General features: G+C 44.5%; 2 protein-coding genes across 7 annotated transcripts; both read left to right on the top strand.

Moving 5' to 3' along the window:
• The first annotated feature begins 29710 nt into the window (after positions 1-29710).
• On the top strand, positions 29711-35561 carry LOC109763634 (uncharacterized). Of its 6 annotated transcripts, none has more exons than XM_073501087.1 (10): positions 29711-30141; positions 30294-30408; positions 31040-31103; positions 31224-31575; positions 32211-32328; positions 32699-32834; positions 33565-33647; positions 33806-33885; positions 34281-34355; positions 35148-35375. In XM_073501087.1, exons 1-5 carry the CDS (start codon positions 30030-30032, stop codon positions 32309-32311), a joined length of 744 nt encoding a protein of 247 aa, XP_073357188.1. In that variant the 5' UTR covers positions 29711-30029; the 3' UTR covers positions 32312-32328; positions 32699-32834; positions 33565-33647; positions 33806-33885; positions 34281-34355; positions 35148-35375. The 6 variants fall into 6 exon arrangements, with proteins under 6 accessions (XP_073357188.1, XP_073357187.1, XP_020178069.1 ...); XM_073501086.1 differs by having other exon boundaries at positions 33493-33647; XM_020322480.4 differs by lacking the exon at positions 34281-34355 and having other exon boundaries at positions 35148-35561.
• Positions 35562-37343: 1782 nt separating this feature from the next.
• On the top strand, positions 37344-39533 carry LOC109763637 (uncharacterized). The gene has a single exon (XM_020322487.4). The coding sequence runs from the start codon at positions 37443-37445 to the stop codon at positions 38748-38750; it is 1308 nt and encodes a 435-aa protein (XP_020178076.3). The 5' UTR covers positions 37344-37442; the 3' UTR covers positions 38751-39533.
• The last annotated feature ends 32556 nt before the right edge of the window (positions 39534-72089 follow it).

Here is a 72089-nt window from a genome sequence, read left to right as displayed (position 1 = left end):
GGTTGTGCATGATGAGAGCATTTTTGTGTGACGAAAATGAAGCATATCCAACTATATGATTTTGTAGGGATAAGCTTTCTTTGGCCATGTTATTTTGAGAAGACATATATAATTTCTTAGTTAGTATACTTGAAGTATTATTGTTTTTATGTTGATATTAAACTTTTGTCTTGAATCTTTCAGATCTGAATATTCATGCCACAATAAAGGAAATTATATTGAGAATTATGTTAGGCAGCATTCCACATCAAAATTCTGTTTTTATCATTTACCTACTCGAGGACGAGAAGGAATTAAGCTTGGGGATGCTTGATACGTCTCCAAAGTATCTATAATTTTTGATTGTTCCATGCTATTATATTATTTGTTTTGGATGTTTATTGGGCTTTATTATACACTTTTATATTATTTTTGGGACTAACCTACTAACCAAAGGCCGAGTGCAAATTGTTGTTTTTTTGCCTATTTTAGTGTTTCGCAGAAAAGGAATATCAAACGGAATCCAAACGGAATGAAACCTTCGGGAGAGTTATTTATGGAACAAACGCAATCCACGGGACTTGGAGTGGACGTCAAGCAAGCAACGAGGCGGCCACAAGGCAGGGAGGCGCGCCCCCCACCCTCGTGGCTCAACCGACCTACTTCTTTCGCCTATATATACTCATGTACCCTGAAAACATCCGAGAGCACCACGAAACCCTATTTCCACCGCCGCAACCTTCTGTACCCGTGAGATCCCATCTTGGGGCCTTTTCCGGCGCTCCGCCGGAGGGGGAATCGATCACGGAGGGCTTCTACATCAACACCATAGCCTCTCCGATGATGTGTGAGTAGTTTACCACAGACCCTCGGGTCCATTGTTATTAGCTAGATGGCTTCTTCTCTATCTCTGGATCTCAATACAAAGTTCTCCTCGATTCTCTTGGAGATCTATTCGATGTAATTCTTTTTGCGGTGTGTTTGTTGAGATCCGATGAATTGTGGGTTTATGATCAAGATTATCTATGAACAATATTTGGTTCTTCTCTGAATTCTTATATGTATGATTTGTTATCTTTGCAAGTCTCTTCGAATTATCAGTTTGGTTTGGCCTACTAGATTGATCTTTCTTGCCATGGGAGAAGTGCTTAGCTTTGGGTTCAACCTTGCGGTGTCCTTTCCTAGTGACAGCACGGGCAGCAAGGCACGCATTGTATTGTTGCCATCGAAGATAAAAAGATGGGGTTTATATCATATTGCTTGAGTTTATCCCTCTACATCATGTCATCTTGCCTAATGCGTTACTCTGTTCTTACGAACTTAATACTCTAGATGCATGCTGGATAGCGGTCGATGTGTGGAGTAATAGTAGTAGATGCAGAATCGTTTCGGTCTACTTGTCACGGACGTGATGCCTATATACATGGTCATGCCTAAATATTCTCATAACTATGTGCTTTTCTATCAATTGCTCGACAGTAATTTTTTCACCCCGTAAATTATGCTATCTTGAGAGAAGCCACTAGTGAAACCTATGGCCCCCGGGTCTATCTTCCATCATATTATTTTCCTATCAATTTACTATTTCTTCTGTTATTTATTTTGCAATCTTTACTTTCCAATCTATATCATAAAAATACCAAAAATATTCATCTTATTATCTCTATCAGATCTCACTTTTGCAAGTGGCCGTGAAGGGATTGACAACCCCTTTATCGCGTTGGTTGCAAGGTTCTTATTTTTTTGTGTAGGTACGAGGCGACTTGTGTGTAACCTCCTACTGGATTGATACCTTGGTTCTCAAAAACTGAGGGAAATAATTACGCTACTTTGCTGCATCACCCTTTCCTCTTCAAGGGAAAACCAACGCATGCATAAAGGATCTGAACATATGATCCCCCACCAAATAAACCAACTAGCATTAACTACAAGGAGTAATCAACACTACTAGCAACCCACGGGTACCAATCTGAGGTTTTGAGACAAAGATTGGATACAAGAGATGAACTAGGGTTTGAGAGGAGATGGTGCTGGTGAAGATGTTGATGGAGATTGACCCCCTCCCGATGAGAGGATCGATGGTGATGACGATGGTGATGATTTCCCCCTCCCGGAGGGATGTTTCCCCGGCAGAACAGCTCCGCCGGAGCCCTAGATTGGTTCTGCCCAGGTTCCGCCTCGAGACGGCGGAGCTTCATCCCGAAAGCTTCCTCCTGATTTTTTCTAGGGCGAAAGACTTCATATAGAAGAAGATGGGCACAGGAGGCCTGCCAGGGGGCCCACGAGATAGGGGGCGCGCCCGGGGGGGTAGGGTGCGGCCCCCACCCTCATGGCCAGGGTGTGGGCCCCCTCTGGTTGATTCTTTATCCAGTATTTTTTATATATTCCAAAACGTTCCTCCATGAAGCTTCAGGACTTTTGGAGTTGTGTAGAATAGATCCCTAATATTTGCTCCTTTTCCAGCCTAGAATTCCAGCTGCCGGCACTCTCCCTCTTCATGTAAACCTTGTAAAATAAGAGAGAATAGGCATAAGTATTGTGACATAATGTGTAATAAAAGCCCATAATGCAATAAATATCGATATAAAAGCATGATGCAAAATGGACGTATCAGTCGGTGTAGCCGCGAAAAGAACCACGTTGCAACGGCAGGGACTGCGTGCCACGCTCGCTACAGCCCGATGAGGCGACGCAGCGGCGGCTCAAAGGTCGGTGCCACGAAGACGGCCTAGAGCGGACGGCGTAGGGGTGCAATGGACCACGGGCCGCAGCACTACGGCCCAAAGGGTGACGCAGTGGTAGCGCGCGGGTTGATGTAGCCGCAGGAAGAACCATGGGGCGGCGACGCTGCGGCCCAAAAGGACGACGCAGCTGTAGCCCGTTGCTCGATCGGTGTTGATGCATGAGTAACTGATGACGAACTTCACATAATCCGGCGGTTGATCAAACCAAACAATGTGCGCTAGACACAGGAGCAAGGAGGCTGATCTGGAAGCATACACGCGTGAGCAACCTTCAATCACACGGGACACAACATGCATGAAATCAACTAGCAGGAAGATGCATGTAACGAGGCTACGTTCTGAATAGAAGGAGCAACTCGGGCGCGTGAGTAGCCGGCCACACTTCACGTCCCGCGCGAGAGATCGCAGGCCATGGCGAAGATGGCAGGCCAGCGAGCGACCACTGAACCAGCGGCCTAACGCGTGCGGGAGCCGGGCGTCGATCTAGATCCCGTCGGGGTTGATGAAGATGCTAAAGTAGACATATATTGTAGATGACAAACAGCAACGGCGACGCAAGATGATCTATAAATCGGAGAACCAAAAAAGATGCACTGATCAAGACGAATGGCGTGAGAGAAAAATCCCGGACAAGGATCGGGAAAAAGACTCTCTAGGGCAACCGATCAACACGATCGGCGGACGAACCCTAGGTACGGGCGGCGCGGTCCCCGGCGGCGGTCATGGAGGGCGACCGCCCCGGAGGCGGCGCAGAGCGGAAGCGACGGGCGACGGCTAGAGTTGGATCGGTTAGACTTATACCATCTTAGAAGGGAGAGAGAGTGATTTGGTGGAATAGTTTGATGTATTACTTGAGCATCGTGTGCATATATATAGAAGTACATGATCATCTTGGAGTACAAGGTAAGATAGAATAATATCCTACGCTATTCTAGCTTTCTTAATAATCACGATACAACAATATTAACAATGTCCATGTACTGACACTGAAATTTATCATCACACAGGAGGTATTCTATCACCTTTGCACCTGATCGGTCAATAGGTAGCGCCTCATCTATAACATTCTGCAAGCCCAACTCAGACCACACACATGCAAAGGAGATGGCAGCGTAGCAAGGTCAAAAAATGAGTGGATCGTCATCTATAGAGATAAATGTGAAGGGGAGGGTGATGGGCGGGCCCCACTTGAGATGCGTGTGCGTGACGCCCATGCGCGGCCATTGCAATTTTCAGCCAGCCAGCCGGTTTCTAATGTTTATCTTTTTCTTTTTTTATACACCTTTAACTTTTTAAATGCTTGATTAAAAAACTAAATATTTGTTTGATTTAAAAAAGCATGATCCAGGTGTTTTCATACACATTATGTATTTTTTGTATATCTTCCCCTGATAATAAAGCACGGATTAAGTCTGTCGGGTTCACCGTTGCGTCCTTTTTACACAAAGGTGTTTTCATACACATTATGTTTTCTGATAATTCAACCCACAATCCCTTTTTTAAAGTGGATCTGGAAAAACGTTTCATTCTTACAAAAAGGACGCTGCATTTTTTAGTATTCAACCTGCAATCCTTGGCAACACCTCGGGTGGGGAAGGCGAGCAGCGGCACTGCCGGCAACGCTGCGCGCGACAAGAAAAGGTGGTTCTCGAGGCAAGCAAGGCGCTTGACCGGTAGAGGTCGACCATGGTGGTCGCATGACGCATCAGGAGGGGGCTGGCGAGGTGCAGGCGAGTTGGAGTCTCACGGAAGGAGACGGACGGGGCCCCGGTGTGGTGCCTGACGGGGCCGAGCCGTGCAGTGGCGCCACAGGCAGAGGTAGCAGGAGTTGCGAGGTCGGGCAAAGAACGAGAGGGGGAGCATGGAAGAAAGGAGGCGGCTCACGGATGAGAGTGCAGGACGGAGGGGCGGCAGCCTGGCGAGCGCGTGAGGCTGGCGGCAAGCTGGATCGAGGCGCGCTGAGCGCTGCCCCTCTGTTCATGTGGTGCGTGTGACGGCGCTGGGAGGAGATGGGGATCGGGAGGCTGGGGTGACAGGGCTAGGGTTAGAGTAGTGCAGACCTGGCCAAATGGGCCGGCCCTGTAAGTGCATCTAGTGCCCCTTAGTGATTTTGGTGTATTGAAGACTTATAGGTTAAGGGACTAATGTGTTTATGAGTGTACACAGGTCTATAAGTCTATGAGGAGTTTGATATTTACAGAGAAAAGTCGACCCCTAAAAATGAAGTTCTTCGACTGAAGACTTTGGATTTCTGAAGACTTTCTGAAGACTTTCTGAAGACTTTGAAAGTGAAGAAATTGGTGTGACCTTGAAGACTTGGTATTCATTTGAGGAACATGAAGCGTGAAGATTTTTGTTTTCGTAGTTTCATTTTCTCTTTCTTGAGTCATAGGAAACACCGTACTGTTAAAGGGGGTCGAGAAAATACTAAGGAAAAATTTCCATGTGATGCTCAACTCAAAATCCTACACCTACCAATCCCTTCGAGTGAAGCCATTGGAAATCTCATACAGTTCAGTCATATTCTTCAGTGACAGAGACGAAGTTCTTCTGGTCTCTTAGGAATTTGTTCTGACTGAGGAGTTAGGAATTCGCCAGTGCGGATTGCCTACACAGTGAGGAACATGATAGCCCTGAGGAATTTGATACTCAAATTTCCGACCGTTGCTGTGCTATGTGCCAGCTATCCCAAAATATCTACCCACCTAACGGTCATATCATTGAAGGGCATTTATGTCTTATCATGTCGGGCTGCTCCCTAGGCTATAAATAGCTGCCCCCTACAACCACTAGCCGGTTGGCTGCTCCGAGAGAAACTGACATTTGTCATTTGAGAGCATCCCATCCTCCGAGGACTTTGAGCGAAAATCATCAAGTGAGGAAAACCCAAAGTGATTGAGCATCACTGAAGAGATTGATCCTGCGTGGATCCGACGCTTGTTACCTTTGAAGACTGTGCTTCTTCCAGACGGTTAGGCGCCATGGTCTAGAGCATCCAAGAGGAATTGTGGATCGCCGAGTGACCGAGTTTGTGAAGGTTCGAAAGTCACCTGAAGACTTACCACGAGTGATTGGACGAGGTCTGTGTGACCTTAGTTCAAGGAGAATACGGTGAGGACTGTGTGTCCTCAGGTTTAAATACCTAGCCGCTCCAACCAGATGTACAACTGAGACAGCAGTTGGAACTGGTCTACCAAATCATTGTCTTCACCAAGCCAACTGGTTCTATTTCCTCAACTCTTTCATTTCCTCATTACTGTGTTGTGTGCTTGTCATATCTGTGTTTGAAGACTTTGAGTGAAGACTTTCTCAATTTCCTAAGTTCAATTTCTTCAGTCTGTTTGTCTTCATCCTGTGTTATCCTGTGTTTACGCTTTCTGTACTCTGTGCCTGTCTTCATTTCATCATGATGACCATGCTTGTATCTTGTTATGTTTACTTCTGAGTACTTATTCCGCTGCAAGTAGTTCTTCGCTAAGGAATTTCCTCACCCGCAAATTCCTCAGTGAAGAATTCATAAAAATCGCCTATTCGCCCCCCTCTAGTCGATATAACGCACTTTAAATTGGTATCAGAGCAAGGTACTCCCTTGTTATGTGTGATTTTGGTTTAACCGCCTGGAGTTTTAGTTATGTCGACCGCAGGTATGATCAAGGTCTCTGTTGGGTGTCCTACCTTCGATGGGACGGACTACCCCTACTGGAAGAATAAGATGCGAATGCATCTTGAGGCAATTGATAACGATCTCTGGTATGTTGTGGAAAATGGTGTTCCCTCTGTCTCACCCTCACTGAACGCTACCGATGTGAAGAGATTCAAGCAACTCGATTCTCAAGTGAAAATATCATATGTGGCCATCTGAGCAAAGGACAGTATGGAAGAGTGAGTGCTTTGGAAACTACTAAGCTTATCTGGGATAGGCTGTCCAAAGTGAATGAAGGAGTCTCAACTCAGCGTGACTCTCGAGTTGATGTTCTTCGCAATCTCTTCAACCGCTTCAAAAGACTCGACAATGAAAATGTTCAACAAACCTTCGATCGCCTCACTGACATCTCAAATGAGCTTCAAGCGCTTGGTGCCACTGACATCACCGACCATGAGGTGGTGAAGAAATTGTTGAGATCGCTTATTCCTCATTTGATACTCTGGCATTGATGATACAAGAACGTGCTGATTACAAGTCACTTGATCCCGCTGATATCCTCGAAAGGCTAAATACTCATGAGTTCCAGCTTGCTGAAAAGAGAGACCTCTATGGTTCGAGCTATGGCAGATCACGTGCACTGAAGGCCAAGGCAATTTCTGAGTCTGAAGATGAAGACTCTGGCAGCAGCCTTGGTGATCCTGAAGAACTGAGCCAGGAACTAGCACTGCTCGTGAAGAAATTTCAAAAGTTCTCAAGATGTGGTCGCTTTGGAAGATCCTCAAGGAGCAATGATTCCTCATCCAGTGACTACAAGAAGAGGCTTTGTCACAAATGCAAGAAACCTGGACAGTACATTCAAGATTGTTCTCAGTGGGAAAAGGAATCAAAGAAGAAGAAATACAAGGATTACAGTTCTGATGATGCGAAGAAAAAGAAGAAATCCTCAAAATCTTCATCATCAAAATCCTCAAAGTCTTCATCTCACAAGAAGAGCAGCTCCAAGAAGGCTCGGGCATTCATTGGCAAGGAAATGGACTCTGAAACTGAATCTGAGGAATGTGAGGAAGAGGAGGCATCTGAGGAGTTTGAGTCTGGAGTAGCGAGTCTAGCTCTCGCTACTGCATTCGTTAGCAAGTCTATCTTCAACTCTGAAGAAAATGGCTTCACCAACAAGGCTGATGAAGGCAATGATGACTACGCTCCCACCTATTGCTTCATGGCGAAGGGTGCCAAGGTACTCAAATATACCTCCTCTGAATCTAGTGAGAATGAATCTGATGAAAACCTCAAGCCCAGCTACTCTAAACTTGCTAAGATTGCTGTGAAACAACAAAGGGCTTTTGAAAAGGTTCAAAACATGCTAGACAAAAGTGATGATATGTTGGGTGAAGAAATGGATCGCACTAAAACCTTGACTGAAAATCTTCAGAGACTTCAGTCTAGATTTGACAACCTTCAAGGTCATCATAACATTCTCTTATCTGATCATGATTAGCTTTCTTATGAATTTCTTCAAAGAAAGCAAGATCTTGAGAAGCTAAGAGTGAGTTATGAAGATCTTCAGAAGGAGCGCGATTCATTACTTGCTCAACAAATCAGCGCTGCTCAGGAAGTATTCATTCCTCCATGCTTAAAGTGCATTGAACGTGAATCTGCTAATTCTTCACCTGAATGTTCAAATGCTTCTAATGCTATAAATTCTTCAACTGTCTCTGCTATCACTAATTCCTCATCTGAGGACATTGCTAGTATCACTGACGATGCAGGGTTGAAGGAATAGTACATGACAGGCATGTACAAAAGCCTCAAAGGGCATCAGACTCTTTGTGATGTGCTTAAAAAGCAGATCCTCAACAGAAACCCTAGGAAAGAGGGTATTGCCTTTGAGAGGAAACTCAATGCTGATGGAACATATTGGAAGCCTGAGCAGTACCCCAAAACCTCATGGGTTGCTGCAAAGGGACCTCCAGTTGATCCATCTAATTTATCTGGCTTTACATGTGAATCTTCTCATTCTTCTGATGAGTCATTTGACTCCAACTATAAACTGTTTAAAAATCAGAATGGTGAAGTATTTGCTAGATATGTTGGCGCTAACTGCAGGAATGGTTCTCCAATGAAGAAAATCTGGGTTCCCAAAAGGTGCCTTGAAAGTCTTCAGGTGAATGTCCTCATGACACCACCTGTGAAGAATAGGAACCCCAGATCAAATTCATCATATGGACCAAATTCTTCATATGGATCCAAGTCCTCATACGGATCGAATTCCTCACGTGGATCATATTCCTCAAAAGGATCAAAGTCCTCGTATGAATATCATCGTGCTAACAACTCTGTTTCGCAGGGAAGAGCTAAGGGCTATGAATATGAGCATTATTCTTCTAATCATTATGTTCATAAGTCCTCGAAGAATTTCTCTGCTTATTCATATGCTTACCCTAACTCCTCTTATGTGAAACGAAATGGATTGGCTTCTATGCCACCTTTCTCGTATGGAGCTCGCAGAGTGATGAACTCTTTGCCACCCCTTCAGATGTGGGTGGTGAAGAAAAAGAACTAATCTCTTATGCAGGGTCAAGTCTCCAGACGTGCTCAAACGTCTGAAGAATTTGCTGGAGACCTGAAAAGTGCCTGAAAGGACGCAGGCTAATCATGAAGAAATGAACTTTCATTTCTCACGTCCTCATACTGTTTTAACTGTTGCATTGCTTGATGAAATTGGTCTGATGAATTGTGATGTCATATTCTTCACTGATGAAGTATATGAAGTTCGTAAGCTGCACTAATTTTTTTCTGCAGGATGATCAACCCAAAGCCACTGAGTGGGTCCTCGATAGTGGATGTACAAATCACATGACTGGTGACAAGAATCTAGTGATGGATGCTCCCTTATCACCATCGCATCTGAAGCATATCATCTTCGCTGACAAAGGCAAAAGTCAGGTATTGGGTCTAGGTAAGGTTGCGATCACAAAGGATCGACACATGGACAAAGTCATGCTTGTCGAGTCCTTAGGATACAACCTCATGTCTGTCCCAATGCTTTGTGACCTTGATATGGTTGTTGTCTTTGGCAAGTATCGTTGTGTTGTGGTTATGGAAGCTGACAATTCCAAAGTCTTCGAAGGCTTTAGGAGAGGAGACTTGTATATTGTTGATTTCTCTACAGGACCGCAACCAGCCGTGTGCCTACTTGCAAAAGCTTCAGAAGGCTGGCTATGGCATCGATGACTTGGTCATGCAGGCATGAGGAATTTGCACACGCTTGCGAAGAAGAAGCACGTCATTGGCATTGAGAATGTCAAATTCCTCAAGGATCACTTATGCGGAGCCTGTGAAGCTGGAAAGATGACCAAGGCTAAGCATCCAGCAAAGACTATCATGACCACTACTCGACCATTCGAATTGCTTCATATGGATCTCTTCGATCCTAACCATTACTCAGCAGTCACAAATGATGCATTTCTCTATGGCTTTGTTATTGTCGATGATTACTCTCGTTACACTTGGGTTCATATTGTCACTTACAAACATGAAGTGCAGGAAGTCTTCAAACGATTTTCCTCGAGGGCTTCAACCAACTTCGGTGTGAAAATCAAGCACATCAGAAGTGACAATGGAACTGAGTTCAAGAATTCTGGTCTTGATGACTATCTTGATGAACTTGGTATTACTCATGAGTTATCTGCTCCTTACACTCCTCAGCAGAATGGCGTCGTGGAGCGCAAGAACAGAACTCTTGTTGAGATGGCTCGCACTATGCTTGATGAGTACAAGACGCCTTGTCACTTCTGGATTGAGGCAATTTATACTGCGTGCCACATCATCAACAGGGTATATCTTCACAAATTCTTCAAGAAGACTGCCTATGAACTCCTCACTGACAAGAAACCCAATGTGAGTTATTTCAAAGTCTTCGGTGCTAAATGTTGGATTAGAGATCCTCATCACAATGCTAAATTTGCACAAAAGCACATGAAGGTTTTATGCTTGGTTACAGAAAGGACTCGCACACCTACAGAGTCTTCAACAACGTTCCTCACAAGGTTGTTGAAACTGTAGATGTGCGGTTTGATGAAACTAATGGCTCGCAAAGAGAGCACCTACCCTCTGTGATAGATGAACCAACACCTGAGGAAACTATCAAGTTCAAGGCTACTGAGGAGAACGTGAAGAACGTCGAGCTAATGCACCTGAAGAAAATGCTGAAGAAAATGGTGCTGAAGAAAATGCTGATCAAATTCCTCGACGACAACCAGCTCATCCTCGCGTTGCAAAAGATGTGCAAGTTGAAAAGATCATTGATGACATTGAAGCACCAGGTCCTCTGACACGCTCAAAAGCTTCACATTTATCTAACTTTTGTGGGCACTATGCTTTTGTCTCTATTACAGAGCCCACTAAGGTAGATGAAGCATTTCTAGAGCCTGAGTGGATTCAGGCCATGCAAGAAGAATTACATCAATTCGAGCTCAACAACGTCTGGGAACTCGTTAAATGTCCAGATCCTCGCAAGCACAATATCATTGGCACATAGTGGATCTACCACAACAAGCAAGATGAAAATGGCCTTGTGGTGAGGAATAAGGCACGGCTTGTAGCTCAAGGCTATACACAAGTTGAAGGAATTGATTTCGATGAAACTTTTGCACCTGTTGCTAGACTTGAAGCTATTCGCATATTACTTGCTTATGCTAACCATCATGATATCACTTTATATCAAATGGATGTGAAACGTGCATTCCTCAATGGTAAGCTTGAGGAAGAAGTATATGTTGCTCAACCCCCAGGTTTTGAAGATCCAAAGCATCCTGACAAAGTCTTCAGACTCAATAAGGCCCTCTATGGCCTCAAGCAGGCCCCTCGGGCATGGTATGATACTTTGAAGGAATTCCTCATGAAGAAAGGCTTCAAACCCGGTTCACTCGACCCTACTCTTTTCACTAAATCTTATGATGGTGAATTCTTTGTGTGCCAAATATATGTTGATGATATTATCTTTGGCTGTACTGACCAATGTTATAGTGATGAATTTGCCTATATGATGAGTGAAGAATATCAAATGTCTATGATGGGAGAATTGAAATTCTTCTTAGGTCTTTAAATTCGTCAACAGCGCAATGGCATATTCATATCTCAGGAGAAATAACTCAAGGATGTACTAAGGAAATTCGGCATACAAGATTGCAAAGGCGTCAAAATTCTGATGCCCACAAATGGCCATCTGTGCACTGATGAAAATGGTATTGACTTCGATCAAAAGGTATACCGCTCCATGATTGGTTCTTTACTGTATTTATGTGCATCTAGGCCAGATATAATGCTTAGTGTTTGCATGTGTGCCCGATTTTAAGCTACACCGAAGGAATCACACCATAAGGCTGTGAAGCATATTCTTCAATGTCTAGCTCACACACCAACACCTGGATTATGGTACCCCAAGGGCTCGGCTTTTGATCTCATTGGATATTCTGACTCTGACTATGCTGGTGATCGTGTGGACCGCAAGTCAACATCTGGTACATGTCATTTCCTCGGACGATCTTTGGTCTGTTGGTCCTCGAAGAAACAGAACTGCGTATCACTATCTACTGCTGAAGCTAAGTACATTGTTGCTGGTTCTTGCTGTGCTCAATTGCTGTGGATGAAGCAAACTCTCAAGGACTACGGCGTCAACATGAAGAATGTGCCTCTCTACTGTGACAATGAGAGTGCCATCAAGATTGCTCACAACCCAGTTCAGCACTCGAAGACAAAGCACATTCAGATTCGCATCATTTTCTTCGTGATCATGTGTTGAAGGGCGACATTTCTATTGAGCATGTGAAGACTGAAGAACAGCTAGCCGATAACTTCACAAAGCCCTTGGATGAGAAGAGATTTAGCAAGTTGCGGTGTGAGCTAAATATCTTAAAATTTTCGAATGTTCTTTGAAAAGGACACTCATCCTAACACTTATGCAAAATTGATGACTTAGATGTGCAACACATGAAGAAACGTTTTTCTTCAATCAATGAAGAAAAACACTCTAAGTGTGAAGAAATTAACGAAGAATTTGATTCTCAGAACCCTACGACAATTGTACGCGGTGTCTGGAATCATCATTCTTATACGGTGGGTCACGCCACCACCAAAGTTGAAAATCTTCAATTTGAGTTTTTCCTCAAATTCCTTAGCTATTCAAATTCTTCAACTTTGCATTGTCTTCACTGTTTCCGTCGTTTTTCTTCATTGGCTATATATATATATATATATATATATATATATATATATATATATATATATATGAGTTTATGTCCTCTACAACATTCACTTATGGCTAATTCTTCAAGTTGTTTTTTCTGCTAAGTGAATGTGATCGGACCCTACCCCCTCTATGCTAAACTCAACCCAATCTATTCACAAATTCTTCATGTGCGTTCTATTTGAAACTCGTTTAAAATCTTCACTGTGTCCTTGTCAGCTGAAGAATTTGCAAACGGAACGTTAAAACTTATCTTATCCAAATTTTCGGCTTTGCCGCTCAAACCGTTCTGCATCCCACGAAATACTTATCTATTCACTCACGATCTAACACGATCTCCACTTCTCAGTACGTGGGTGACACATGTCAAGCGAATGAGAAGGGTCAGGGGCACGTTCGTCCAAAATCTTCGGGCGAACAATTTTTCACCGTGGCTATAAATACCCCCTCTCCTCTTCCTCACTTCCTTTACTCCGCACGACCTCTCTCCAGCTCGAGCTTCTCAAACCCTAGCGCCGCCGCTACTTCATCGTTGCCGGTGAGGAAGAGCTTCACTGCCTCGACCTCGTCGCCGCCGTACTCGCGCCGGCCGCGGATTTCTTCACTCCGCCGCCGCCGTAGCTGTCTTCCTCCGCCAAGTTAGGGCGTGGAAGATCTGCACTGACGAACTTCACATCTCCACATCCCAGTTCGTCGTGTTCTTCGTTCAGGGTAATTAAAAGTTACTTTTACTGCCCCCCTTGATTCAAATGATTTCTACAAAATCTTCAAAGGTGTTTATTCTTAAAATTCTTCACACACTAAACACCTCACATGTCATCTGTTCTTGATTGGTTTCTCTAAGCAATAATTTTTCTTCAAGATTCCTCAATTGTGTGGATCTTCAATCTATACAACTCTGGAACCTAAGACAAAGAACGCTTAGTGAAATTCTTCAAGACTCATCTGGTCAAATTCCTCAAACTTGTTCTTTTTGAAAAACCATCTGAGAACGCATATGACCTCTCCAAATTCCTCGCAACTATACTCTGTTCACAGGTACTCATGTCCGCTGCTGAATCTCTAGGTTCTCATCAACTTAACTCATTTGCAGTGTTCCTCGAAGAAAAGTTGCATACTTCTTCAGAGAATTCAATTGTTCAAATTCCTCATCTGAAGAAAATGGCTGATGGAAAGAAGCCACAGAAAGGAGGAAAGAGGCCTGAGGTCAACACTGCATTTGAAATCCCTGAGGACATCTATGCTGGGTACTGCACACCCCCTGAGGAGGATAAAAATCAGCGCAAGGTGCGCGTTCAGAAGATAGAGAGGAGATGGGCAAGAGAGTGGAGGGTGTTGGGGAACGTAGTAATTTGAAAAATTTCCTACGCACACGCAAGATCATGGTGATGCATAGCAACGAGAGGGGAGAGTGTGTCCACGTACCCTCGTAGACCGAAAGCGTAAGCGTTAGCACAACGCGGTTGATGTAGTCGTACGTCTTCACGATCCGACCGATCAAGTACCGAACGTGTGTTAAGTTATATAAACGGGAGTTGCATAATCTCATAGTCATAGAAACATGTATAAGTCATGAAGAAAGCAATAGCAGAATACTAAACGATCGTGTGCTAAGCTAACGGAATGGGTCAAGTCAATCACATCATTCTCCTAATGATATGATCCCGTTAATCAAATGACAACTCATGTCTATGGCTAGGAAACATAACCATCTTTGATCAACGAGCTAGTCAAGTAGAGGCATACTAGTGACATTCTGTTTGTCTATGTATTCACACATGTATTATGTTTCCGGTTAATACAATTCTAGCATGAATAATAAACATTTATCATGATATAAGGAAATAAATAATAACTTTATTATTGCCTCTAGGGCATATTTCCTTCAGTCTTCCACTTGCACTAGAGTCAATAATCTAGTTCACATCGCCATGTGATTTAACATCAATAGTTCACATCGCCATGTGATTAACGCCCATAGTTCACATCGTCATGTGACCAACACCCAAAGGGTTTACTAGAGTCAATAATCTAGTTCACATCGCTATGTGATTAACACCCAAAGAGTACTAAGGTGTGATCATGTTTTGCTTGTGAGATAATTTTAGTCAACGGGTCTGTCACATTCAGATCCGTAAGTATTTTGCAAATTTTTATGTCTACAATGCTATGCACGGAGCTACTCTAGCTAATTTCTCCCACTTTCAATATGTATCTAGACCGAGACTTAGAGTCATCTAGATTAGTGTCAAAACTTGCATCGACGTAACCCTTTACGACGAACCTTTTGTCACTTCCATAATCAAGAAACATATCCTTATTCCACTAAGGATAATTTTGAACGCTGTCCAGTGATCTACTCCTAGATCACTATTGTACTCCCTTGCCAAAATCAGTGTAGGGTATACAATAGATCTCGTACACAGCATGGCATACTTTATAGAACCTAGGGCCGAGGCATAGGGAATGACTTTCATTCTCTTTCTATCTTCTGCCGTGGTCGGGCTTTGAGTCTTACTCAATTTCACACCTTGTAACACAGGCAAGAACTCTTTCTTTGACTGTTCCATTTTGAACTACTTCAAAATCTTGTTAAGGTATGTACTCATTGAAAAAACTTATCAAGCATCTTGATCTATCTCTATAGATCTTGATGCTCAATATGTAAGCAGCTTCACCGAGGTCTTTCTTTGAAAAACTCCTTTCAAACACTCCTTTATGCTTTGCAGAATAATTCTACATTATTTCCGATCAACAATATGTCATTCACATATACTTATCAGAAATGTTGTAGTGCTCCCACTCACTTTCTTGTAAATACAGGCTTCACCGCAAGTCTGTATAAAACTATATCCTTTGATCAAATTATTAAAGCGTATATTCCAACTCCGAGATGCTTGCACCAGTCCATAGATGGATCGCTGGAGCTTGCATATTTTGTTAGCACCTTTAGGATTGACAAAACCTTCTGGTTGCATCATATACAACTCTTCTTTAATAAATCCATTAAGGAATGCAATTTTGTTTATCCATTTGCCAGATTTCATAAAATCCGGCAATTGCTAACGTGATTCGGATAGACTTAAGCATAGATACGAGTGAGAAACTCTCATCGTAGTCAACACCTTGAACTTGTCGAAAACCTTTTTGCGACAATTCTAGCTTTGTAGATAGTAACACTACTATCAGCGTCCGTCTTCCTCTTGAAGATCCATTTATTTCCTATGGCTTGCCAATCACCGGGCAAGTCAATCAAAGTCCACACTTTGTTCTCATACGTGGATCCCATCTCAGATTTCATGGCCTCAAGCCATTTTGCGAAATCTGGGCTCATCATCGCTTCATCATAGTTCGTAGGTTCGTCATGGTCAAGTAGCATGACATCCAGAACTGGATTACCGTACCACTCTGGTGCGAATTTCATTCTGGTTGACCTACGAGGTCCGGTAGTAACTTGATCTGAAGTTACATGATCATCATCATTAGCTTCCTCACTAATTGGTGTAGGAGTCACAGGAACAGATTTCTGTGATGAACTACTTTCCAATAAGGGAGCAGGTACAGTTACCTCATCAAGTTCTACTTTCCTCCCATTCACTTATTTCGAGAGAAACTCCTTCTCTAGAATGGATCCATTCTTAGCAATTAATATCTTGCCTTCGGATCTGTGATAGAAGGTGTACCCAACTGTCTCCTTTGGGTATCCTATGAAGACACATTTCTCCGATTTGGGTTTGAGCTTATCAGGATGAAACTTTTTCACATAAGCATCGCAACCCCAAACTTTAAGAAACGGCGGCTTAGGTTTCTCGCCAAACCACAGTTCATACGGTGTCATCTCCACGGATTTAGATGGTGCCCTATTTAATGTGAACGTAGCTGTCTCTAATGCATAACCCCAAAACGATATTGGTAGATCGGTAAGAGACATCATAGATCGCACCATATCTAATAAAGTACGGTTACGATGTTCTGACACACCATTACACTGTGGTGTTCCAGGTGGCGTGAGTAGTGAAACTATTTCACATTGTTTTAACTGAAGGCCAAACTCGTTAACTCAAATATTTTACCTCTGCGATCATATCGTAGAAACTTTTATTTTCTTGTTACGATGATTCTCCACTTCACTCTGAAATTCTTTGAACTTTTCAAATGTTTCAGACTTGTGTTTCATCAAGTAGATATACCTATATCTGCTCAAATCACCTGTGAAGGTCAGAAAATAACGATACTTGCCGCGAGCCTTAACACTCATCGGACTGCATACATCAGTATGTATTATTTCCAATAAGTCAGTTGCTCGCTTCATTGTTCCAGAGAACGGCGTTTTAGTCATCTTGCCCATGAGGCATGGTTCGTAAGCATCAAGTGATTCATAATCAAGTGATTCCAAAAATCCATCAGCATGGAGTTTCTTCACGCGCTTTACACCAATATGACCTAAACGGCAGTGCCACAAACAAGTTGCACTATCATTATTAACTTTGCATATTTTGGCTTCAATATTATGAATATGTGTATCACTACGATCGAGATCCAACGAACCATTTTCATTGGGTGTGTAACCATAGAAGGTTTTATTCATGTAAACAGAACAACAATTATTCTCTAGCTTACATGAATAACCATATTGCAATAAACATGATCAAATCATATTCATGCTCAACGCAAACACCAAATAACATTTATTTAGGTTCAACACTAATCCCGAAAGTATAGGGAGTGTGCGATGATGATCATATCAATCTTGGAACTGCTTTCAACACACATCGTTACTTCACCCTTAACTAGTTTCTATTCATTCTGCAACTCCCGTTTCGAGTTACTACTCTTAGCAACTGAACCAGTATCAAATACCGAGGGGTTGCTATAAACACTAGTAATGTACACATCAATAACATGTATATCAAATATACTTTTGTTCACTTTGCCATCCTTCTTATCTGCCAAATACTTGGGGCAGTCCGCTTCCAGTGACCAGTCCCTTTGTAGTAGAAGCACTTAGTCTCAGGCTTAGGTCCAGACTTGGGTTTTTTCACTTGAGCAGCAACTTGCCTGCCGTTCTTCTTGAAGTTCCCCATCTTCCCTTTGCCCATTTTCTTGGAACTAGTGATCTTGTCAACCATCAACACTTTGATGTTTTTCTTTGATTTCTACCTTCGTCGATTTTAGCATCGCGAAGAGCTTGGGAATTGTTTTCATCATCCCTTGCATATTATAGTTCATCACGAAGTTCTAGTAACTTGGTGATAGTGACTAGAGAACTTTGTCAATTACTATCTTATCTGGAAGATTAACTCCCACTTGATTCAAGCAATTGTAGTACTCAGACAATCTGAGCACATGCTCACTGGTTGAGCTATTCTCCTCCATCTTGTAGGCAAAGTAGAGGTCTCATACCTCTCGACGCGGGCATGAGTATGAAATACCAATTTCAACTCTTGGAACATCTTATATGCTCCGTGGCGTTCAAAACATTTTTGAAGTCCCGGTTCTAAGCCGTAAAGCATGGTGCACTTAACTATCAAGTAGTCATCATACTGAGCTTTTGTCAAAACGTTCATAACGTCTGTATCTGCTCCTGCAATAGGTCTGTCACCTAGCGGTGCATCAAGGACATAATTCTTCTGTGCAGCAATGAGGATAAACCTTAGATCACGGATCCAATCCGCATCATTGCTACTAACATCTTTCAACTTAGTTTTCTCTAGGAACATATAAAAATTAAATGGGGAGCAACATCGCGAGCTATTGATCTACAACATAGATATGCTAATACTACCAGGACTAAGTTCATGATAAATTCAAGTTCAATTAATCATATTACTTAAGAACTCCCACTTAGATAGACATCCCTCTAATCCTCTAAGTGATCACGTGATCCATATCAACTAAACCATGTCCGATCATCACGTGAGATGGAGTAGTTTCAACGGTGAACATCACTACGTTGATCATATCTACTATATGATTCACGCTCGACCTTTCGGTCTCCGTGTTCCGAGGCCATATCTGTTATATGCTAGGCTCGTCAAGCTTAACCTGAGTATTCCACGTGTGCAACTGTTTTGCACCCGTTGTATTTAAACATAGAGCCTATCACACCCGATCATCACATGGTGTCTCAGCACGAAGAACTTTTGCAACGGTGCATACTCAGGGAGAACACTTATACTTTGATAATTTAGTGAGGGATCATCTTATAATGCTACCGTCAATCAAAGCAAGATAAGGTGCATAAAAGATAAACATCACATGCAATCAATATAAGTGATATGATATGGCCATCATCATCTTGTGCTTGTGATCTCCATCTCCGAAGCACCGTCATGATCACCATCGTCACCGGCGCGAACCTTGATCTCCATCGTAGCATCGTTGTCGTCTCGCCAATCTTATGCTTCTACGACTATCACTACCGCTTAGTGATAAAGTAAAGCATTACAGGGCGATTGCATTGCATACAATAAAGCGACAACCATATGGCTCCTGCTAGTTGCCGATAACTCGGTTACAAAACATGATCATCTCATACAATAAAATTTAGCATCATGTCTTGACCATATCACATCACAACATGCCCTGCAAAAACAAGTTAGACGTCCTCTACTTTGTTGTTGCAAGTTTTACGTGGCTGCTACGGGCTTAGCAAGAACCGTTCTCACCTACGCATCAAAACCACAACGATAGTTTGTCAAGTTGGTGCTGTTTTAACCTTCGCAAGGACCGGGCGTAGCCACACTCGGTTCAACTAAAGTTGGAGAAACTGACACCCGCCAGCCACCTCTGTGCAAAGCACGTCGGAAGAACCAGTCTCGCGTAAGCGTACGCGTAATGTCGGTCCGGCCGCTTCATCCAACAATACCACCGAACCAAAGTATGACATGCCGGTAAGCAGTATGACTTATATCACCCACAACTCACTTGTGTTCTACTCGTGCATATAATATCAAGGCATAAAACCAGGCTCTGATACCACTGTTGGGGAACGTAGTAATTTCAAAAATTTCCTATGCACACGCAAGATCATGGTGATGCATAGCAACGAGAGGGGAGAGTGTGTCCACGTACCCTCGTACACCGAAAGCGGAAGCGTTAGCACAACGTTGTTGATGTAGTCGTACGTCTTCACGATCCGACCGATCAAGTACCGAACGCACGGCACCTCCGAGTTCTGCACATGTTCAACTCGATGACGTCCCTCGAACTCCGATCCAACCGAGTGTTGAGGGAGAGTTTCGTCAGCACGACGGCGTGGTGACGATGATGATGTTCTACCGACGCAGGGCTTCGCCTAAGCACCGCTATAGTATTATCGAGGTGGAGTATGGTGGAGGGGGGCACCGCACACGGCTAAAAGATCAAACGATCAATTGTTGTGTCTATGGGGTGCCCCCTGCCCCTGTATATAAAGGAGCAAGGGGGGAGGCGGCCGGCCAAGGAGGAGGGCGTGCCAAGGGGGGTCCTACTCCCACCGGGAGTAGGACTCCTCCTTTCCTTGTTGGAGTAGGAGAGAAGGAAAGAGGGGGAGAGGGAGAAGGAAAAGGGGGCTGCACCCCTTGTCCAATTCGGACAAGAGGGGGGTGCGCGCCTCCTTCCTTTTGGCCTCTCTCCTCTATTCCCGTATGGCCCAATAAGGCCCAATACTTCTCCCCAGCGAATTCCCGTAACTCTCCGGTACTCCGATAAATACCCGAATCACTTGGAACCTTTCGAAAGTCCGAATATAGTCGTCCAATATATCGATCTTTACGTCTCAGCCATTTCGAGACTCCTCGTCATGTCCCCGATCTCATCCGGGACTCCGAACTACCTTCGGTACATCAAAACACATAAACTCATAATATAACCGTCATCGAACTTTAAGCGTGCGGACCCTACGGGTTCGAGAACTATGTAGACATGACCGAGACACATCTCCGGTCAATAACCAATAGAGGAACCTGGATGCTCATATTGGCTCCCACGTATTCTACGAAGATTTTTATCGGTCAGACCGCATACAACATACGTTGTTCCCTTTGTCATCAGTATGTTACTTGCCCGAGATTCGATCGTCGGTATCTCAATACCTAGTTCAATCTCGTTACCGACAAGTCTCTTTACTCGTTCCGTAATACATCATCCCGCAACTAACTCATTAGTTGCAATGCTTGCAAGGCTTAAGTGATGTGCATTACCGAGTGGGCCCAGAGATACCTCTCCGACAGTCGGAGTGACAAATCCTAATCTCAAAATACGCCAACCCAACAAGTACCTTCAGAGACACCTGTAGGGCACCTTTATAATCACCCAGTTACGTTGTGACGTTTGGTAGCACACAAAGTGTTCCTCCGGTAAACGGGAGTTGCAGAATACTAAACGATTGTGTGCTAAGCTAATGGAATGGGTCAAGTCAATCACATAATTCTCCTAATGATATGATCTCGTTAATCAAATGACAACTCATGTCTATGGCTTGGAAACATAACCATCTTTGATCAACGAGCTAGTCAAGTAGAGGCATACTAGTGACACTCTGTTTGTCTATGTATTCACACATGTATCATGTTTCCGGTTAATACAATTCTAGCATGAATAATAAACATTTATCATGATATAAGGAAATAAATAATAACTTTATTATTGCCTCTAGGGCATATTTCCTTCAGAGGGAGTACATGTATGTGACTCCCAAGTACATGAAGAAATTTGCACTAAATCCTCCATGCCCAAGACCTCCGTTGGCACCTGGCCAAGAAGCTGATCTCACCAGCCTCAAGTGTGGTGAGGATTATCCTGATGAATGGGCCAAGCGCCAGGCCAAGCTGGCTAGACAAGCCATAGAAGCAGTGAGGAAATTCAATGAAGACTCTGCTGCTGCTGCTGCTGCTGCTGCCGCTGAGGCCTCTGTCAAGCCGAAGAAATCCATGGCAAAGAAGTCTGCGCGTAAGCCAAGTGCTTCACCTTCAATGCCCTCACGGCTAGAATCCTCAAAGCCCTCACGGCCAATTTCTCACGATGCTCCTGCTCCTCCAAAATCCTCAGCTCCTCCAAAGTCCTCAGCTGCTCCGACCAAATCCTCAGCACCTGTGCATCTTGCCACGTGCCAAAGGACTACAGGCATCTCTATTGCCTCAGGAGCTTCAGCTAGATCCTCAGTTGCACCAAATTCTTCAACAGGACCCTCTCTGCTGAAGACAAAGACCACTGCTGGACGAGGTTCTCGCCCAAGTCCTCACAAGAAGCAGGTCGCCTTCCAAGTGCCGTCTGAAGAAGACGAAGCTGATGATGAAGAACTTGCTGAAATCATCAGAGATAGGCAAGTCAGGGCCGCTAGAGCCAAGGGCACAAATGTGCCTCTGCTTTTGGATCCAAAGTTGATCCTCGACTACATTGATCTCTGGCACAAGGACCCCAACACTCCTATGCCTAATTTCAAGTTGACTCCTGGTCAAAGTCATATGTTGACTGCCTTCATCCAAGAAGAGAAATGGAAATTTGAGAAGGCCAGGCAGATCAAGAAAGCGCAGTACAGGAAAGAGAAATTCCTGAAGAACAACGTTGTCTCTATGACAACAGATGATCTTGTGAAAATACAGTCTGAAATCAAAGTCCTCGGCGATGATTTCAACGCTTACTATGCTGATTGGCAAGGAGCCAAGGTCAGGTTTGTTAAACTGACTGAGAAGTTCACCTCCAATGTTGCAGCCCCATCGCAACAAGAAATTCCTCAGACTGAAGCATCTGCTCAGCCAACTGAAGAACATGCCAGCACCGCTGATGACATTCAGGCTGCTGAAGAAAATGTGAATTCCAGGGCTGATGACTGCATTCCAGCCGCTGATGAAATAGCCAGGGCATCCACTAGTGGTGCGCCTGAAGAAAATGAAGAGGTCAGGGAAACTGCATCTGTTGTGCCTGAAGAAAATCAACCACATTCCTCTGCTCCTCCTGCGCCTACTCCAACTCCAATCCTTCCATTTGCATCAGATGTGAAGAAGACCAAGGCTGCAGAGCGTGCATCAGTGAAGAAAAGGAAAACATCAGCTTCTTCAGATTCTTCAGCTCCGAAGAAGATGAAGAAATTGACCGGCTCAGTTGCAAACCCCATTGATGTTGTTCCGATCTCAACCATGCCATCAAAGGACCTTGTTCCTTTTGATGAAGAATATGTGATCCCTAGCGGATCTGATGAAGAAAATCCTTCTGCTGCTTCGTCAGAGCAGATGGATGAAGAAATTGAAGTGGATGAAATCCCTTCAACTCCAGCTGTTTCCTCGCCTATGCCTCAGTTTACTGCTGAAGAGGCCGGCGTTGAAGAAATGGAAGATGAAGATGTGGACATTGGTTGTACCACACCTGTGCTGAATGATGACTTTTGGGAAAGTCAGCACCCCAACTCTCCACTCTTCACACCATTGCAACAAATTCCTCAGTTCCCAACAACTACAGTTCAAATGGGATCTGATGAAGCTCGTGCAACCCCATCTGTCCATGAAGAAATTCCAGCCACTAGTGCTGAAGAAAATGTACATGAAGAATTGAAGACCCAGGCTGCCACTGAAGAGGAACCAGAAATTCCTCAGCCTGAAGAACCTGAGATTGCGATTCCTGAGGTTGTAATGCAACTGACTGACACTCCTCTGCCCAAACCAAAGGATCCATTCTCAAGGAAGCAAAAAATCAAGGCTAATGATTTCTTCGGCGAGCACGTATTTTTCACTGATTACAACCCCTATGACTCTGCTCGCATTAGGAAGAGGCGTTTCTGGACTGCCAGTCATGCAAATTTTTATTCCTCAGTTCTGTTCAACAAAGACAAAGTCTTTGATCATGAGCACATTCCTCACGTGGATATGGAATTTCTGCCATGCTTCGTGCCAGTCCTCAGTGTTCTTCACGATGTTGGGCTGCTAAATTTCTGCACTGATATATGTGATTGGAATGAAGAGCTCATTCTTCAATTTCATGCAACTCTGCACATCACCAGAGACTCTGAAGATGTGAATTCATGGGTACTGGACTGGATGTCTGAAAATACTCACTACAAGGCACCACCTACTGAATTGCTTCGTGCTTTGCCTCTCAGTCCTCCCCTTGAAGATGCTCGTTGCGTCTACAGTGAACCTGAGCTTACAGATCACTATATGCAAGTGCTGATGAAGCCATTGAAGCCCAGTCAGGCCCCAAGAACTAAATTCCTTGTGAAGGAATTGTTATATGTGCCTCGGACTGTCTATCGCATTCTGACGAAGACATTGAGTCCTATCAAGGGCCACAACTCGAATGAAGAAGAAGTCGTTGGCATCATGAAGAATCTGCTTTCCAATATCATTCATGGCGTTCCCGTCAACTTCCATGATTTCTTCATGAGGACTCTGGCCAATGTCGCAATGTCACCGTTTGAGTTGAAGCCTTATGCTCCGTGGATTATGAGATTCATCAGAACAAGGTCTTCACTCAACTACAAAGCTGATACACTGAACCATTGCAGCTACTTGCCCCCGATTGAAGTCCTCAAACGGACATTTTCCTCAGCTGATGAAAAGGGCAAGGCTACTGCTGTTATTGATGAAGGCATTCGTCCATTGGATGGTCAATTTCGCAAGGCTGCATCCTACTCCATCAATGATGACTCTGCCACCCATGACTCCGCCGCCAACGCAACCAAGCCAAATCCTCAAGGCACAGCCCCCAGGGTGATGACTGACCGTGAGCTTCTCCTCAGTTTTCACCAGAAGGTTGATCGCAATCACAAATGGGTCAAGCGTCAGTTTGGTTCAATTCTTCACAACATGACTGCTACCCACAATGCAGTGAAGAAAAAGCATTACTACCTCCATGAAACCTTCAACCGTACCTGGGTTGTTCTGTCTCACATTTATAGCGCAGAGGATCTGAAGAAAATGGGTCTCAAGGAAGATTTTGACTGGTCTACTCCTCCACCGAAGAAATACAAGAAGGTCAAGGTTCCGTCCTTGGTGGCCAGCTCCTATTCTTCATCGCGTGACACCGACGAGCATGAAGACTTGGACGACACTGCGGCAGGCCCTACATCAATAAACGACCCCAACAACGCTGGCGCTCCTTCATCAACTTGATATTCTTCAGGGGCGTTAGCCCTCATTTTCGAACCTTTTGGTCATTCGATGACAAAGGGGGAGGAATTTGAGTTAGTCTTCAAGCGGGTCTATCTTATATGGGCATTTTTTTCTAAGTTACAACTCTTGTTCTTCTGATGACTTTGTTGGATCGAGTTGTAAACTTAAAACTCTATGGTGGCATGATACTTTTGTTGTTTCTTCTGCATGCTTATTCCTTGTTAATGTTATTGCACGCATGCTGAATTACATCAGTCACCATATTTCATCATGCATTTCAAATTCTTCATATATTATGTCAAATGCGTGTATGAATTACAAGATATAGGGGGAGGTCTCCATGATTCAACTCTTCAAGTGTGCATTGCTTCAAAAGCAAATTCCTCACTATGCACATCTTCAGGGGGAGTTCTTCTATATCTTGCAATCAAATTCCTCAATATCAGTATTTACACTTCATATGTTTATCCCCGTTGAAAACTTAACCTATATTGTCATCAATCACCAAAAAGGGGGAGACTGTACGTGCATCTAGTGCCCCTTAGTGATTTTGGTGTATTGAAGAGTTATAGGTTAAGGGACTAATGTGTTTATGAGTGTACACAGGTCTATAAGTCTATGAGGAGTTTGATATTTACAGAGAAAAGTCGACCCCTAAAAATGAAGTTCTTCGACTGAAGACTTTGGATTTTTGAAGACTTTCTGAAGACTTTGAAAGTGAAGAAATTGGTGTGACCATGCAGACTTGGTATTCATTTGAGGAACATGAAGCGTGAAGACTTTTGTTTTCGTAGTTTCATTTTCTCGTTCTTGAGTCATAGGAAACACCGTACTATTAAAGGGGGTCGAGGAAATACTAAGGAAAAATTTCCATGTGATGCTCAACTCAAAATCCTACACCTACCAATCCCTTCGAGTGAAGCCATTGGAAATCTCATACATTTCAGTCATATTCTTCAGTGACAGAGACGAAGTTCTTATGGTCTCTGAGGAATTTGTTCTGACTGAGGAGTTAGGAATTCGCCAGTGCGGATTGCCTACACAGTGAGGAACATGATAGCCCTGAGGAATTTGATACTCAAATTTCCGACCGTTGCTGTGTTATGCGCCAGCTGTCCCAGAATATCTACCCACCTAACGGTCATATCATTGAAGGGCATTTATGTCTTATCATGTCGGGCTGCTCCCTAGGCTATAAATAGCCCCCCTACAACCACTAGCCGGTTGGCTGCTCCGAGAGAAACTGACATTTGTCATTTGAGAGCATCCCATCCTCCGAGGACTTTGAGCGAAAATCATCAAGTGAGGAAAACCCAAACCCAAACACCTACAAACCCAAAGTGATTGAGCATCACTGAAGAGATTGATCCTGCGTGGATCCGACGCTTGTTACCTTTGAAGACTGTGCTTCTTCCAGACGGTTAGGCGTCATGGTCTAGAGCATCCAAGAGGAATTGTGGATCGCTGAGTGACCGAGTTTGTGAAGGTTCGAAAGTCACCTGAAGACTTACCACGAGTGATTGGATGAGGTCTGTGTGACCTTAGTTCAAGAAGAATACGGTGAGGACTGTGTGTCCTCAGGTTTAAATACCTAGCCGCTCCAACCAGATGTACAACTGAGACAACAGTTGGAACTGGTCTACCAAATCATTGTCTTCACCAAGCCAACTGGTTCTATTTCCTCAACTCTTTCATTTCCTCATTACTGTGTTGTGTGCTTGTCATATCTGTGTTTGAAGACTTTGACTGAAGACTTTCTCAATTTCCTCAGTTCAATTTCTTCAGTATGTTTGTCTTCATCCTGTGTTTACGCTTTCTGTACTCTGTGCCTGTCTTCATTTCATCATGATGACCATGCTTGCATCCTGTTATGTTTACTTCTGAGTACTTATTCCGCTGCAAGTAGTTCTTCGCTAAGGAATTTCCTCACCCGCAAATTCCTCAGTGAAGAATTCATAAAAATCGCCTATTCACCCCCCTCTAGTCGATATAACGCACTTTCAGGCCCGGCCCGGCCCGGCACGGCCAGACTTATACGGACCAGGCACGGCACGGCCCGCCCAAGCACGTCCATTACACGGGCCGTGCCGGGCCAGCACGCATGTTGGCCTCTCCGGCCCAGGCACGGCACAACAACCTCACGGGCCGGCACGACGGCCCACCTGGCATGCTTGCCTCTCGGGCGGCACGAGCGACCGAGCGAGGCGCTCCTTCTCGCCCTCGTACGCACTAGATTTTTTTAACGTGTACGTTGTTGTACTGTTATAAATGGACCGCAGTAGAACTCGCATGCAACGGCTGGACCCACCCGAACTATCCAGTGAGGTAGCCAGCGGCCAGCGCCTACGCAGCTGTGCCTTGTGCGCGCGAGACGCCCCCAAATTTCAAATCTGGACGCTCCCCTCCGCTCCCTCCGGGCGTGCACTGGCTTAGGCGTGCCGTGCCGGGCTGGCACGCGTGCGGAGCCTCGCGGCCCAGGAACGGCCTCAGGCGGGCCTCGTGCCGGGCACGGCCTGTCTAGCCACGTGCCGGGCCGGCCCATGACGGGCCGGGCACGCGGGCTATCAGGCCGGCACGCTAAGGCCGGCCCATTTGGCCAGGTTTGGAGTAGTGGGGGCGGCTGGGCCTCAAGAGATAGGTGCGCCGGCCTGTGAGGTTAGTCCGGCCCAAGTGTGCTCAAATCCTAGCCTACGGTCATGCGCACGAATACTGTGTTGGATGCACAAATTCTTCTAAAGAAAGTTAGATGCACAAATAAATATTCCCACATCACCCCTTTGTATTAAAATCCACCAATTTATATAGGCCGGAGTTTCAAAAGAATCATCAAGAAGCCCAAGACAAGAAAAAAAACAGAGAGTGAGGCGCTGGTCGAGATGATATGTGGTTGGGTGAAAAAAAAAGAACAAAGAGAGGGGCTTGTTGGGACATACATGTGCATGGGCTGGCTGGCTTGGGTCGGGGTGATGGTTCCGTGGTGTTGTGGATTGACACGTGAAAAAAAAGAACAAGAGAAGAAGAAAGAGGGCTTGTGTGGGGACATGAATGAAGATATGAAGAGAAGTAGGAGGACTGTGATCAGAGGTGTCCGATTACCTTAGATAGTTGCAAATGGGTCTCTGAACATGTGGTTCTGGTTCATGGCTGAGATGGAATGGGAGGTGCTGCCATGTTCAACTACAATTAATATTAATTATTAATTAAAGGTATGTAGCAGGACCAAAAAGGAAAACTATGCAACAAGGAACTTTTTTTCATCTTGGATGGTGCCTTCGAGCTCACAGGACATGTACTATGTTGACATCACAGACATTGTTTTGATGCTCAACTAGACCAATCTATGGAGATCCACGGTTCACTCTTCTGACATATAATAGCTTTGCACACCATCCACCTATAGTTGAGCTGGAACCTGGCATCGTTGGAACGATTTTTGATGATATGATGATCACTTCATTTGGTTGATTTACTCTAATCTGTTTCAGTTGTCATGACCTCATAACCTCATACCGATTACATTTGCAGTGCCCTTAAAACAATTGCTATTAGATCTAGGGACATGTACATTCCTCATGGTGTTTCAGTTGCATCTGGATTACTTATCTATTATTTTTGCGGTATAAATTTTAGTTATGTGCATATGTTTGTTCAATTCCCAACGTGGTTGTAGTGTGCACGGTTCTGCACTCAATAAACAAAGAGACTGATATGTATTACTATACATAGAAATTCCCAAGCTAAGATGTTTTAATTTGCATCTCTCCAACGAACTAGCTTATGCATCACATAATATGACCATAATTTTGAACGAATCGACTTACGAGGGTCACAATATTCCCCAAGACAAAGGTTCCATTATTTCTATTTTCCATATTTCTTTGAACATTAAATTGTTTTATTTTCCACATTGCGCAGTCTTAACATATTTTGTCCAACAAAATATTAAACATGTATGTAGATTATTTTGATATACTTGTCTGCAGTAGGCAAATGATCCGCCTATGCATATACTATCGCTTTGGGAAATACAAATCAACCAGAAGATTTGTTTGGATGATAGCAAGAAGATTATTCCTAATGTACACCTTTTTTTAGTTTTAAATTGCAGTGAATAAAAATCCGTCCGTCTATGCTCCACCATCATTATGAGTCGGCAAAATTACAAGTCCATGCAGGGAGGACTTGCAAAAAGGTGTGCTAGAGTGTGATGACCAACCTCAAGGCATTGAGACTGATCATGTTCGTCACGAATAGGTGGACAATATGACCACTACGGATGATGATGACAAAAATAGATGACAACATGAATGAGCCATTTTGAGATGTGTGGTGATTTATTTCTCCCGCTGTAACGCACGGGCAATTTTCCTAGTATTAACCATCCTCTAAATAGACTGGACCTAATAGGGGCTAGGCCCCAAGGCCTGGATGGATGCACCTAATAGGGGCTAGGCCCGAAGGCCTGGATGATCGATGCAGCTTCCGATTCGGATTGGTCCCAGCCATAAAATAACCGCTAAAAAAAGAGAGACTCGGATCGATCTCAGGGGGTGCATAAATATGCAGGCACCTAGATTCAATGGACAAAAAAGACTCGGATGGAGCCCCGGGGTTGCATAATTTTTTTTAGGGGGTGGGTGCATCCCATTGTTAGAGTTTGAACCAAAATGAAGCAATCTCAGGCCATGTGCCCTCGCAGCCGTCCGATCGTCTTCCCGGGCGCGTCCTGGCCGTCGGATCTCCGAGTGGACCAATTCGTCTGAACCAAAATGAAGCAATCTCAGGCCATGTGCCCTCGCAGCCGTCCGATCGTCTTCCCGAGCGCGTCCTGGCCGTCGGATCTCCGAGTGGACCAATTCTAACCATCCGATCGAGCTGGCAGCGACCCTGGCCGTCCGCGTCGCCATGCCATCGCCTGGCCGTGCCACCGCGTGTAAAATCAGTGCCCCCCAAGGGCATTTTAGTCATTTCACTTTTGGGTATAAAATCTTATCAGCTCCCGTAGATCCCTGGTCGCCTCCTCTCCTCTCCCCTTCCCAGCCGCTCGCCCCGCTGGCTCGCCCGCCCCGCCGCCTCGCCCGGCCGTCCCGCTCGCCGCCGCCTCCTCTCCTCCCCCGCGCCCCGCTCCTCCCACCTTGCCGCCGCCTCCTCTCCCCTCCCGCGCCCCCCTCGCCCTGCCCATCCAAGCTCAGGGTCGAGGGGCGGGCCGGGTCCGGGCGCGGTGGCTCGATGGTGAGCGCGATGGATCTCGAGCTAGCTCGGGCGTGTGGACGCGTTGGTGAGCGCGCCAGCGGCCGTGGCGAGCTCGAGCCCGGGATAAACCTAGCGTCATGGTCGCCATGGAGGCCGGCGCTGCACCTGCGCCGCCGGTTGGTCCTCCCCGACACCGTCCGGGCCCTCCTGCACTGCATCACCCTCCTACCGCGCCTACTAGACCTACAGGTCCCTCTCCCCCCTTCTCCTCCCTAAAGCTAGAGATTTCAGGTCGCTTGGGCGTGGAATAGAAAACCAGATGGATTTGTTTTGGTGTTCATGGAGAGGCAGATCTGGCTTTACTTTTGTCTTCTTATGTGTGTTGTTCTTCAATTTTGCAGGAAGTGCTCATGTATCAAATTCCAGTTGTTACTCAACCTGTAGTGGATTCCATTTGCTGAAGATATCGTCCATTGTCACCAGTGCATCCTTCTATCTGGCCTTCACTGATCAGTGGTTCAACCCTTCTCCTCCTCCTTATTTTCACTATTCTTCTATTCTAGGTTGGATGTATACATGTATGGCCATGTGTTTTTTGTACTCTTTTCTTTTTTGTCTTGATTCTGGTAAGGGACAAAAGAATTTGTGCTTGTTTTTAGTGGGGTGTGGACATATGCCTTTTATTCTTGGCTGGACATTGGTAGGAACCCTGGTGGGTTTGTTCCTTTTTGCATGCAGGAAGGCTATGTTTTTGTACAGGAGTTGTTGTTTCTTATTTCTTTACTACTCTAGCTAGGTTCCAAGGAAGGGGCTCTTTGGAGCTATCTTATTTTGTTAGTTTGCTGTCCAGGGGAGCTTTAGATCTAGAAGCATTTTTTTCTGAAGTATGCATTTGTTGTCAAGGAGAGGTATAGTCTTGAGGTCATACGGCAATTAGGAGTAACTCTAGAGATGCTTTGGTGCTTTGGTGTGCCCCTTTTGATTGATGTTGTTGGATGAGTAGTCATATGATAGTTAGGAGTACCGCTGGAGATGCTTTGGTGCTTTGGTGTGCCTCTTTAGACTGGTGTTGTTGGATAAGTAGATGGATCTGGTGAGAGATAAAGGTGATTTTTTGGATCTGATGCCTGGATGCGGTCATGTGCAGGTGCTGCTGTGTGAATTTGTGCCGCTGTGTCGAATTGGGCGGAGGCTTCCCTGTCAAGAAGAAGGTATCCTACAAACTCCACCCAATTCGACGAGCATTGAGCTGCAGCACCATCTGGTACTTGTACGGTCTGAAAAGCTTGTGCTATGTCACTGATTTCTTGGTGCGATCCATGGTGGTGCAGGTGCAGAGAAGCGCGGAGGACAGCTCGGTGGTAGGGGCGACGTACGAGGGTGAGCACAACCACCTGCGCCCCATGGGGGCGGCGAGCCGAGCTTGCGCAACGCGGGGCAGAGGCTTGGTGTTGTGCTCCATCTCCATCAACTCCTCCGGCCCAACCACTATGCTGGACCTCACCAAGAACGGGGGAGGCGTGCAGGTCGTCGAGGCAGGGGAGGCGCAACCGGACCTGAAGAAGGTGTGCCGGGAGGTCGCGTCGCCAGAGTTCCGGGCGGCTTTGGTGCTCCGTCCAAGGAGTCAAACCTCATCCGCACCGCCTGCTTCTGCTTCGGGTGCGAGCGCCCAGAGATCGTCAGGTGAGCTGGCAGAGCTTGGAAGAATCCTGCTTGTGTGTCTATGTGGGTTCTCGTGTTGGGATTGCATGTCTCGATGCCGTTGCCAGTGCCTGGCGCCATTGTTTAGCTGCACGCCAGATGTTTGCTGAAATGTGCCAGCAGTTTGCGTTGGGCACTTCAGTGCAGGCAAGGTGGTTGCCCATGTCCTGGAGGCTAAGATGTTGGCTTTTGTAGCAGCAGATTCCCTATGTAATACTCTATATGCTCCTAAACTATGCCAAATTGCTGATATGTTGTCTTCAATCTTGGTAGAAATCTCCGGAGTCCAGAGCACCGCTACATAACCGTGTCTTTTTTGGGATAATCGGTGCAACCTACCATGGTTATTGTATGAAGTTGAGCAAAGTATTACTAAATAAGTAAAAAGAAACTGACAAAAAAATCAAATATAAAGGGTGATCAACATGTTCTATAACTGTTGAAAGACGTGTCAGTCGATATATGAAATTCAGGACATGGTTTCAGCTTGTAGCAGCAGTGTTATTGTTGGCCTCACCAGTCGCCACACTGAACTAGCGGGGTTGTAAATGGATGCAGTGCATTACAATATGATATCCCTGTCTCATACATAACAAGTCGGAACTCTTCTATTGCAGGTATCTGTCAAGATGGGATATTCAGGTCGCTCTGCGTAGTGGGTGCCTCATCATTTACAGGAAAGTTATTAATTCTAGGAAGCGATTGCGTGCTCATGTAGGACTTGATGAAGGAGAGGTGAGTACATGAAAATATGTCCAGAGAAATTTCTCTTTATTTACCTTCCTTTTCTATTTTGAGATATATTCTTCAGTTTCTTTTTAACATATATTCTTCAGTTTATTTGTACATTGATGCACCAGATCTGGTGATCTTGTTTCTTTTTGAGATATATTCTTCAGTTTACTTGTACTATTTATATACCTAGATTCACTGGATTATCATGTGAAACTGATGTTTCAGTAATTTGAGATTTGTTATTTATATTTGACTGCTTCATTGTTCTCTGAAACTGCAGGTATGTCCCAAGTGAACTGGATTATTATGATGATTTCGTCGATTCACACTCCTTTTTATCCTGAAATAAATGGCTTTCACCTTTGGGCAGTTCAAGTGATGGAAGATATTGTTTCAATGATATTGAAGCTTTTTAGATACTATGGCAGTTAAGGTTCATTTGAAGTCGCGGATGGATGCATGATTTATGCAGAAATGTATAAGTGCCATGTAGTGGTTAATTAGAGGTATACATTAGTGCATACAAGTCTTTTATTCTCTGCTTCATGATCTGGACAAAGAGATACATTATTAGCTTAATTGGAGTATTGTTGGTTAGTGCAGTATCTATAGACTGTTAATATTGTTATTTTTGTTATTCTATGCATGTGAACACTGCCGAAAAGGGTGTCTTCGGAGATTTTTTTTCTTTCAATATTTCCAATTAAAGGGCTAAAATTAACAATTCATTTGTAATTTCAATATTCTGTGAGCCCTGCCGTATATACTGTCAGGCTACACATGTATCTCTTACTATGTCAAGCATTATCAGTTTATGCACAGATTTATCTAGCTTTGCTGTCATTTTTGTAGTGGATGTGTAGGTTTATCACAGTACCCATTTTACCATTTATGGTGTTTGACTGTATCCCGTTCGCCACCGGGCTTATCTAGAAGCGCACACTTCTTGCTAGCTCCCCACTAGGTTTCTAGGGTAAAATCCATGGATGAAAATAGACGGTCACGGTAGAAGGCAGGGCACATCTGACACAGCCCAAACTCCCCACAGTAGTCCTGCTGCTTGCATTGTGCTTGGGTTCAAATTTTTCTCCTGCAAGTTTTCGTGCAGCTATAGAATTATTTAGAGTATAGTTCCCGGACCTTATTCATGTGTTCTTTTTGTAGGTGTATGGAAGTACAAGTACGCTGTGGCTAATTTGTTCCCTCTTTTATTGTTGTTACCGTGTCCTATCTCAGGTGTTCTTCGACTAAAATCAGGCTGCTCCTGCCATGTCTACCAGTGAAATGCCTCCTTCCATGATAAAGCAGCCTACTCTTAGGTACTTGCACATGGTTGAACCATCGGTTATTCAGGCTTTTTTAGTAGTGATTTGATGCACCAATAAATAGATGTTCCTACTATCTTACAAAGTTTTAGCACGTGACAGGGGATCAAAACTTGATTTATTGTTTGTGTGCTGCCTAATTTGTTTTGCAGGTACAGATCTTGGTGTTGATTCTGCCTCACCTTTCCAGCCGGCAGTGGTTCGGTTTGCTGCAGGTTTCCTCGGTGTTCAGGTAGCACCCCTCCCCCATTTATTTTACTTAGGTTTGATGCATTTTAGGTATTGTTTGTTGTCGAATGGATTCAGAACCGTTGTACTGGCATAACAAAAATAGATGGTGATGTATCAACACATTCCAAGTGTAGAATTACTTTATTATGCAAAACAAAGATAATCCTTGATAGAAATATATTGTCAAATGTGTGCTGCAATTGTAATTAGAGATCAAGGTCGGATCAGTATTTTGGTTTTTGTATTAGCAATTTCTTAGTGCCTTTCTTAGTGCCTTTCTTAGTGTGTGTACAGTCCTTCATAGATGTTTACTTTGGTGCCTGCTATTGGTTATAGTCATAGGGATGATATTTACCTTACTAAAAGGGCAATGGCTCATTACATTGTCAATTCCAGTTGCTTGGTTCAGTGCCGTACAATATGATGCAGAAAACACAATAGTGGTTTTTATTCAGAGAAAGCACTTGATAGGTTACTCTCCTACTCCTTCCTTGCCCTCCCCTCCATCCAGTCCCGCCGGAGCCCCGACGGCGGCGGCTCCCTCCATCTTCCCCTGCTCATCTTCCGTCGCGTAGGCGACCTGCGGCCTCCGCTCAGGCTGCTCTCTCTCTCTCTCTCTCTCTCTCTCTCTCTCTCTCTCTCTCTCTCTCTCTCTCTCAGCATACCAGAGACAGCACGACCCACCCAATCCCCTAGGGATTGAGTCTCTTCTAATCCCTCCCCCCTCTTTCTTTGGGTAACATGAGAATAGTACAGAAATCATACGAGTAGATTGCAGCCGAACCAAGTACTGCTTGTGCATTAAGCATGATTTATTTCACTGGGTTGTTAGCACTGTCTCCTAGATGCAATGCTCCTCTGCTTTCTTCCTATCTCACCAATGGATTCATTTGGACTAAGAAAATGTGCTCTTTTTTGAACCCGTGATGCCACTACTTTCTGCTGTGAAGTACTCCGTAGTGATTCTTACATGATTTCCATACATCAAACTGTGTCATATGTGACCTTTTGCTTTACTGTGATGTTTAATTAATGTAAGATGCAATTTTTTTCAAAATATCAACGATTAGCTGATGCTTATTTAGGCCTGAAACCTTTAACTTGCCAAATTTTTATACATAGGCGACCTCTCCGACCTTTTCTACTTCTAGGGATGATGATGGTTTTGAAATTATGATCAGATACTTATTAAGTTCTATTTTTTATTGTGCTCATGTTTCTATCCTAATACAAGGAACTGGTTCTTTTTATTTTGTCGATCAGGTACTTCATGGCAGCGCCGTGGACAGCATCACCATAACCACATTGATGGTCCAAGCCCAACTCACGACATCATTTTTAGTTGGGTTGTGAGCACCTCAACAACTCAACAACAAATATACTTGATGTGTAGCCGCATATACTACATCATCACCGACATCATTTCTATGACATGCTCAAAGTGATGTAATTAACCAAACCATTACTGTTATTAGTGCTTAGTTCCTCCTATATCTTTGAGAGATTCTAATGATGGAATCAATGGACTATATTTCCTTCAATCTGTGGAATATATATTGTGTAACCAGTAGTGGACTGGGTGGGTGCTGCCATCGTGCTTTGCTATTCATGTAACAGCCTGAATCGAATATGAATCGCGTTCTACCAAGTTGGATATAATGTCACTGCATTAGTAAATATGAAGGCACCTAGGTGGAGGACTCGTGGGCTCGCCAGTCGTTGCAACTTGCAACAGATCGGAAACCTAACCTAAAAATATGACCAAAAAAATACTCACATGAGCTAAGTTTCATTTAGAGGTTCACGGGAGCTAAAGTTAGAAAGCATTTCCTATGCATAGAAATGTAAAAAAAAGTAGTTACGCACAAGAGATAAGTTGTTGAATTGGTTAGTCCATTTATTTAAACAGCGAACAAAATGTGAAATGGGCCGGCCCAGAGCTGAGGCTGTGTGCGCGCCGGTTTGCAGCATGAACTGCATCCGGCGCCTTTAACGCTAAATAGGATTTGCAGTTGCTCTCCCCTCCCATGCTACCTACAATAATATCTTACTAGCATATATGCTTGTGCGTTGCAACATGAGAAAATACAGTATGCATTTAAAGTTAGTGAAAATTATATGTGCAAGCAAAACCCTATGTGCATGCGATAAAGGAACATTTAGCTTCTCAGTTTTGCTGTTTGTGAAGTAATCAATTCGTTATTTTTCCCTTCATTGATAGAGGACATTTAGGAGTTTTGTTACATCATCTTATGCCAGAGACGAGCCATTAATTATTCAATCTACTTTCCTTTCAATCGAGGGGATTTTAAGGTATGAAGTTTTTGAATATTTGATCAAACATGAACCATTTTTTAAATTCTAAACAGTTTTTTTGAAAATTATGTACACTTTTGGAAAAAATACGAACAAAATTTGAAACGGGAACATCTTTTAAAATTCGAAAATATTTTTTGGAAACACAATTTTTTAAATAAAAACATGAACACTATTTCAATTTGTGAATATTTTCTTCAATGGAAACATATGCTGAAAATTACTAAGATTTTTAGAAAATGTAAATATTTAATAGGCAAAAATTATTTTGAATTATGAAAATTTCACTAAAATAAGAATATTTTTAGAATTTGGCGCATTTTCTAAATTCCATTTTATTCTTAGAAATCTCAAACAATTTTGAATTTTTTTTTTGAAAAATGGGAAACTTTTTCAAGTTCCGGATATTTTTGAAAATAGCAAAAAAAATTGGAATTCTGAACGTTTTAAAATTTGATTTTTAAATTTTTTTAATTCTGAATGCTTTTGACAATTGTAAATTTAAGAAACAAATTCTAAAAGAAAAATAAACATGGAAGGGAAAAAATATATACGAAATGGAGATTAAAAATATAATTAAAACAGAGAGACAAAGCAAAATGGGCTAACCCATTATTGGTTGTCCTGTGTGAAGCTCCGACTATTGTTCGCCCGGTGCGGAAAATAAAATTTTCTGAGCTACGCGGGTAGAAAAAAAGTGGGCTGGCTTTACTGGGCCACATACAAAATTCTGGGAAAAAATTATTTTCCGTGTTGAACGGATGAGAAAATTAACGAAATGCACCTTGCTTTATTAGTAGGTATAGATATAGATATTATCTTATTTTTATTTGATAAAAAATAGAAATTCTCTATAGCAAATTAGGGTGGCATGTAAAATACGCATAGAGGATAAAGGAAAAAAGATCCTAATCCTAGGGTTAATCAATTTTAGCTAGTTGATGATGAGAAAATACGAATTAATGGTAATGGTCTTAGGGCAATTTAGTTCGGGGAAATGGGCGTAGGCCTGAATAGGCTGGGGTAATAACGGCCCAGGGCCTGGATGATCAATGCGCGATCAGATTCGGATCGGTAAAAACCGCACCAAAAAAATCAAAAAAGACTCGGATCGATCCCTGGGGTTGCATAATTTTTTTTAGGGGGTGGGTGCATAAATATGGAGGCACCTAGTTGATGGACTCGTGGGCTCAGAAGTCGTTGCAACTGATTGGAAACCTAACCTAAAAATACGCGCATCCGATGCCGCCGTTTCGACGGGACCGCGCCCGTCCCTCGGCGACGCCACCACCGTACACCAACGGGTGGCTGTGGCGGCACCAGCAACGACACCGGACCAGGCGCGCCGGCGCCGAGGGAAAAAAGGCTCTGCCTGGCGTGTCCTCGTCCGCCACCGACATCGTCCGCTGCGGGGCGACGTGCAGTCACTCGGTAAACGCCGTGGCCACGCACGCCGACGCCATCTCCCGCTCTCTGCCGCCGCCCGCGCAATTCCTCCCCCACCTCGCCCTCGGCTTCTTCCACCAGGAAGCCCGCGCCCCCCGCGCCTCCCCCGCGCTGCCGCCGCGCTTCGTCCCGACGGAAGCCGCCTCGCGCCTCCTGGGCCCCCGCCCCCAGCTCGAACACGTCGCCGCCGGGCTGTTCGACCACGCCCGCCCTGTCGCATCCCGCAACGGCCGTGTTGTCCTGGAGCTCCGGCGCGAGGCGCGCGCCGACGGCCTTACGCTCAGCGTGTGCAACCCCATGACGGGGGAAATCTCCATGCTCCCTCCGCTCTCCGGCGACCACTGCCCCGGGCACTACGTGTGTGCGATACTCACCGGCGACGACCTAGACGTGCCCGCGCCGTCGGGCTTCTTCCGCGTGCTCCTCGTCTACAACCGCCGTAGCTTCACGGCGCTGCGCTCCTGCTCCTCTGCCGACGCCGACGCCGGCGTCGCATGCCGCTGGGGGCCGGAAGAAAGGAAACCCGGCGCCAAGATCAGCGCCAACATGCTGCGCGGTCTTGGCCACGCCGTCGTGGTCGGCGGCGCGGCCTACTGGCCCATGCACCATGAGGCGTTGGGCGTGCGGCTCGACGGCCCGCCGTCGGAGCCGATGGATATGTGTCCGGTGCCCTACAGGCAGTCGCACTATTACGCCGGCGAGCGCCTGCTGGGCACCTCCGCGGACGGGAAGCGCCTGAGCTTCCTCTACGTGGGCTTCCTGGGATGCACGGACTTCTTCATCTACATCGAGACCCAGACGGCTGCCGGCGGGGAGTGGGAGGGGCACGAACAGGCCCGACTCAAACTCATCAGCCTACCCGAGCTCGGGATTACCATGAAAACCGCGTTTAAGCTGCGCTGGTTTGGCGAGAAGAGCGGCACGTTGATGTTCACCGTTGGAGAAGGAGGAGGGTGCACAAGCCAGGGCGTCTTCATGTTGAACATCACGACGGGATGCCTCGAGAAGCTTGCCGACGGCGTCGAGTGCCACGCGTGGAAATACTTGTGCGGCTACGAGATGGACCGCGAGGCGCTCATTGCGTCGTCCGTAGATCGGTCCTGACTTCTCGCCAATAGCTACCTCAGCACATGCCCATCAGAACGCTTGTTTTTTTTTTTTTTAAAAAAATCGGGAAATAAACTTCTGCCGTGTGTCTCTTGCATGGGATCTTGATTTTGTTTCATGGATGTGTGAAAATTGAATGAAACATATCAAACATGCATGATAGGATAGTTTCCAAGTTTCATATTCCATAATTTAGACTTTCCTAATAATATGTATATTTTTTTTGAGATATACAAAATATGTATAACAAAACTAGTAGAACGTTCGTGCGTTTCTATGGGCTATAATGCATATATATAAATAAATCAAATAAATGATTAAGGTTGTCTTCAAGGTCCAAGCTCATCCCCTTCATATGTTCAGACGTGTTTGGACATTAAACAGACGCCTAGTAGGTTCCCCGAAATTCAACCATCTTGACAGTCTGGGCTGCCCAATTCTAGACCATATATGGGGGAGAAATGTGGTTATTAGGACAATGCGACATGTTATGTCCAACAAGTGGGCCCAAGACAAAAACTCCTCCACCCCACGACAAATCCTTCCCTTTTTCTATCGGACCCTTGCATTCCCGCTCGGTTTCTCGCTGTATTGGGACATTTCTTGCTGGACCTCTCTCTCCTATAAAACTGGATGACCCCCACTTCACCTTCATCGTGCGTCGCAAACAGGGACACATCTTTCATATTTAGAATATAACTTGAGACTCACTGATCTAAACTCATACGGACAAGGCTAAAAAAGTAACACAAAAGTTTATATGGGAGTGACATTTCGATGACCGCGTCGAGGTGATGCCACAGTATGCAACATCCGGTTCATATCTGTGGCTGGTATGGAGCATGGTGCATGCGTCCAATGATAACAATCGAACCAAGAACAAAGTCTAGGAAGTTGACAACATCTACATTATTCTAGTAATTGGAAAATCTCTTACTGACCGTGACATAGTCTTGCGACGGTTGGTATAGATTGAACGTTAAAATTCATCATTTAGGAAGCACGATTCAAGTTCTGCTTCATCTGAATGGATTATGATTTTTGATGCGATTTTGATGGTGTGTTGGTTCGGCCAAAGGAACTCCGATGCATTATTTAGAATATAACTAGCAAAAATGCCTGTGCGTTGCAACGGGATAAAATTTTATGGTCTTCCCTAGCATGGCTTAAAATACAAATATTATTTAATTTATGATCCACATAAATTATTCCAAGACGACGAAGAATTGTGCTTTCAACCATACCGTTTTTGCAAAACTGTTAGCAAATATATGCAGTTTGGTTTGCAGCTTTCCGAGTTTCATTCTCACCTCCATTGTTTTAGATGCAGTACACCCATGATGGTGTATTAGTTGTCCATGGGGAGGAGGCCAGAGGAGTAGTGGAGGAGTAATGTTAACGACCAGCATTCAGTTTATGGTGACGGTGATAGAGCTTCGTAGACCGGGCTAACTTGAGACTCACTGATCTAAACTCATACGGACAAGGCTAAAAAAGTAACACAAAAGTTTACATGGGAGTGACATTTCGATGACCGCGTCGAGGTGATGCCACAGTATGCAACATCCGGTTCATATCTGTGGCTGGTATGGAGCATGGTGCATGCGTCCAATGATAACAATCGAACCAAGAACAAAGTCTAGGAAGTTGACAACATCTACATTATTCTAGTAATTGGAAAATCTCTTACTGACCGTGACATAGTCTTGCGACGGTTGGTATAGATTGAACGTTAAAATTCATCATTTAGGAAGCACGATTCAAGTTCTGCTTCATCTGAATGGATTATGATTTTTGATGCGGTTTTGATGGTGTGTTGGTTCGGCCAAAGGAACTCCGATGCGTCGAGGGTGATAAAGGCATCCAGTGGTAACTTAATTAGGGCATTAAAAAATATGTATGCTGAAATTGCAAAGCTTAAAGACAATGTTGTATATTTCTTTGAGCTGCATTACTTTGTTCGAATCCCCTACAGCACGTCCCTCTCACAATCCCTTCTCCTTGAGGATCACAGTCGTGAAATCCATCCTCCTCAACCCCTCTCAAGTAGGGCGCACGTGCATCCATCCTTAATCCTTGCAAGTCCGCAATCTGAAAATCCTGCCCCATAATTTCCTTTTTTATGGACGGAATCCTTCCTTTAATACACCTCCCCTTGAGGCAGCTCACAATTCCTGATTATTTTTGCCTTGCGTCCTTGATAAATCCAGCCCCATAATTTCCTTTTTAAGGATGGAGTCCTTCCTTTAATATCCCTTCCTTGAGATAGCCCACAATTCTTGGTTGTAGTTTTTTAGTCCTGATATTGATATTTCAGAAAACATGTGATCCTATATAAACTGGTCGCAATCTGCTTAAAGGAGCGAGGTGGGATTATATAACATGAAATATGGATAGTTGAGTCGGTCGGTGCAGCCACCTTTTGATCCTTGAAGTCGTGAGTTTGATTACCAAGCATTATCTTTTTTATGTGACTTTTAGAAGGCCCATCCGTGGCCCATAAGAAAAGGCCATCCAGCAATTGTGGTAAAAAAAAGCAACATGGCCCAATATGTAGAGGTGCGTACGAGCAGAACGTTGAACGAAGCGTTTTTGGTGGGATTTGTGTTTTACGTACACAAATACGGACAGGGATATATAGATACACCAGATTATAGTACCACCTCGGATAGAAAATAATACGAAATTATGATAGTAAGAAGCAATAGCTAGCCCCTTTATTAGTAGGTATAGATAGGCAGCCGCCTCGCCTACACTGTCTCCCGCCATCGCCACCCGCCACCACCTTGCCCACGCCAGCGCCTGCCCGTCTCCTGCTGCCGTTACCGGTCCGTCACCGCCTCATCCGCCCCGTCGCCACACCCCTGCCACTGTTGCCCGCACCATGGCCTCGCCGGTGGCCACCGCACGCCTGCCGGTGTCATTGGTCGGCGGGTCCTACCAATTTATCTAATTTTCTAGTTTAATTAAAAGTAAAAAATGCATTTAGGGAAAGAAGTTTAGGGGAACTGACAAAAGTTACCTTTTCTTTTACGAGAAGGCAAAAAGCCACTTTTACGGGAAGATTTTCAAGGGAACTATTGGAGTTTCTCTTATGACTCCACTATAAATCTGACATCTGATAATCCAAAAGTATCGGGGATCCCGATAGTCTTTGAGGGTAGTATTTTACCTAAATTTATTGATTCAACACAAGGGAAGTGAAAGAATATTTATGAGCCTTAGCAGTTTAGTTGTCAATTCAACACACCTGGAGAGCTAAATATCTGCAGCAGTAGTATGATAGTTTGATACTAGCGGTAACAGTAGCAATAGTAACCGTGATAGTAACATTAGCAATTTTGTAGTGATTGCAACAGTAGCAGCAAAGTATAGTAACTTAGCAAAGATTAATATCAAAAAAGCGTAGGCATTGGATCAATGATCGATATTTGTGTTGGATGGCATTCATCATATAACAGTCACAACCTAGAACGATACACAATAGCTTCAATTCATCAATTCAATGTAGGCATGCATTCCGTATATAGTCATGCGTGCTTATAATAAGAACTTGCATGACATCTTTTGTCCTACCCTCCTATGACAGCAGGGTCCATAAGGAAATCTAAGGGATATTAAGGCCTCCTTTTAATAGAGAACCGGAACAAAGCATTAACACACGGTGAATACAAGAAATCCTCAAATTACAGTAGGAGAGTATCCCAAATATTGTCATTTTGAGGTTTACGGATCAGAACAATAACAAGTGCATACAACTAGCAGATAGGATCATAACTCAAATAAATTCATGAAAACATAGAGGGTTTAAATCTGAAGTCATGGCACTCGGGCCTTAGTGACAAGCATTAAGCATAGCAAAGTCATAGCAACATCAATCACAGAACATAGTGGATATTAGGGATCAAACCCTAACAAATTGACTTGATTATATGATAAATCTCATCCAACTCCATCACCGTCCAACAAGCCTACGAAGAAATTACTCACTCCCGACGGGGAGCATCATGGAATTGATGATGAAGAAGGATAGGTGATGATGATGGCGATGAATCCGCCTCTTCGGAGCCCTGAACGGACTCCATAGCAGCCCTACCAAGGAAGAATAGGAGGTGGCGGCGGCTCCGTATCGTAAAACGTAATGAAATTTTTTCTCTTATTTTTTTCTTAGGTAAACAGAATTTATAGGCTTGGAATTAGGTTAGACGGCAGTCAGTGGGACCCATATGGCGTCAAGGCACGCCTTGGGGGGTAGGCGTGCCCTATTTCCTTGTGAGTAACTGGTGGCCCCCTCCGATGGATCTTCGTTCCAATATATTTTGTATATATTCAATGAAAAATCTCTGCAAAGTTTCGTCCGATTCTGAGAACTTTTATTTCCGCACAAGAAACAACACCATGTTAGTTCTGCTGAAAACAATGTCGGTCCGGGTTAGTTTCATTCAAATCATGCAAATTACCTTTCAAAACAAGAGCAAAAGTGTTTGGAAAAGTAGATATGATGGATACATATCAACATCAGATTTTTTAGCATGGGAAAACGAATGTTTCTTCATGGAAAATTATGTTCTTGGAGGATGACAAGTTTTAGTTGGTGAGCATGACAAATCTGTCATAGTTTATTTATTTTGTGAGAAAGTTACCGTGCTTGCAAAATAAATTTATCGTCATTGCACCAATATAAATTGGCATGAAAAACTTTAAATTGCCCAAAAGATAAGTGCCACACATGTGGCACAAAGTAACACCGGCCTGATGTTTTTTACAACTAAATTTTTTATTAGAAAAAACCCACAGAAAAACTGAAATTGGCCATCCAAACAGAAAGTTGCCATGTTTCACAACTGAACTTATCATCCTCGTGTAACTAAGCTTGCTATAAAAAATGTTAGGGCGGAATTGCTTCGTGCCACACGTGTGACAGTTATCAGGGTCCTTAAATTAGTCATGTCTAAAATTATGTCGTTTGATTTTTAGTGTTTCCAAAAGCTTAGAGTTTACGATTATTTTTTTATGATTCAGAGCGAATGTGGTGCCAGTCGCCCGATGAGACGCATATAAATCTCGGCGCATGGTGACTGGATGAGTCAGCTAGAACCAACAGTTCTCTTTGACCCCGCGCGGACGACTCTGTTCCTCACGGCATAAGACCTGCTCTGGTTTTTTCCCTTTGGACAAATCTGTATTTTTCCCTCTTCTCTTCCAAATGGATTCATCCCCAAATTCGGCGCAACATCCCCATCGTGAGCTTTGTCTCCCACGCTGTCACCGCCTCCTCGTCCATGAGCACCCTCTCCCGCGCCTCTAGCTCCTCCTCCGGCGTGTGCGCTCTCTCCCGCACAGGGGGGGGGGGCAGGACTCGGGCCTTCTACGATGTAGCTGGCTTCGACGGTAGATGGCGCACCTCTTCTCGCTGGGCTCCTACTGGTCGAAGAAGACAACATGCAAGTGAGGTGACAAAGATGGCATAGCTGGAGGACCAGAGGAGCCACAACAGTAGCCGACATGTGAGGTAAGATGACGCTGGAGGCGTGGTCACTACAAAAAAATACACTTCCGTGATGATACGTGTTTGTCACAGTAGGTCGCGTTTTTTGTCATGCATGTACATCCATGACGATTTTATGACAGAATCAAGATAGTCAAACCTGTGCTGTCGTAGAAGTGTTCCATGACATTACCAAAATTATCATCACCGAAGTGCCCACTTCCATGACGATAAATCACGCGTCACAGAAGTGCTTTCGTCAAGGGTGACCGACACGTGGCATCCACCGTAATGGAACGCCGTTAAGCTATCGAGTCCGGTTTTGGATCCGATAACCTGTTAACAGCCCGGACCAATGGGGATTTTCCACGTGTAAAATCATCATTGGCCGGCGGAAACACGTGTTGCCTTACCGTTGGGACAGATGTCATCCACTCATTGGACAGGAGGCGCCTATGATAGGTCGACATGTGGCACGGCCCAACAGTGGCCCATTCCGGTGAAAAAGGCCGGCCCAATAAAAATTAGCAGGCCGGCCCATATAAGGCCTACTTGTATCAGGTCCATTTAAGCCCACGGCCCATACGAGATGTGCCAATTCGGCCCGTCAACGGCCCGTTAAAGATTTGACACCATTGCAGCCCATCGTCAGTTCGAGCCCGTTAACAACCCGCTATATATTTGGGCTCAATATCGGCCCGATGAGATTTCGACCTGTTAACGGCCCATTCAATGGATGGGCCAATTTTCACGATGTACATCTTTCGGCCTTTTAGCGACCCATTTAAATGTTGGGCTAATTTCCGGCCTGGTGTGTCTTTCAGCCTGTTGACGGCCCATAAATTAGTTGGGCCATTTGTAGTCGGACCTGAGTTTCGGCCTTTTAGCGACCCATTTAAGTGTTGGGCCAATTTCCGTCCCGGTGTGTCTTTCAGCCTGTTGACGTCCCATATATCTGTTGGGCTATTTGTAGTCGGACATGAGTTTTGGCCTTTTAGTGACCCATTTAAGTGTTGGGCCAATCCCCGGCCCTGTGTGCCTTTCAGCCTGTTAACGGACCATAAATGAGTTGAGCCATTTGTAGTCGGACCTGAGTTTTGGCCTTTTAATGGCCCATGCCCTTCATGGTCCAATACCAGCCCGGTTTCTCTTTTGGCCTTCTAAAGGCCCACAACATAGTTGGGCCATTTACAATACGACCTGACTTTCGGCCTCTTAGCGGCCCATGCTCTTCATGGTCCAGTACAAGCCCGCTGTCTCTTTCGGCCTGCTAAAGGCCCACAATATAGTTGGGCCATATGTAGCCCGAACTTAGTAACGGCCTGTTAACGACCCATGAAATCAATTGGGCCCACCTGTTGCCCGCTTCGATGTCGGCCTGTTAACGACCCGGGAGTTAAGAGGGCCGACCATTAACTTTCGGCCTGGTAACAGCCCATTAACTTAATGGGCCCACTAAAGTTCGTACATGTCTTTAGGACAAATTAGATAATTTGAACCCATTACGACGAGCAATTATGCACAGGACCAAAACCGATCAAGCAAAGGTTCGTCATACAGGGAAAAACGTTGCACATCCAGCATATATTACAGGAAATTACATCCACTGGGCAATCAAAGATTGATGCCAGTGCAAATAAATGAACAGAACCTAACGATCTACAACGTCACAATCTGCAACCTCAGCACGGATGACGCCCATAAGCATGTGGGCAAGTTCTTGCTGCTTTGCTACACTGTCTCTGAAAACATTGATCAGTTGTTGTGTCGCACGACTCTGCACCTCTGATTCCTCCGCCATTTCCATCATTCCTTCAGCCATTAATTGGTTCACAAACATACATTTTTTCCGTTGCATTCGAGACAGAGGATACTGTACAGACTCAGATGGCGATTTTGGCAGGCTTGTATTATTGATAGTGGAGAGTGTCTCGACCACTGCATCATAACATAAATTAGGAGGGGAACTAAACAGATTAATCATGAGTTATTGCCATATTACCTGGCCTAGATTTATCGGAAAGAAACAATGGGGTTGCCTTGCTGTTTTCAGAGTTTGTCTTCTTATCTTCAGCAGCCTGCACCAAATTAAGACACTAGCATTGCTATCATTGCCCAAGTCAGATAATAGGAAAGCAACATTGGCACAATGAATGTTTGGGCAACTAGCCAACACCAAATTAACACAATATGGCACAACTATCATTAGCTAGGTAAGGTAATACGAAAGCAACATTGACACAATGAATGAATGGGCAACCAGAGCAGCACTACAATTCAGTAATGTGCATGATATGAGATAGTACACTCATGCAGCGCAGTATGCAAAACTACAAGGCAGTTTCTTTACAAAAATCAACATTGGCGCCTTTAACATTTTGCTACAACTAATTTTAGATCAGATAAAGGTTGGATTCACGCCGATTAACAAAATACATGCTGATGTAAAATATAGTGATATACAACAGGTAATTACATCAGCATTGGAGCACAGAGAATTCCCGCAAGATATTTTCCTCAAATACAATCCCAATGAAGGAAGTCTTCTATCATTTAACCTTATTTTCTAAAAGAGAGATGGGTAAGAAACATGTAGAAAATATGATCAGAATGCTATAAAATTTCATGATGCGAGGATATGCACACGCTTCTTAGAATGGAGTTGACATTCTTTTGCTGGACTGGAGCGGACTAGTTCTTTGGCCACTGGAATCTACTTATTATTAGTGGGAGTTGGGTTTCTCTGTGATGGAGCAGTATCTATGAAAAATGGAGTTGGTTTATTATCTCCTGGCGTTTGGATCTTTTGCAAAGACCTGGTTTGTAACCCTTTAGATTCTAACATAGCCGTCTTCCCCTTGCATGCCTTATATAGAAGAATGGTGCTTCAATTATAAAACATGCTATAGCAGAGATGGAATAGGCACTGAAGAATAGAAAGGCATGACATATTGACATGTATTCCCTTCATCCGGAAATAAATGGATGGGTCTAGGTGTATTTCAGTTCTAGATACATCCAGTTTTATCCATTTCTGCGACATGTAATCCAGACGGAGGGAGTATGATGTAAGAGCTAGGGATACGACAAGACAACACAGTAAAAAAAACACTGAAAACCCATTGCAGAACCAAAGTAATCAAACCCACTGATATGAGATAGTACACTCATGCAGCTCATGATGCAAAACTACCAGGCAGTTTTCCTTACAAAAATCAACATTGTGACCTTTAATCATACATTTTGCTACAACTAAATTTAGATCAGATAAAGGTTGGATTCACGCTGATTAACAAAATACATGTTGATGTAAAAATATAGTGATATACAACAGGTACTTACATCTGCATTGGAGCATAGAGAATTCCTGCAAGAGTGTTTCCTCACAGACGATACCAGTGCAAAAATTCTTCTATCTATTAAGCTTATTTTCTAAAAGAGAGATGGGTAAGAAACATGTAGAAAATATGATCAGCATGCTATAAAATTTCATGATGCAAGGATACGCACACGCTTCTTAGAATGGAGTTGACATATTTTTGCTGGACTGTAGCGGACTAGTTCTTTGGCCACTAGAATCTGCTTATTATCAGTAGGAGTTGGGTTTCTCTGTGCTGGAGCAGTATCTATAAAAACTGGAGTTGGTTTATTATCTCCTGGCGTTTGGATCTTTTGCAAAGACCTGGTTTGTAACCCTTCAGATTCTAACATAGTCGTCTTCCCCTTGCATGCCTTGTATAGAAGAATGGTGCTTCAATTATAAAACATGCTACAACAGAGAGATGGAATAGGTACTGAAGAATAGAAAGGCATGACATATTGACATGTATTCCCTCCATCCGGAAAAAAATGGATGGGTCTAGGCGTATTTCAGTTCTAGATACATCATTTTTATCCATTTCGGCAACATGTAATCCGGACGGAGGTAGTATGGTGTAAGAGCTAGGGATACGACAGGACAACACAGTAAAAAAACACTAGTTGAATGTAAGACTGTATGTTAGTGGAATACGTACAGAAAAAACTAAGGTAACATACACGTGTATGATTGGGAAACTAAGATGGCATTGCAACAGAGCACTAGAACAACACTTCAATGTAAAAAAACATGGTGTGGTAGACAGATGAAGTACATACTGATGAATAACAATGCATAAGATATTCAGAAGCATGATGTCCAAATTAAGCAGATGGCATTGCGATAGAGTAGAATGACAGTACTTGAATTTGAAAACATGTTATCATGAATGGAATAGGTACTGAAAAACAGGAAGGCATGACATATTTACATGCATGATCAGCATGCTAAGCACATGGCATTGCAACAGAGTAGATACACTCCAGGACATTACATTGCAACAGAGGATTCAACATCTTTCTGCAAGTCTTCTGAAGAACTGCCTTTACAAGTTCCATCATATTGGGTATCATTGACATCAAGTTTATTAGCCTTTACATTCCTCCCTGAGGTTCTTGTGGATATATCAGTTTGTGCAATTATATCGGACATGCATGGAAGACAAGTAGTAGTTAGATTTATGTAATGAGTGCCTGTAGGAGACGACATAAATAGTAGGACTGGGGTTAGCTAGCAGCAACATGTCTCAAAAACTAAAGGGAGAACACAGATGAAAGCTATAGAATATGTATCATTTGTACTCGAGATTAACTAGATGGCACACAAAAGTATTAAAGAACAACATAGGTAATACTAGAAGTGGTATAATACTATAATCACCAGCCTGTGGGATAGCATTGGCTGATGGATGATAACTATGGAACAACGTTACCTAAAGAACAAGTATCTTAGCTGAACTATGGAACAACATTAACTCCTGAACAAGACCCGTAAGAGATCAGCATGAATATACAGTGAAATGTGATAATCTATTTTCCATGCTTAGATGAATAACAAAGCCATAAATGTCGCACACAAGTAAGATGAGGGTAGAACCTATCTGGCCGCCATCCATAGGAGTGAGCATCATGTGCTGACTTGTCGATGGCCCTGCAGTTGTTGTGGCTGTCCATGTCGGGCACGCGCATTCGATGCAGGGAACTATTGAGTGGGGACTATAGCTCCCTTCTGGTATATGATTCCCTTGTTGGAGCAGTTGCGGTGAGTCGGAAGACGGTGTGGCTGAAGATGCAGATAACGCATAATGTTAAGAACGACATTGACTGAAGACTAAATTGGGGTCACACGATTTTATTTTATTTTGGTACTGTCCGATCTACGCCGGATGGCTTGATGGCCGTCTTGTGCCTCCTGGCTGACACTGTTAGGAATCTTCCCCAAAGAGAGCAGCCTGCCTCCGCCGTCCGTGGCCCCGGCCAAAACCCCGCTCCCCGCCCCACCGCACTGTCGTGGTTGCGCCGCCCCCGGGCCAATCCACAAAGACTCCCCGTCATCCAGATCCGGCGGCGGCAGAACCTTCAACCCACACAACTCTAAGATATCCATCTAAGCGCTGCTTCCACAGCGAACTTGCGGCCCCGCGCCCTTACGTTAGACACTAGCCAACCGGCAGCCTAGGAGCTCCGCCGCCTCGAGGGGTGCTGCTTCCCATTGGGAATCGATTGGCCCAGAATAAAAATTCAGACAACTGATGCCTAAATGAAGTGATTTGAGATGAGGGTGCGACCTATCTGGCGGCATGGTGAAGTAGGCAGGTCGAGTTGCCGAGTCAGTCAGGCCGGCGCGGTTGCGGTGGCGACCGGCGGCAGGGAAACAGCGATGTCACGACGGTCGACGGCTACGGGGAAGCAGCGCTGGGACTCTGGACGGATCCGAAGTTGGAGCCGCTGCGGCACCGTGAACAATGGCGGGGGTGAATCGGCTCCGGTATGGTTCACGCGGCCGTTGTCGAGGCAGCTCCAGCAGCACGGAGTAAGAGGCACACGGCCTAGTGCACGACGGCAAATGGACAGCGTCTCCGGCATTCGGGAGGAGGGCGGCTGTGAAATTGGTGCGGTGGGGGCGCCATGGAGGAGGGGCTGAGGTTTCGTGGCTCGGGAGAAGGGAGCTTCCGGGGAGAAGGTGATTTGGCGCCCACGAGGTATGAATGGGGGGGGGGATTGGGAGGGGAGTGGAACCATGTTTTACGGACGCATTTGTCTGAAATGTGAGGGGGAGTTACAGTTCTACCCCTGCCTTTAGGCTTCCCGGCTTGGGTCTGTGTACTGAGGGTCGGGGATAATAGAGTAACTTTGCTTCTCCCCAAATAGTAGGCGGAAGGGATTTCGGGCGAGGAGGGAGTGTTTTGAAATATAGTGGGCGCGAGCGATTTCAGGCGAGGAGAGCGTGTTTTGAAATAGTGGGCGCGACCTATTTCGGGCGAGGAGAGCGTGTTTTGCCCACCATGGTTTATGAATTATTAGGCACATGTCATTTCGGCAGAGGAGAAGGCGTGCTTGGATGAAGTTACGAACCTACCCTCGATGTACAACGGTCCAATTGATGCGTGTCCCACATAGGACAGTAATTTCGCGTCTCCCATTTATTTGCTCGGGCGAATTCCACCGAGCAGAGGATGTTTCACGGTTCGTTCAAAATTTGGGAGAACGAGCATCCACGTCTACCTTACCAAGTCGATTCGAATCAAATTTTGAAATATTAGCTTGCCACTTCTTTTTTAGATGGAGAGATGATGCTTGGGAGTAATGTGTTTTTACATGCTCGTTGCTAGCGATTTACTATATGACAAATAGTTGACCCACTCAAAAACGCGAATCAAACCCAAAATGAAATATCTCGAGTCAATGAAATAGGTCGTTCACCAGGTCAAAATAGTGAACTAAATCCAAAATTGAACACCTCAATCGAGTAGCATGTTGTACAGTAGTATAGTACTCCATGAACATGTTGAAAGTCAAATTAATGAACTTGTTTGATATACGCATATATCCGTTCATGTGTGGATTGCAGACAACATGTTCTCCAATTTAAATATTTGAATGCAAGTTTATATCGAGACATGGTTTATATCAGTCTTTGATGTATAAAACGCGACCTCCCCCTCTCCCGGACTCCTGCTCTCTCTCTCTCTCTCTCTCTCTCTCTCTCTCTCTCCGACAATCTTCAATTCTGTCGCACGCATCCAACACACAAACCTTGTTGGTCCATCTTGCTTTCTCTCCATCTCTCTCTCTCTTTGTGTGTGTGTGTGTGTGGGAGGGGGGTCTTTCTAGTTCGCATGCATATATACTCCATCTATAGGTCTCTCTCGCACACTATGTATGATTCTCTAGTCCAAACTAGATATCTTGGGTGCACTCATCGTATGCACACAAATTCCTTGGCTCGTTGCCCATAACTCTCTCACACACCACTCTGTCGTCTCGGAGCTCTCCCCCCTCTCTCTGAAACTCTCCATCTACCTAGGTCACACATACACATGCATATCTCACTCGCACTCGATAGGCCCATCTAAAACTCTATCTCTCTCCCTCGTTCTCTCTCCATCTCACACGCACACACACACAATCTCATGCCTAGCTAGCCAAGTATGATGGTCTCTCACTCAATTGTAGGCACACGCAGTCCCCCCTATATGTATATGACTAGCTAATCTTAGTCTCCATCACAAAGATGTGCATGGTCTATCTCGATTTCTCTTGGGGCATCTTTCTATCGCGCATGCACCTCCCTCGATCTCCCACCCATATAGTCCCCTCACGATCTCGAGGGGATCTCTCTATCACAAACACAGCCTCTCGCCCTCCCCATGCGTCCATGTTCTCCATGTGTCCCTCTCGACCTTTGTTCCTTGTTGGCCAGCCCTCTATTGGACATGTGCTATAGGGGTGTCTCTCTCCGTTGCAAACAATCACACACTAGCTATCTTCGTGTATCTTCTCGCCTCGCATTTCTATCTTGGAGATGCATGCGTGAGATGTTCGCGTAAGAAACGAAAAAACACACACTCTCTCTAATTTATCGTTTGTTGTCACTTTCTCTTTCACACACATACTCTTTCTGCACACTTACTCATTCTCCTTCACACGCACTTGATCTCTCTCGACTTAGGCACTCTTCTCGGTCCATAGCATATTGATTTATTGAAAAGTCAAACATCACAAAGTTTGACCATGTACGTGGAGAAAAACAATTACATCTAGAACGGCAAACATATGCCATTAGATTCACCATGAGATGTAGTTTCGTATGATGTATCTTTGGTATTGTAGATATAAATAACATTTGCGTAAACTTGATCAAAGTTTGACTTCTAAAAAATTTACATGCACTGCATTATCGAGCGGATGGAATATCTCACTACAAAAAAATACACTTCCGTGATGATACGTGTTTGTCACAGTAGGTCACGTTTTCTGTCATGCATGTACATCCATGATAAATTTATGACAGAATCAAGATAGTCATACCTGTGCTGTCGTAGAAGTGTTCCATGACATTACCAAAATTATCATCACGGAAGTGTCCACTTCCATGACGATAAATCGCGCGTCACAGAAGTGCTTTCGTCAAGGGTGACCGACACGTGGCATCCATCGTAACGGAACGCCGTTAAGCTATCGGGTCCGGTTTTGGATCCGATAACCCGTTAACAGCCCCGACCAATGTGGATTTTCCATGTGTAAAATCATCATTGGCTGGAGGAAACACGTGTCGGCTCACCGTTGGGACAGATGTCATCCACTCATTGGACACAAAGCGCCTATGATACGTCGACACGTGGCACGGCCAACCAGAGGCCCATTCCTGCGAAAAGGCCAGCCCGTTTGACTTTGTCAAAAGGTGGCGGGCCAGCCCACGACAAGCCTGTTAACGGCCTGTTCGCATATAGCCCATTTACAGCCCGCTAACCCAGGGCCCGTTTACGACCTAACCGAATTAGGCCCAGTAGCATCATCTGGGCCGTCCAATATAATTCCAGCCCGTTTTAACTTCTGGCCCATGTATGGCCCATGACGTCTTTCGGCCCATATGAGGCCCTTATTACTCTCGGCCCATTAACGGCCCGTGGTAAAACTGGCCCGTAATGAACAGTGTATCACTTTATACCCATTAACGGCCCGTGGTGAAACTGGCCCGTAATGAACAGTGTATCACTTTATACCCATTAACGGCCCGTGGTGAAACTGGCCCGTAATGAACAGTGTATCACTTTATACCCATTAACGGCCCAGTATTCCGTTGGGCCGTTTCCAGCCCATGTTATCTTTCGGCCTTCTCGGGGCCCATTTATTCTTGGGCTCATTTCCACATTCGTTTACTTATGGCCCGTTACTGTCATTTTCTGCTTGTGGGCCAAATTCGGCACGTGGTTACAGTCGGCCCATTAATACGTTGGGCCGTTTCATAGCGTCATCAAAATACGGCCGATTAACGACGACCCGTTATGGTCGGCCCATGAACGGACGATTTCAACTCTAGCCCATTTACGGTCATAATGTTGTCTGTTAGTGTCCCATGTTTGGCCAACCGATCATAAGCCCGTAGAAGGCCCATTGATGATACGACCCATAGAAGACCCATTGTGTCTATGGCCCGTATAAGGCCCATTGTTTCTACGCCACGTAGAAGGCACATTGTTTCTACGGCCCTTAGAAGGCCCATTATTTCTACGGCCCGTAGGAGGCCCATGTAAACTACAGCCGGTGGGCATCAAAGTTCGCCACCAGTGCAAATATAGGGAACATCCTACACTATAGAAAAATGGCTTGCTGTTTTCTTCAGCCGGTGGCTGCACGTTAAGAACATATTTTGTATCGCACCAAAACAAATTACAACTATAAAACAAAAGCAAGGTTGGCATAAAAGTTAACAGTCTAGCAGATAAATGCACCACCAGAAGTTCAGAAGCTCAGTTCATTTGACCTGACTATTACGTTTTCACGCTGTATTGTCCGATGGAGCACCATAACCTTCGCCTTCAGTTCTCCTAGGCTCCTGAACAACATAGAAAATGTCTGATAGTCTGGTTTCAAAACCATGCATATCTTGACAACATCGAACAATGTCTCTCCTTGTTTCACAAAGGGTCTCTGTTAGGGAATGGACTTGTGTCTGGAGCGCAGATACAACATTGTTTTGAGCTTGCATATCTTGATCATGAGGCAGTTTGGACGAGATTGCCTTAACAACCAACCTAGTATTACGCAGGAACGTGCTTTTGGCACTGTTAGTGGACAGGTACTGACCCACTCCAGCAAGAGCTGACATTGCGGTTATAGTTGCCTCGCCACCTTCAGAAGGTGGCGGTTCCACCATTTTTTCCATTGCTCGCTGAAAAGTTGTGGGTTACATTAGTAGTACCAAAACAGAAGATATTAAGGAGGTAGCAAAACCAAACAAAATAGCTTTGGTCTATATACAGAACTTATTCTGGTGAACCCATGTAAAATAATAGTTGTATTTTATTGCAAAGTACATAATAAAACCAGGTTCCAAACATATGACCATGTACCATTGCTAATGTATTGTCTATTTCTTCACATTGTATTGGGGGCTAGGGATAAAGAGACGAAGTTTATAATATGGTAAGCATAGTATGACATCATTCATATCACAAAACAACTGAGAACAGACAAACAGACAATTGTAACGTTGTGTGGGCAAGTCCAGCACGGAACTAGATTACAAGTCAAGATCAAAGGAACATCACTCCTCTCTTTTAAACCTTGTAAGGTGCAATGATACGCTAAGACAATTGTGTATAAAATTGAAAAGAGCAATAGACATTGGCTGCAAACCATGCAGTTCAAGGCACAAGTCAGAGTAAGTAGTAGTTAAAAGGCATGAGGATTTATGACTTACAACAGTGGCTTTGACTGGTGTAGTCATGCCCTTCTTCTTGCTGGTGTGACAGTCCTTGAAGATTTCCACAACATTTGGTTTAGGTACTTTTTGGTCCTTGCGGGCTTTCCTGTGCATTTGGAACAAGTCAATATAGATCTGATAATATGGTACAGCGAAAAGAGTGAAACAACAGCTAATTACAAGAGCCTCGCAGTGTGCAATATAGCTACGAGATCCTGTCGTCTGTTGGAATTTCACTTTCGTACGGTTGGCCTTGTTCTTTGAACAGTTCACCTACAAGAAGATAGATTTGTGTGGAACATGCGTAAATAGGACTTCAACATGTGATTTGATGACATATATATAATGTACCCGATACTTCGGATCGGACAAGTGTTTAAAGAGGCCTCTCCAGTCTTCATCAGATATATTTTCCACTGGAGATATTTGGGCAAGTTCACTATTAGCCTTGCCTTCAAAGTGAGTTTTCCTCAAGTTATACCGATACTATCGTAGAGCAGACTTGAAAACATGGGTGCAAGCTTGTCTGGTTGCATCATCTTGGCTATCCAACTTGAACCTCATCTGTTGAAAATTATGGGAGTCTCATTATCAGCAACCTAGAAAGTATTGGACAGAGCAAGACGATATTACTAGTTTCCATACATAACCATACTTATAGATAAATGGTCGTGGAAGGTGTTGAACTGGGTTTCGTCTTTGTCATTCCTGTACTGAATCCATGTTGGGAGGATATGTACATGACACCTAACAGCAACCGCTGCCTCTGATACTAACTTGGCTGACTCTGTAGCATCACATGGCCTTTTTAAACCTGCCTCAAAATGGATCTCCATTCTTCCTCCTCTAGATTTAGTTAACCTATCAAGAATTATCCCTGACGTTTGTTTCCTCTTGCGCCTAGGTGCTAGTCCAACAACAAACATAGGAAGTGTTAGTGTACATCAAACTGTGAGACTACATATAAAGAAGCATGCAACTGTAACTTGAATCCATCAACTACCTTCTTGCTGTTGAAGCTCACAAAGTTCATCTGATCTTGCCAATTCATCTTGTGTCAAGAGTGCTTCGGAAGTAGTTTCAGGTGGCAAGGGAGCTTGGGAATGTGCTGCTAGCTGAGTTGACGAACGAGTAAATCGTGCAGCTGGTGGTACTATCGAAGGTGTTGCAACAACTAGGGTTGTCTCTGCTTATTTGGTGGCAGCTATTTGTTTCTGTTTGGCTTGTTCTGCAGCTCATGTAGCATGGGATACCTTGTCGGTACAATTTTCCGCTGGACTTTGACGTTCTATTGCACCATCGGTACCAGCTGAATCTTCAGGATTGTTCTGCTTCCCTTTCCCTGTCGTTCTGTCTTGCTTCCTCTTTCTCCGTGCCATGTTAAGTCAAGCCGACAAGAAAAACGAATAACAATTTAGTTCTTCAGAACAAATGTACTTTGATGTAAGAACATGGTGTGATAGACAGATATTGTATGTTCTAGAAACAGGAACACGTGTCTTAGTCACAAGTATAATGTGTAAAGTAAGCAGATGCAATTCAACAAAATAGAAGCAATACAAGCTAGACATCATACATAACATGCAACCACATATAACAGTGCCAAGTTAGAGGGAGCACCTGTGATGGTGCACTAGGGGAGACGTGCTCATCACCAACACAACTATGTTGAGTGTCTATGCATGTGTTGTCTTGGAAATCATCTTGGGGGATGGAGGAGTAGAATCTGTAGAGGCCCTCTATTTGGAAGGAGCACCTTCATCCGCTGCCTTGCTAACTTCCTTCCGCTTTATTGATTTTGAATTGTCAAGTAAAACCGACAAGAAAAAGCAATAAAATTCACTCTTCAGAACTCATTCGTGCATGATACTGACAATCACTACTTTGATGTAAGGCAAACACATGATTCCAGGATGGAATAATACGAAAAACAGGACGGCATGGCATATTCACAACTGTTTGTGTAAACTAAGCAGAAACCATTTCACCAAATAAGAAGCAATGCAAGCTAGACACCAGGTGAAAGATGCAACCAATATGACTCTGCCAAGTTAAAAGTGTCCCATCATAAATGGTATTTCAACAAATTAGAAGCAGCGCATGCTATAAATCATATTAAAGATGCAACTAATATCACACTGCATATACTGAAGGTGTCTCGTCATATTGATTTATGCGGGATACAAAAAAACAATAGTTTTATGTGAGGATATGCTTAATAGACAGATGTACTATGTACTGAATACAGGAAGGCATGTCACATTAACAGGTATAATGTATAAGCTAAGAAGAATAGCACATGCAGTTTAACCAGATTGGAAGAATTACAATCTAGACACCATATGCAACATGCAACCACATATCACGCTGCCAAGTTAGAGAAGCACCTGCGATGCTAGTGTAGGGGAAATGCGGTAATCTACTACAGAGCTACGTTCACTATCTTCATCTAGCCTTGCTGTTTCTTGAGAATCATGTTGGGAGGCTGACGCTGCATTCTTTAAATGAGGAGTATTCCACTTGCCTAACTGCCTCATCATAAGTGATTGATGAGGGATACACAAGAACATTAGTTTGATGTAAGAACATGGTTAATACACAGATGTACTAGTTTGTACCAAAAACAGAAAGGCATGTCATATTCAAAGGTATAATGTGTAAGCTAAGCAGATGCAATTTAACCAAATTGGAAGCAATACAAGATAGACATCCGGCTGGAGTGGTGAGCATGATCATCTAGGACCTGAGAGCCTGGTGGGAGGCGGGCTGCTTCGCCATCATCGCGGCTTTTTAGTTGGCTTCCAGGTGATGCCTCTCTTTGCTGGGCTTGTCACTGGCTCGGCCAGTGCCCTGACTAGCTATTTGTCTTCTGGTGCTCACGGGATGGTGGTTCATGTAAAAAATATCTTTCCTTATCTTAATAAAGACCAACTTCGGCCTTTCGTATACAAGCTAGACACCATATGGAACATGCAACCACATATGACACCGTGAAGTCAAAGCAAGCACCTGGGATGGTGGTTCATGGCGAGCGAGATCATCAACTCCAGAGCTATGTTCCCCGTCTCCATCTGCTGACACTACACCTTTTAAAGTCTTGAAACATGTCTGGCTTAGCCGCATACCACGCTGGAGTGACTTCTCTCTTATCTTTTCTGCTTCTGTCAAGGCAGGGTCTGAAATACCCTTGCATAAAAGCACAATAGTGAGAGTATGGGTGAAGTGTGTGCAGAACTAGTGCACTATAAAAGTAGCAGATAGCAGGTGGCTGAAAAATAAATGACAGGAGACATATGATAGCTCTACAACATTGCATGGAAAACAAAATTTGATTCTACTCCATATGATTTTCTAATATATGAGCACAGGAAATGCACGTGCTCCTCCAGCACACCACCACATGTGGTCATGTCAAGATAATAGTCGACTGAAAATTAATAGGTCAGTCATTTTTTTAATGAGCCGTCCGATCTATAAGGAACGGGCAGATGGCCTTCGTCTACCTCCGGCCAGTCACTGTTGACGATCTTTCTCGAACCGCCAGCGACCACCGGCCCAGACCCCTGCCTCCGCCGCCCCGCCCTCCCCTCGACCTCACACCACCGCCGTGCTTGGCAGCGCCCTCTGGCCATCCCTTTAATCCCGGCCGACCTCCAGATCGGGCGCCAGTAGCTCTAGGCCCCACACGCCCCTAAGATAAACACCGAGGCGCTGCTTCCCCGACGTAATAGGCGGACTAGCGCCTGTTACGCCGGAGAATGCTTCCGTTAATTGGGAATCAACTGACCAGGAATTGAAATTCAGGGGGGCGACGGACCTCTAGCTAAAGTGAAATAGTATATGAGGAGAAACCTTGTGCATCACGAGTTACTAGGAACATCTAGTATCAAGAAGAAGCGGTCAACTAGTGTCATCTGTGGGATGAATACCGTGCAAGCAGACACGTAAGATTTGCATGAATAAGGGAAGAGGAGTACCATTTTCGGTTGCCGGTGTGGTCACCTCCACATGTCGCACCGATCTTCTTCTTTTTGCTGGGGAAACCGATGTTCTGGAGGGTGCAGGCTTGGACGAACCCATGGCCAAATTGTTGACTGTGTTGCCATGGCCGTATGTCGGCAGAGGGGAAGCAGATCCGAGGCGGTGAAGGACGGCGTAGCAGGAACAGCTCCGGTGCGGTGGAGGGTGGCGAAGTTGGAGCGGCAGCGGTGAGGCGCAGGACGGTGTGGTTGAACTGGCTCGGGTACGGACGGCTCGGCCTCGGCTTAAACTACTAGCCGTGGAGGGCGTTGAGGTTGAGGTTGCGGTGGACGACGACATTGGGGTATCGGCTCCGGCGTGATGGAGGAGGGCGGCGGTTGATGGGTGGAATGGGGTGGCGGACGGAGGACGCCGGGGTTTCACGGCTGGTGGAGAGGTAGTTTTTGCGCCCACGGAGTACGAATGGGGAATCGGACGGGTGGGCGGGGGGGGGGGGGGGGAGGGGGGAGAACCATGTTTCGGTCTGGGACGCACTTGTTTTTGGCTTTTTTGAACAGAAGATGTGACGTGCTTGTTTGAAATTTGGGGAAAGTACAAACTTTGCCCCCCTCTTAAATTTTGGACCTACTGCGGGTCGGGGGTAGGATGGTAATCCCAGGTGTCCCAAATAGTGGGCGGGAGCGATTTCGGCCGCGCGCATGTGTGCTTAGGCGACCATTGTGTATGAATGTTTTTCGGAGGCTGTTGCGTGGCGTCTAGATGAAGCTACAAACCTACCCCGGTTTAGACCTTTGGACGTCAGGCCGGTAGGTTTCACAGGTTGGAGTTATTAGAAAAGTAATTTCGTTGTACTACCAAACATTGGTCTCACACGGTTTCGAGCGAGTAGAGGCTCTTTTGGCGCTTCGTTCGAAATTTTGAAACACAAGCATTCACGTTTAGAGTACTCTTGAACTTTGAGGATTGACCTAAATAGACAACGTTAAATTTGACCTTGTATGTTTGAAAACCTCATTAAATTATCCGCTTCTTTTTGAAATTTTGACACTTGAAAATCCTATAACTACGATTATTTTGGAATGGAGGAGCTAAATTAGAATCTATTTTGTACACGACTACATATGCTATTATGTACAAAATCAGAGCAAAGATTGGTGCCCCCATAATTTAGGTATGATTTACAAATGCCATGATATCAAATTCAAATAATTGAATGGACTTCATGTTGAATTCGATTTTTAAAACCACCTTAAGTTGAATTCAAATGTATGCTAGTTCATAGGTAGCTATTTATAATGTTCATTGTGTAACTTTCGTATGTATAATGTGCTTTACACACACAACATGAACTATATACTCACGTTTATATTCGATTGCTAAAGCGATGCATTGTCTGGAGTTCAAAATACTAACTATGTGGATCAATTGTGTCGAATAATAACATAGACATGCTCAAATTCGATAGAATCTAGATGTCTGATGGATCAATGACCGTTCCTTACGCGAATTGCAAATATCATGATCCCATCCTAATATTTGGATACAATTTATATCTTTAATCAATGTGTACAACAGTCTTGTACGTGTAGTTTCAGTCTCCATCGGTGGTCTCTCACACATGCTCACACACTCTCTCCCGAGGTGTCTTTCTCACACACATGCTCTCGATATAACCCTCCCTCCTCTCGTAACCATTTAATACTGTTTTCACTAACCTTTATCACAAGCACTCTTCCTCTCGCAAGCATACACACGCACAATCCCCATTGACCCTTTCTATATACATAGACCTGCCTATGTGTCTCCTGTACGCACATTATATTTAGGCATGTCTCTCACGCATTGTCTCACACCTCTCTTCCTAGTCGATGAGTATGATTCTAGCAGAGCATTTTGTAGGATGCCCCTTAAAGTTAGGTTGGATGAATAGTAATATCAAAGATAAAGGGGTTACCTTAGTCCGAGAACCTAGGGTTACAAATCCTAGACGGCTTTGTCAGTGGACATAGAGTCCTTCACAATTATGCTATCTTTGTCTTGTACGACTAGTCATCCATGGGTCTCCCTAAATGCGTCACGGGCCGACCAATGATCTCACAATTATGCTATCTTTCTCTGTGCTGGAGCAGTATCTATAAAAACTGGAGTTGGTTTATTATCTCCTGGCGTTTGGATCTTTTGCAAAGACCTGGTTTGTAACCCTTCAGATTCTAACATAGCCGTCTTCCCCTTGCATGCCTTGTATAGAAGAATGGTGCTTCAATTATAAAACATGCTACAACAGAGAGATGGAATAGGTACTGAAGAATAGAAAGGCATGACATATTGACATGTATTCCCTCCATCCGGAAAAAAATGGATGGGTCTAGGCGTATTTCAGTTCTAGATACATCATTTTTATCCATTTCGGCAACATGTAATCCGGACGGAGGTAGTATGGTGTAAGAGCTAGGGATACGACAGGACAACACAGTAAAAAAAACACTAGTTGAATGTAAGACTGTATGTTAGTGGAATACGTACAGAAAAAACTAAGGTAACATACACGTGTATGATTGGGAAACTAAGATGACATTGCAACAGAGCACTAGAACAACACTTCAATGTAAAAAAAAACATGGTGTGGTAGACAGATGAAGTACATACTGATGAATAATAATGCATAAGATATTCAGAAGCATGATGTCCAAATTAAGCAGATGGCATTGCGATAGAGTAGAATGACAGTACTTGAATTTGAAAACATGTTATCATGAATGGAATAGGTACTGAAAAACAGGAAGGCATGACATATTTACATGCATGATCAGCATGCTAAGCACATGGCATTGCAACAGAGTAGATACACTCCAGGACATTATATGCATGTTGTACCCATATCACGGGCCAAGTTAGAGCAAGGACCTTGTGGGGTGAAGAGGATTCAACATCTTTCTGCAAGTCTTCTGAAGGACTTCCTTTACATGTTCCATCATATTGGGTATCATTGACATCAAGTTTATTGGCCTTTACATTCCTCCGTGAGGTTCTTGTGGATATATCAGTTTGTGCAATTATATCGGACATGCATGGAAGACAAGTAGTAGTTAGATTTATGTAATGAGTGCCTGTAGGAGACGACATAAATAGTAGGACTGGGGTTAACTAGCAGCAACAGGTCTCAAAAACTAAAGGGAGAACACAGATGAAAGCTACAGAATATGTATCATTTGTACTCGAGATTAACTAGATGGCACACAAAAGTATTAAAGAACAACATAGGTAATACTAGAAGTGGTATAATACTATAATCACCAGCCTGTGGGATAGCATTGGCTGATGGATGATAACTATGGAACAACGTTACCTAAAGAACAAGTATCTTAGCTGAACTATGGAACAACATTAACTCCTGAACAAGACCCGTAAGAGATCAGCATGAATATACAGTGAAATGTGATAATCTATTTTCCATGCTTAGATGAATAACAAAGCCATAAATGTTGCACACAAGTAAGATGAGGGTACAACCTATCTGGCCGCCATCCATAGGAGTGAGCATCATGTGCTGACTTGTCGATGGCCCTGCAGTTGTTGTGGCTGTCCATGTCGGGCACGCGCATTCGATGCAGGGAACTGTTGAGTGGGGACTATAGCTCCCTTCTGGTGTATGATTCCCTTGTTGGAGCAGTTGCGGTGAGTCAGAAGACGGTGTGGCTGAAGTTGCAGATTACGCATAATGTTAAGAACGACATTGACTGAAGACTAAATTGGGGTCACACGATTTTATTTTATTTTGGTACTGTCCGATCTACGCCGGATGGCTTGATGGCCGTCTTGTGCCTCCCGGCTGACACAGTTAGGAATCTTCCCCGAACAGCCAGCGACCAACGGCAGAGCAGCCTGCCTCCGCCGTCCGTGGCCCCGGCCAAAACCCCGCTCCCCGCCCCACCGCACTGTCGTGGTTGCGCCGCCCCCGGGCCAATCCACAAAGACTCCCCGTCATCCAGATCCGGCGGCGGCAGAACCTTCAACCCACACAACTCTAAGATATCCATCTAAGCGCTGCTTCCACGGCGAACTTGCGGCCCCACACCCTTATGTTAGACACTAGCCAACCAGCAGCCTAGGAGCTCCGCCGCCTCGAGGGGTGCTGCTTCCCATTGGGAATCGATTGGCCCAGAATAAAAATTCAGACAACTGATGCCTAAATGAAGTGATTTGAGATGAGGGTGCGACCTATCTGGCGGCATGGTGAAGTAGGCAGGTCGAGCTGCCGAGTCAGTGAGGCCGGCGCGGTTGCGGTGGCGACCGGCGGCAGGGAAACAACGATGTCACGACGGTCGACGGCTACGGGGAAGCAGCGCTGGGACTCTGGACGGATCCGAAGTTGGAGCCGCTCCGGCACCGTGAACAACGGCGGGGGTGAATCGGCTCCGGTATGGTTCACACGGCCGTTGTTGAGGCAGCTCCAGCAGCACGGAGTAAGAGGCACACGGCCCAGTGCACGACGGCAAATGGACAGCGTCTCCGGCATTAGGGAGGAGGGCGGCTGTGAAATTGGTGTGGTGGGGGCGCCATGGAGGAGGGGCTGAGCTTTCGCGGCTCGGGAGAAGGGAGCTTCCGGGGAGAAGGTGATTTGGCGCCCACGAGGTATGAATGGGGGGGGGGTTGGGAGGGTAGTGGAACCATGTTTTACGGACGCATTTGTCTGAAATGTGAGGGGGAGTTACAGTTCTACCCCTGCCTTTAGGCTTCTTGGCTTGGGTCTGTGTACTGAGGGTCGGGGATAATATAGTAACTTTGCTTCTCCCCAAATGGTAGGCGGAAGCGATTTCGGGCGAGGAGGGAGTGTTTTGAAATATAGTGGGCGCGAGCGATTTCAGGCGAGGAGAGCGTGTTTTGAAATAGTGGGCGCGACCTATTTCGGGCGAGGAGAGCGTGTTTTGCCGACCATGGTTTATGAATTATTCGGCACATGTCATTTCGGCCGAGGAGAAGGCGTGCTTGGATGAAGTTACGAACCTACGCTCGATGTACAACGGTCCAATTGATGCGTGTCCCACATAGGATAGTAATTTCGCGTCTCCCATTTATTTGCTCGGGCGAATTCCACCGAGCAGAGGATGTTTAACGGTTCGTTCAAAATTTGGGAGAACGAGCATCCACGTCTACCTTACCAAGTCGATTCAAATCAAATTTTGAAATATTAGCTTGCCACTTCTTTTTTAGATGGAGAGATGATGCTCGGGAGTAATGTGTTTTTACATGCTCGTTGCTAGCGATTTACTATATGACAAATAGTTGACCCACTCAAAAACGCGAATCAAACCCAAAATGAAATATCTCGATTCAATGAAATAGCTCGTTCACCAGGTCAAAATAGTGAACTAAATCCAAAATTGAACACCTCAATCGAGTAGCATGTTGTACAGTATTATAGTACTCCATGAACATGTTGAAAGTCAAATTAATGAACTTGTTTGATATACGCATATATCCGTTCATGTGTGGATTGCAGACAACATGTTCTCCAATTTAAATATTTGAATGCAAGTTTATATCGAAACATGGTTTATATCAGTCTTTGATGCATAAAACGCGACCTCCCCCTCTCCCGGACTCCTGCTCTCTCTCTCTCTCTCTCTCTCTCTCTCTCTCTCTTGCCGACAATCTTCAATTCTATCGCACGCATCCAACACACAAACCTTGTTGGTCCCTCTCGCTTTCTCTCCATCTCTCTCTCTTTGTATGTGTGTGTGTGGGAGGGGGGGTCTTTCTAGTTCGCATGCATATATACTCCATCTATAGGTCTCTCTCGCACACTATGTATGATTCTCTAGTCCAAACTAGATATCTTGGGTGCACTCATCGTATGCACACAAATTCCTTGGCTCGTTGCCCATAACTCTCTCACACACCACTCTGTCGTCTCGGAGCTCTCCCCCTCTCTCTGAAACTCTCCATCTACCTAGGTCACACATACACATGCATATCTCACTCGCACTCGATAGGCCCATCTAAAACTTTATCTCTCTCCCTTGTTCTCTCTCCATCTCACACGCACACACACACAATCTCATGCCTAGCTAGCCAAGTATGATGGTCTCTCACTCAATTGTAGGCACACGCAGTCCCCCTATATGTATATGACTAGCTAATCTTAGTCTCCATCACAAAGATGTGCATGGTCTATCTCGATTTCTCTCGGGGCATCTTTCTATCGCGCATGCACCTCCCTTGATCTCCCACCCATATAGTCCCCTCACGATCTCAAGGGGATCTCTCTATCACAAACACACCCTCTCGCCCTCCCCATGCGTCCATGTTCTCCATGTGTCCCTCTCGACCTTTGTTCCTTGTTGGCCAGCCCTCTATTGGACATGTGCTATAGGGGTGTCTCTCTCCGTTGCAAACAATCACACACTAGCTATCTTCGTGTATCTTCTCGCCTCGCATTTCTATCTCGGAGATGCATGCGTGAGATGTTCGTGTAAGAAACGAAAAAACACACACTCTCTCTAATTTATCGTTTGTTGTCACTTTCTCTTTCACACACATACTCTTTCTGCACACTTACTCATTCTCCTTCACACGCACTTGATCTCTCTCGACTTAGGCACTCTCCTCGGTCCATAGCATATTGATTTATTGAAAAGTCAAACATCACAAAGTTTGACCATGTACGTGGAGAAAAACAATTACATCTAGAACGACAAACATATGCCATTAGATTCACCATGAGATGTAGTTTCGTATGATGTATCTTTGGTATTGTAGATATAAATAACATTTGCGTAAACCTGATCAAAGTTTGACTTCTAAAAAATTTACATGCACTGCATTATCGAGCGGATGGAATATCTCACTACAAAAAAATACACTTCCGTGATGATACGTGTTTGTCACAGTAGGTCACGTTTTCTGTCATGCATGTACATCCATGACAAATTTATGACAGAATCAAGATAGTCATACCTGTGCTGTCGTAGAAGTGTTCCATGACATTACCAAAATTATCATCACGGAAGTGTCCACTTCCATGACGATAAATCGCGCGTCACAGAAGTGCTTTCGTCAAGGGTGACCGATGTAACATCCCAAATTTTCAATTTGGAATGTTATACATAGATCATCATTGCATATCATGTTTTATTGCATTTTTACAAATCCTCGATAAATCCTAAGCAACTCAAGGACCCTCGGAGAGAGTTGGGGATTTTCTCGTATTTTCAAATTTGATTTTCATCAAATAATAAGACGAGGATTTTGGTTTAATTATTTTTCTCTCCGGAAAAATATTTCATTTTAAATAAACGAGAGGAGAAAATATGACTTCTCCAAAACAATTGAAATAATGGAGGAAAAATGTTAAAATCATTATTTGGAATTTATTTGGAATTTTTATTGCATTAAAAAAAATTGCATGTTTTCAAAATATTTATTTTGGTTTATACAAATGTTCACCCTATTCTAGATTTTCTAACTAGAAGGGGAAAATTTATTTCATATTTTTCTGATATTTATTTATTTTTCTACGTATTATTTTCCGCGGAACTTATTTAAAAAAAACAACCGCCCGCGCGCCGACTGGGCCAAAGGCCCAGCCGACGGCCCAACCCCGCGCCCGTCTCCTTCCTGGAGACCGAACGCGCCACGGGACCGCCGCCCGAGTCCGGCCGCCGTACGCCGCCGCAGGTGCCCCCTTCCCCAAGCCGCCCTCGCCCCCCTCCTATATATAGCCCCCCTCTCTCTCTCCCCTTAACCCGCAGCCGCCGCCGCCGCCGCACGTGCCGCTCGCCGCCGCCGCCGCCGCCGGAGCCGCCGCCCTCGCCTCGCCCGCCCCGAGCCCCGCAACCCCGCCGCCGGAGTCGCCGCCCCACCGGAGCCCCTCGCCGGAGCCCGTCCCGAGGTACTGCCGCTGCCGCCGCCCGACCTTTGCCGGTTTTCGTTTAAAAAAACCTTTGTTTAAAAAAAACCTAGATCGGTTTTTTTCGGTTTTATTATTTTACGAGCGTTTACCGAACCGTTCGTTTTAACGAACGCGTTCGTCGGTTTTTCTCTGTTAACGAACGTTCGTTATTTAACCGTTCGTCCGTTTTCTTTTTCGTCGGATTTTCTCGTATTTTTCTCAGATTCGATTTCTGATCGAATCTTCGTTTCTGTTTAACTTCTCGCTCGTTTATCGGAATCAGGCGATTCAAGCGCCTAGAGTTTCGTCTCGAAATTCTCTTTCCGATTAATCTACTCAAACAGGTTTTTGCTACAGTAAAATTTGACCTAGATCCAGATTAGCAAACGAAGTTTCTTTCTTTCGCCGTTTGACTTTCGTTGTTTTTTTCGAGTTGATTCTTTTGCAAACCGGAGTTCTTAAGTTGAACTTTCTGGTTGGATCTTTCATTCGAGTTTTACCTGTGCATTAGATGAGTACTGATTGTATGCTTGTTTGCTTGTGATAGAGTACCCGGAGTGTGCCGCTTGTTACTTCGACTCGCTAGGTTTTGCGGATCATCAGCAAGGCAAGTAACACGTTTGATCATATCCCGTTCATACCCAGTTTTACTGCATTAGATCTGTTTTCCTCAAACACTTGCATGACTAGGATCTAATTAAATTGTGGGTATTGGGAAGTAGTTGAGGTAGTACCTATTACCTGTTTTTCTTATCAAACCCTTGGGAGTTACTTCTACGTTGCTTTTATTATTGCCATGCTATGCTCGTAGACGTGGTTTGGGTTTGAGTGATTTCATGACAGATGTGAGATGCTTATTAATGGTTCAACTTAAGGTGGCAACTAAAACTCACATCTGGGTGGATTGAGGCACCTGGAGAACCCAGTGTTGTCTGATTTTATAAGGTCCGCCACCCAGGCTCAAAGGGATCATAAGATTATTCATGCTAGAAACTTCCGTGTGTAGCCACAAGCTATTATGGGCTCTAGCATAGCTGAGTAGGTTACAGGATCTCTTGAAGAGGTGGACTAGCAGATGTAGGGGAAAGTAGGTGTACCGGTCCATCCAGAGTAGAGAGTGATTGTTTCTGAAAGACTGTGTCTCGGTCATCCGTTTCTCAAACATCATGCAGTGCGAGAATCAAGCGGAGGCGGTCGAGTCTTGTGGGGAAAAGTGCGCAAACCTCTGCAGAGTGTACAAACTAATCATGGTTAGCCGTGTCCCTGGTTATGGACAACTTGAGTATCTAGTACCTGGATTTTCATTTGAATCTCATCACCGTGATACTTTTAATTAATTTTGTTGGGTTAATGATGACACTTAATTGGGATTGAGTTGGAGGTACCTTCTCAATGTTTCAACCACCATGATAGTTAAATAAATCTATTCCTTTGAAGTAGGATAAAATTGGCTTTTCGCAAAACTGTAACCATAGAGCTTTCCACCAGCCATATATGCATGTAGTATAGCATTATTATTGTTCATTATTCTCTATGTGTTACTTTGCCAGCATATTCTATGTGCTGACCCGTTTTCGGGCTGCAACGTTTCATGTTGCAGACTTTTCAGACGACGAGTAAGGTGCCTTAGGTCGTGGTCTTATACTCAGTGATGCCGCTGGAGTTGATGGACTCACTTATCTTCCAAGTCTTCCGCTGTTAACGTTATTAGATGGCCTTAAGCCATGTTTATCATACTTAATCTCTTCGGAGATATTCGATGTAATAAGTGTGTGATTGCTACTCTGTTATAAATCCTCCATTTGTACTGTGCGTGTCAGCATTACTGATCCAGGGATGACACTGGTGCACAGCAGCACAGACCATTTGAGGTCTGGTCGCTACAAAGTTGGTATCAGAGCACACGCTGATTGTAGGACACGACCACTAAGCTTAAGCCCTAGAAAGCTTCTCTCTTCTCATTTCTGACCCCTCTCCACTTTCTACTCTTTTAGGAATGGCGAATGCAAGGAGCAAGTTCATGCAACCAGATGAAGACACACCGTTTGGTCGACACTTGAAGGAAGTCACCAAGTACTTGAACATAGGAATACCAAGCATCACCGGAACCTACAACGCCACATTACCTGAAGAGGAGAGCTGGAAGATTCAAGTTATCATTCCAGGAAGGATGTTTAGTGCCATGAGATTGGTTTTCGAAGCACCAACTTGGAGTTTAGGAAAGAGCATGGCCGCACACATCGCCATGGGACGCATTGGAGAAGTCTACCACCAGGAGCTTAAGGATACAATTTACCAAATTTGTGGACGTCGAGACGCGCAATGGGAGATGATTAAGACCAAGAAGGATGGATCAATTGCAGCTTTCATCCAGGAGCAGAACCAACACATTCGTCGCCAGGAGAACCAAATGTGCACGGACAAGGAAGAACTGAAGAAGGCATTAACGAAGATCAAGGAACTCCAAGAAGAACTCAAGACTACACGCGAAGATTATTTGGAGGAAATCAACGCACTAGTAGGGAAGATTGACGACCTGGAGAATAAGATTGGAGCATTCGTGGGAAATCTAGTGCCAAAAGCGGAAGTCGACGAATGCACTTGTCCGGATAACTACATCATCATCGACGACACCGACTCGGAACCAAGTGAAGACGACTGGATTGATGAAGCTGGAGCAGACATCATGGAGTCTTCAACCTATCAGAATTTTTAGTAGACCACCATATTAGTAGTAGTTTTCCTCCATTTAATAGTTCAAGCACTTTGTAACGCTAGTTAGATCGATTGTTTTGCCTTGTTTGAATTGATTGAGTGATATTGATTGAATTTGTCTCATGAGCATATGGGTAGTGTTTTCTCTCTAGACCCCATTCTATTCTTAACTCTCATCTTTTCTAAACCTATCAGATGCCTCCGAGACGCGACATCGGATTTGTTTTCCCGCCAGAGATCACCCAGTTGATTCAGCAACAGAATGCCCTGATGCAAGTGTTAGTTCAGAACCAAGGCAACAACAACAACAATAACCCACCGCCACCACCACCTATTGATCACTTAGCCCGTTTCTTAAGGCTAAACCCGCCGGTGTTTTCCAGCAGCACCGAGCCGATTGTTGCAGATGATTGGCTCCGCAAAGTTGGAAGGGAGTTGACCACTGCAGGATGCACAGATGCGGAAAGAGTGCGTTTTGCCACACATCAGCTTGATGGACCCGCAGCATCATGGTGGGAGAATTATACAGCCAGGCACCCTATTGACACTGTCACATGGGACCAGTTTCAGCAAGCTTTCCGTACCGCTCATGTTTCAGCAGGAGCTATGGCTATGAAGAAGCGTGAGTTTCGTAATCTACGCCAAGGAGGACGCACCGTAGGCCAGTATGTGGAGGAATTCAGTAAGCTAGCACGTTACGCACCAGATGACGTTGCTACAGATGCTGCCAAGCAAGAGAAATTCTTGGAAGGACTGAATGATGAACTGAGTATGCAGTTGATGGTAGCAACCTTCAACAACTACCAGGAGCTGGTAGATAGAGCTCTCATGATTGAAGGGAAGCAACAGAAGATTGAGAACCGCAAGAGGAAGTATGGACAAGGGAAGTACAATTCTGGAGCCCAGCAGAAGCCACGATTTACCCCGAAGCCGGGAGGACAGTTTCAGCATACCCATGGAGGAGGTAGTTCGCACAACCATAATGGCTCCAAGAATGGTAATGGGAATGGAGGAGGAAACGGACAGAACCGCACCAACCCATCTACCCCAACCAAGAGAGATCTAAGTCACATTACTTGTTTCAAGTGCCAGAAGACGGGACATTATGCTACTGATTGTCCCGAAGCCCAAAATGGAAATGGCAATGGAAGCTCTGGGAAGAAGCCGAACCCGTTCAACAAAGGACATGTGAACCACGTGAGCGTGGAGGAGGTTTAAGCTCAGCCTGATGCAGTAATAGGTAAGTTTTTGGTTAAGTCATTTACTGCAACCGTTCTTTTCGATACTGGTGCATCGCATTCATACATATCAAGGGGATTCGTAAATAAGTTTAAGATGCCCACCAAAGTTCTCAGAAACCCTATGCTAGTAACCTCGCCAGGAGCAGAGTATATGGCCACCCAAGGATGTTTTCAGATACCATTGGCCATTGGTAGGCATGTTTTCCCCTCAGACCTCATTGTTTTGGAATCGCAAGGTTTGGATGTGATTTTGGGAATGGATTGGCTATCATTGTATGGAGGAAACATCGATTGTGCCAGCAAGACGATTTTGCTTACCACCCTAGAAGGAAAAATGATCAAGTATGTATCCCGACATATGCCGAAGAGGACTCAAGTAAATTCCTTATCAGGAGTTGTACAGGAGGAAGTACCAGTGGTGAAGGATTATCCGGATGTATTTCCAGAAGAGTTGCCAGGCATGCCACCAGACAGAGACATTGAGTTCTTGATTGAACTTTTGCCAGGCACAGGGCCAATATCTAAGAGACCGTACAGGATGCCCGCAAAGGATTTGGAGGAAATTAAGAAGCAGATCAAGGAGTTACTGGATAAAGGCTATATTCGCCCAAGTTCGTCACCTTGGGGATCACCAGTACTTCTAGTGGAGAAGAAAGATGGATCGCTGAGGATGGTTGTTGATTACCGAGGATTGAATGAAGTGACCATCAAAAACAAATACCCACTGCCGATGATCAATGATTTGTTTGACCGCCTACAAGGAGCTAAGGTATTTTCCAAGATCGATCTACGATCAGGATACCATCAGTTAAAGATTCGAGAGCAGGATATACCCAAGACGGCATTTACCACCAGATATGGATTGTATGAGTATACCGTTATGTCATTTGGACTGACTAACGCACCTGCCTATTTCATGAACCTGATGAACAAAGTGTTTATGGAGTTTCTGGATAAGTTTGTCGTGGTGTTCATTGATGATATTTTAATCTTTTCCAAGGATGAAGAAGAGCATGAGGAGCATTTGCGATTGGTACTTGAGAAGCTCAGAGAACATCAGTTATATGCCAAGTTCAGCAAATGTGAGTTTTGGTTGAAGGAAGTTGGATTCCTTGGACATGTTATTTCTGGAGAAGGAATAGCAGTAGACCCTGCCAAGGTTGACATAGTGACAAGTTGGGAATCACCCACGACAGTTGGAGAAATCCGGAGTTTTCTTGGACTTGCAGGATAC

The sequence above is a fragment of the Aegilops tauschii genome, chromosome 6 (assembly GCF_002575655.3).
Source record: "Aegilops tauschii subsp. strangulata cultivar AL8/78 chromosome 6, Aet v6.0, whole genome shotgun sequence".
Classification (NCBI taxonomy): domain Eukaryota; kingdom Viridiplantae; phylum Streptophyta; class Magnoliopsida; order Poales; family Poaceae; genus Aegilops; species Aegilops tauschii.
Note: the sequence above shows the minus strand (reverse complement) of the source record. Positions and strands in the feature narration are given on the sequence as shown.

Excerpts from the sequence above, each read along its gene's own strand:
- LOC109763634 (XM_020322480.4), top strand. The coding sequence starts at position 30,030 with ATGGTCGCCATGGAGGCCGGCGCTGCACCTGCGCCGCCGGTTGGTCCT. Across the intron at positions 30,142-30,293 it reads CGCGCCTACTAGACCTACAG|GAAGTGCTCATGTATCAAAT; the intron begins GTCCCTCTCCCC and ends TCAATTTTGCAG. Across the intron at positions 31,576-32,210 it reads GAGCGCCCAGAGATCGTCAG|GTATCTGTCAAGATGGGATA; the intron begins GTGAGCTGGCAG and ends CTTCTATTGCAG.
- LOC109763637 (XM_020322487.4), top strand. The coding sequence starts at position 37,443 with ATGCCGCCGTTTCGACGGGACCGCGCCCGTCCCTCGGCGACGCCACCA.